Source organism: Cryptotermes secundus, unplaced genomic scaffold (assembly GCF_002891405.2).
Source record: "Cryptotermes secundus unplaced genomic scaffold, Csec_1.0 scaffold401, whole genome shotgun sequence".
Classification (NCBI taxonomy): Eukaryota; Metazoa; Arthropoda; class Insecta; order Blattodea; family Kalotermitidae; genus Cryptotermes; species Cryptotermes secundus.
The window spans coordinates 1625560-1697648 of NW_019731223.1; the positions used below are offsets into that span (position 1 = coordinate 1625560).

General features: G+C 37.9%; 3 protein-coding genes across 6 annotated transcripts in view; 1 reads left to right on the forward strand and 2 right to left on the reverse strand.

Annotated features, from left to right (window-relative positions):
* Positions 1 to 7103, forward strand: part of LOC111866532 (AP-1 complex subunit mu-1) — a 23774-nt gene extending 16671 nt beyond the window's left edge. For both annotated transcript variants that reach the window (XM_023855565.2, XM_023855566.2), the window contains exons 6-10: positions 801 to 991; positions 1356 to 1434; positions 2949 to 3179; positions 6258 to 6383; positions 6569 to 7103. In XM_023855565.2, coding sequence (XP_023711333.1) covers positions 801 to 991; positions 1356 to 1434; positions 2949 to 3179; positions 6258 to 6383; positions 6569 to 6667 — 726 coding nt within the window. In that variant the 3' untranslated portion in view covers positions 6668 to 7103. The remainder of the gene's footprint in view (positions 1 to 800; positions 992 to 1355; positions 1435 to 2948; positions 3180 to 6257; positions 6384 to 6568) is intronic.
* A 10714-nt stretch (positions 7104 to 17817) lies between these two features.
* Positions 17818 to 57609, reverse strand: LOC111866537 (growth/differentiation factor 8). Of its 2 annotated transcripts, none has more exons than XM_023855576.2 (5): positions 57027 to 57606; positions 26896 to 27129; positions 24384 to 24562; positions 23522 to 23725; positions 17818 to 20393 (listed from the first exon to the last, which is right to left on the reverse strand). In XM_023855576.2, the coding sequence occupies exons 1-5, from the start codon at positions 57439 to 57441 to the stop codon at positions 20229 to 20231; spliced, it is 1197 nt and encodes a 398-aa protein (XP_023711344.1). In that variant the 5' UTR covers positions 57442 to 57606; the 3' UTR covers positions 17818 to 20228. The 2 variants fall into 2 exon arrangements, with proteins under 2 accessions (XP_023711344.1, XP_033608192.1); XM_033752301.1 differs by having other exon boundaries at positions 20305 to 20393; positions 23522 to 23688; positions 57027 to 57609.
* Positions 57610 to 65753: 8144 nt separating this feature from the next.
* LOC111866535 (histone acetyltransferase KAT8) overlaps positions 65754 to 72089 on the reverse strand; it is a 19602-nt gene continuing 13266 nt past the window's right edge. For both annotated transcript variants that reach the window (XM_023855574.2, XM_023855575.2), the window contains exons 3-4: positions 71779 to 71920; positions 65754 to 66966 (exon numbers count right to left, since the gene is read on the reverse strand). In XM_023855574.2, the coding sequence (XP_023711342.1) occupies positions 66043 to 66966; positions 71779 to 71920 (1066 nt within the window). In that variant the 3' untranslated portion in view covers positions 65754 to 66042. The remainder of the gene's footprint in view (positions 66967 to 71778; positions 71921 to 72089) is intronic.

Consider the following 72089-nt stretch of genomic DNA (forward strand, 5'->3'; position numbering starts at 1 on the left):
CAGCGAATTTTAACCGAAGGTTTGCACATGAGACGGGTGTCTGCAAAATTTGTTCCTCGCTTGCTCGGAGATGACCAAAGAGAAAACCGCGTGAATGTTTGCCGCGACTTGAAGAGTGAAGTGCAGTTTTCCCTAACAGAAAGCAAAATTTCATGCACACTCTTTGTTCCTTCTGGTCGGCCATCTCACTAATCGCCAAAGGGTTGAAACAGGAACGCACACAACAGAGCACCACAGACAAACCACTTAACTCAGACTGACGCCAGCTCACTAACGGTCGCGGGAGACCCCCAGCTAACACCACCTAGCAGCACAACTTGTAACTACAAAGCATGCACGCGCAACAGGTCGTTTCCGGTTATTTTTGGGTCCCCCTTCGTATGTAACTCAGAGCAAAAGAAAAATGCTTTTGCATGCTTTCTATAATAGTTTTAAATAAAGTTGTGGACTTCGGTCAACATGTGACATAGTGATAAGACTAGGATAGTGAATTATGTACTTTCTTTGGCCATCTTGGACAGCCCTGATTTAAATGGATTTTCCCCCTGTAAAAAATACTGAATAATTCAACATTTTTGCAACTTCTGATGCCTGTTCCCTATCTGAGTTAAGATTAGTTACATTTTATCACAAATTTTCATACTTTGCACTTAAATTATTTATAACAGATTTATTCAAAAATAATTCAGCACAGAGGGTACTGAGAGTTACTTAACATACTAGCAGTGAAATGGTTAAATTTAACTTTTTTATTGTATATAATTTTATAATACCAGAAAGATTATTTTATTCTTTGGTAGGCAAATGCAAATGGCAATGTATTAAGAAGTGAGATTGTTGGAGCCATCAAGATGCGTGTGTATTTGAGTGGTATGCCTGAGCTTAGACTGGGACTCAATGACAAAGTGTTATTTGAAAGTACGGGAAGAGGAAAGTCAAAGTCTGTGGAGTTGGAGGATGTGAAGTTCCACCAATGTGTCCGTTTATCCAGGTTAGTCGTTACATCTTAAGGAACTATTCTGAAACTTGATCTGTGTTGAGTTACTTGGGGAAGTTAAAATATGTCTCTCATATAATATGTTGTTGAGCATTTGAAATAAAAATGCTTATTTTTTTGGTGAATTATGGTTGAGCTTTGTCTAATATCGAGTTCATTTATTTATTGAACTTTATATTTTCAGTGGAAGTTCAATTTTCAGTCTTACCACACTTGAAATATTAATTTACATATGACTAGGTTATTATGTCAAGTGGCATCTCACAAATACAGGGGGATCTGTTACACTTCATAATTGTTCTACAGTGTACAAAAGCATTAATCTCCTGTTCATAACGCTTTTTATATCATTTTGCAGATTTGAAAATGACCGAACAATTTCTTTCATTCCTCCTGATGGCGAGTTTGAGTTGATGTCATATCGTCTGAACACTCATGTAGGTTTATGTATATGTATATACTCATGCTAGTCTTATCTCATCCTTTATTCTTGTCTCCCATTTTTAATATTTTTCTTTTCCTCCCTCTCCTCTTTCTTTCTTTCTTTCTTTCTTTCTTTCTTTCTTTCTTTCTTTCTTTCTTTCTTTCTTCCTGTTCCTACATTCCATGCAGTATACTTGAATGCATTTCATTTCACCTTTCAGTTAGTTGTAGCTGAATGGGAGGCTAATGATCATTGAACATATTTAGCTCACAGTTTTGGTGCTGGTATGACATTTGAAGCCCTGTGAGATGTGAACCTTTCATAGACGCCTATTAGGTGCTACATGTGGACTGGTTTGAACCAGTTAAATGCCACTGTAAATTTTGTGGCTCTAGTTAACAGCAAAAGAAAATGATTACATTTCATTGCACTCAGAAGCTGAAATGTGAACATGAATAAATATGGTAATTAATTTAATATTTTGTAAAGATAAAACACATAATTGTAGTATAGGTTGTATACAAGTATTCATTGCTTGCACTTTTCTCAGTTAAGGTACCTTGAACTTTGCTTACATAGTAATCCCTTGTTTAATGTGGTGGTTGTATTCGAGTTATCCTGTGGATATCAAAACCATGCTGCTTCGGGGCTTGATGTCATGGGAAATAAAGGTAAGGGGACTTGACCCATGAAACGTACATATACAAGAGCTCATGGGTCAGAGTAAGCAATTACAGTGTGTACATGTAAGATGCAACTTTTATTTATACCAATTGTATGTAATATGGAAACAGAAATTAGTGTAATATGGTAATAATAAAGAGAATATGTGCTGTGCCACAAAATAATTGAGAAGATTTTTCTGCATGTAGATCATACCTTCTGTAAATAACTTTTGCACTTTTCAGAGTTCATGCTTTAACACTAGCCCTAATAGCTGCTTCACATCATGTATCTGACAGAAAACTCATTGATATGAAGATGTCTTCCACAGATGCTACAGATGAAGGAATGGTTAGAGGCTGCACTCTGGAAGACCAGAGAGCATAAGCAGGAGAGAAATTGAGCCAAGGGTGTCTCAAATGGGTGTCTAAATATAGATCTTGTATAATCAGAACCGTGGTAAAGAAGGAATTCCTGTAAGGTAAAGGTAAAGTTGTCCCTGAGCTTAACTAATTAAGCACTATGCCATGAAGGCATATATTGGAGTGGATGTACAGATCTACATTTTCTTTACCTTGGCACTAGTTGGAGATAAGTGGTCAGCTCCATACCCCAGCTGCTTTACCTCTGGGAAGAAGATCCTGGTACCCATTGGATAGGAGGCTGGGTGGGCCCCAGAGCCAGTCTGAATGATGTGGAGAGGAGAAAATTCTTTACCCTACTGGGACTCACACTCTGAACCCTCAGTTGTCCAGCCTGTAGCCAGTCACCATACTGACTGAGCTATCCCAGCTCCCAAAGGAATTACTGTACCAGTCTAAAGTTAGAGTTTGATTGTTCAGCATTTTACTGTTTTGTTTCCAGGTGAAGCCATTGATATGGATTGAGTCTGTGATTGAACGTCATGCTCATAGTCGTGTGGAATACATGATCAAAGCAAAATCTCAGTTCAAACGTAGATCCACTGCAAACAACGTTGAAATTGTAATTCCTGTTCCTGCTGATGCTGATTCACCTAAATTCAAGACTACCATTGGAAGTGTGAAGTATGCACCAGAGCAGAATGCAATAACCTGGACAGTGAAATCTTTTCCTGTGAGTTATCATTATTATGATTATAATTATTATTCTTTCTTTATTTATTTATTAATTTTTATTATGCTAGTCCTAAAAAGTTTTGTTGGAGAGGGTGGTTACCGAGTCTTGAAGGTGGGTGTTTTAGTATGAAATTCGATCTGCAGTATGTGAAGGATATCTGGAAAGTAAAGATACAATGTCCAGAAAATATTTGTAAAGCATTGTTTTATTCATTTGTAGTACTTTTACAACACACCTTTATTTACTTTTAAACATAGTCACCATGGATCACAATGCACTTAATGAGCCTGGTAATGAGTTTTTTTATTCCAGCATCATAGAAATCTCCCGCTTGCTCTCTTAGCCATGGAGAACAATTCTTGACACTTCTGGACATTATTGATGAAGTTCAGTAATGATTTAAACGTCTGTCAGCATGAATGTTTTCATCAATTTTTTGGAGGATTTCATCAGTGACAGCAGATGGCTTTCCACTCCTTATTTCATCATGAACATCACTTCTTCCTTCTTCAAATTCACGACACCATTATGCCATTTTTTGAATGTTCATAACATCTTCACCGTAAACAAAAACAAGTTGGCGATGAATTTCAGCAGCAGTTCCTCCTTTTGCGTGAAGAAATCGAATTACTGTATGAACCTCACATTTGGCCAGATTTTAATCGACACGACCATTTTAAACACACACTGCAAACACAACGTTGCTGTGACTGTGGCCGGTGAATTTAACCCGTCATAGGGTTCCTATCCAACACGGCAGTGCTGCTATTTCTGGAAAAAAAAAAAATCCCTTGCATTTTTACTGGACTTATTTTCCGGATATGCCTCATACATTTGATTGAGGACTACTCTTCAGTCAGGAGAGAAGCATTGTTCAACATTTGCATTGAATTTGATATAGGTCTAGGCATGAAATGAGTTTCATTTATTGACTGAATAATTGTATTACAGAGACCCTCACATATTTTGGTTGTACAAGACCACCATCAAGGAGTATACCTTACTAGAAGAAAATTTTGCAATTCATGTGTGTAAAACTTTAGAAACTTAAAATATCTGGAGTAGATGAGTATAAGTCCCCATAATGTTAGACTTATATTTTCGAGCAGTATGGTGATGTAAAAATGTACCAGACTACAAAGTATTGTAACCCATAAGATCACAATAAAGACTATATACTTGAACTTGTAATGGCATTTCCTTTGGGGTAGCCCATCCATACTTAAAAATATTAGGAGCGTGAATTTGCAGTCTGATTGGGCTTTGTTGAGGCGTATATGCCTCACATTGATGTTATTGACACATCTATTGTGAGGGAAGATTACACTATGCATGGCCTGCAGATAAATTCTCAAGGCAAGAAGAAGCTCATGCAACTTATTGCTGAGAGAGTTGTTGGTGGTCATGTGTCAGGTATAAGCAGTACTCCTCTTATAACCCCATTCTAGGGCGTCTCCTTTTTAACTTAAATTCAAAAACACAGTGGTGATTAACATATGTTAAATACAGTTCTGCAGTCTTGGAAGTTCACAAAAAAACTGCAAAATTATCCAATTCAAATATTTTTCACCAGAATATCAGAGGATTGAGAAGTAAGTAAACATGATGAATTAGTGCAGTCCTTTGAAATAGACAATATAAACTCTCGCGTATTATGTTTAAGTGAGTTTCACATCATTGAACAGGAGCTGCTGCACCTCACAATGAATGGTTACTTATTAGGCTCCAGCTATTGCCAAAAAGACCTACAGAAGGTAGGCGTGTGTATTTTTGTTATGACAGATCAACATTTCAGTAAAATTGATATCATCACTGCGATGAGCAGGACTTTGAAATATGTGCAGTTCAAGTAGTAACTGAAACATCTAACTGAATTATGTTAAGCTTGTACAGAGTTCCTTCAGGAGATGTTGAATTTCTAAGGAGATTAGATGCAACTTTAAAATATCTGTACAATCCAAAATGTGAGTTTGTAATCTGCAGAGATATAAACATAAACTACTTAAATGAAAATAACCGTAAAAAACAAGTAAATTCTTTACTAAAGACATACAGTTTGGCACACACTGTGAATTTTGCAAGAAAAATTCAAAATTCCTCAAGTACAGTCATTGATAATATTTTTAGATAGTACAAAGTTAAGGACTTTTTGTACATCTTATATAGTCAACAGGCTCTCCGACCATGGTTCTCAATACCTTACAGTAAATAATCTTACTATAAAAGTAAATTTAATACCCTTGAAACAAAGAACCAGAAAAGTAAATGGTGAAACTATTTCTCAGTTTCAGCATCTATTAGAAAATGAAAAATGGGAACCTGTTTTCAAAAATGAGGTTACAAACTATAAAGTTAACTCTTTTTTGTAATATATTTGTTATAAATATCTCTGAAGCTAGTTTTCCTACTCAGAATAAAAGTGTAAATATAATAAAACATGAAACAGGAAATCTACATTTGACTGAACAGATACCACCTCTTCCTATAAATGATAAAAAGTAAAGGACCCAGAAGTAATTGCTGATGCCTTCAGTACTTTTTTCTGACAAGAACTGAAAATCTAAACTTGCATCAGGAAGTGAGAGGTAATACCATTTCATTTTTAAAAGAGGCATTTCATACAAAATTCCTTGGTATTAAGACAAGCCGAACCACTGAAACTGAGATGAAGAGTATAATACATTCCCTCAGTCAAAAGCTCATCAGGTTATGATTGAATTTTCAGCATTTCTCCCATGTTAAATCTAAGTGTTTGTGATAATAATGCATTACAGTAAACATGGCTCTTATTTTGGGTGTTGTCCATCATCGTTTGTGTTTCAGACACCATATTTTGGTCCTGGGGCAAAGACTTATTTTAATGTGCCCATTTGAGTATGCTTTCTTCTGTTACCCATGATGATGGGATAGGTCCATTTTCCAAAACATTGTGTTTAAACAGAGCTCAAGGTGGAGCACAATATCAAAAACAGTAGTTGCATATATTTCTCTCATGTGTCTGTTGCAGCACACTTTCTGTATTCTTTTTTTTTTTTTTTTTTCCTGTGATTTATCTGGGGCCTAATTTTTCTTTAGGGAGGAAAAGAATACTTGATGCGAGCTCACTTTGGTTTACCGAGTGTAGAAGGTGAAGATACTGAAGGTAAACCCCCAATTCAAGTGAAATTTGAAATCCCATATTTCACAACATCTGGGATACAGGTATGAAAATAATTGCTTGCTTAGAAATATCCACTTAAACTATGGAATTTCTTTAAATCAAGAATCCTACTTTGTAACAGAAGGAAATATTTAATTGCTAAATTGAGTATAAGGTGGCTGAGATCTTAATATTTTCATGTGTTTTTGTGTGTTATTTTGTCAGTAAGAAATATTGTTTGTTGAAGGTGCGGTATTTGAAAATCATTGAAAAGAGTGGATATCAGGCCTTACCTTGGGTACGATACATCACTCAGAATGGTGACTATCAGCTGCGCACAAACTAGATGAAACATTCCGTTATTGTGTGAGTTCAGCATCTTATGGACACTCTTGGAGTAATGGCAAGATTCAACAGCATGTCAACTTTGCAGTGGGCTATCTGACTGTACATAGTGTAAGAAATAGGTGTCACCATATGGAACTTCTAATTTTTAAAATAAAATACAGTGGAATGATAGAGTCTAATTAATTTTAGTAAGATCATGGTTCATTTATGAATGATGAAGCCATTGTTTCATTTCATGGTGTATTCAATATGTATTTATTTTTAATTATAGCTTGAAAATATGTGACAGTGTTTAATATGTAGACGAGGTCATTTTTGCCAGTGATATTTGAATCTTGCTTGCTGAAATATGAAATGTTTTTGTCTTAATTCAGGAATTATAGTAATGTCCAATTCATTATAAATACAGCTTCACCCCTTCTGCATCTCAAAAAGAGTCACCATACATCTGTTCCCTTTAACTCCTTGACTTGGTATATTCCCTCATTAGTCATTGTGTTCTCACGCAGCTTTTAATTTCCTCCTAAACACTGAATACCACAAGATATGTAATTTCACTGCTGGGGACAGAATATTTAAATACTGGAAGTGGAAGATGCAACATTTCACTTAAATCGAAATAACCTAAGGGAAATATTGTATTTTTCTTTTATCACAGTACATTCAGAAGAGTATACAGAATTGGAATATTAATCCACACTGTTTTAAAATTACTTTTGGCATACTAAACTTATAAAAATTATAATAAATGGTGTTGTTATTACCTTAGAAATAGAGCTTCATGTGATAGTTTTGAAAACATTCCATGCAGAGTCACATATCATATGCATCACACCAGGGCACAGTGTCCTTATTTTTCCAGTGCTTCTGACAGCACACAATCTCTGAACTTGCTTTCTTTACAGGTGGTGGAAGCTTACTTTTAAAATGTCTTTCTGTTAGTCGAGGCACTGTGTTGTCTGAAGAATATCAACCCAGTACTCTGAATTCCATAACATAGCATACTTTTCAAACAGTCCCTCACTGAATTGAATTCTGAGTGACAACTGATCATTCCTTTTCCCTCTATTATTCCTGTATACTGTGGTGTACAGACCCATTGGTAAGCAGTGACTCTGTAAACTGTGGCTGTTGCTAGGTAACACCCACAACATACATGCATGCAACAACAGAAGAATGGTGTTTTCTATGTGATCCGTGCAAAGGAGCTATCTTGAAGACAGTTTGCACTGTAGTTCAGTCCCTGCCTGGGAATTAGCAGCAGACACCTACCTCTTAAAATTGCAGCACCAACAAAACAAGGTTCTTCCCACCACTGGAAATTTTCCAAGGTGCACACCAGTCCACGATTTGTACACGGCTTTCAACCTTCCATATGCATATGATTATATAACAAAATTGTGCAGGTGACAGGCAGAAGTCATATGAAATCATGAGAATGAACATGTTTGTAGTATAGGACAAGGCAAAGACATACATAGAAAACAGAAGAGGCTTAAACTTGGCTATGGTCATGTTTATGGCCATTCAAGTGACTAAGCTGCTGTTGTAGCATTAGATACATAAGATAGGCATGATCTGTTGGCAAAGCCTTATAGTGCATAAGCAAAAATTTTTGATAACATGCTATATGTGCAATATGTACACTTGATGAAAGGCCAGGCATATTCATAAGAGACAAACCCATCTTGTCAAAAGAGGATGTTACATGAGGACTATTACCACAAGGATTCAGTTGGAAAGAGGTCTCTTGTCATAGGTCTCAAGGGGCTTTGGCTTTGACTTTGTATCAGCTGGTAAACCCGCAGGCAGTGGCATGACCATGGAGGCTGAAGAATCTCCACCATTAAAGCTGATGGCAGGAAATGGTTCGTGGAGACTGTAATAGACTGAAGACGTGTGTGTGTGCGCGCGCGCGTGCACGTGCGCATGTGAACTGTAAAGTGTAGTTCCGAGCGGCGTATGCCAGTGGTCAGTAAATCCAGTATTCAGTCCATACCAAGTCTATAGTCACACACTCCTAAAACGTGACAGTATTATCATAGCAGTCAGAACTGAGGCCTGCAAGAGCCTGCAAAATAGCTTCATATACCATTTATTCATTTTCTTCCTCTCAGTCAAATAAGAAGAGTTCAGCAGTTTTTCCTTCAAATTAACTCATATCATTGACTGGTTCTAATTCAGCACTGAAATTGGTTTGACTCTTCTTTGCCTCCAGATGTAGCAGTCCAGGTATCATGACTGATATATGGAAATCATAGTGACCATAATTTTTGTCACTACATATTGCGACAGAAACAGGGTCAGAATGTTTTGCTATGATTTCACCTTTCATTGTTTTTGTGTTTTTTACTTTCATGAGAAGGTTCTTTCAGTTCAGTTTCAGTGTACCACTGTCATCTCTTTTGTATATGTCTGGCCTTGTTTCAGTAGAGTACCAGTTTTAGAACAATGGCTGTTGTCTTGTTGGTATCAGCTGTGGCCAAGGATGGAGTAAAGTTTTGTATCCTTGCTTGTATATATAAGAAAGGAGCACAAGTACCCAATGGTAGCAGTACACATCTTGTAAATTTTAATTCCATATATGGAGTGTCTTGAGTGGGATGTACTGTTCCGAAGTACAGGCAGTCCTCCCAAAGCCTCTGAAGGCTTGGGAGATACAGTTCCTGAAATGTGTTATTTAAATGTGAAATTATCAGCAAAATTTTGAAAAGTTTTTTGCTTCTTCATAATTGTTGATGGTTCCTTGTCATTAAAATGTAAGAATGTGCGTATTAGTTCAATCTCTCTCCTGTTATGTCTCCAAATCCTAATGTGGAAATTACCCTTTTTGTGGTAAAATATGAATTGAGAACAGTTTCTGAATAATGATCATAAGCATTAACAGAACCAATGCAACATTAGTTTCTCCCACTGTTACAGGTTTCATACTCTAGCAGGTGACCAACACGGTAGCATAGTGGTTGAGGAGCTATGCTACAAGCCGGAAGGTCACGGGTTCAAGTCCTGATGAGGTCATTGGATTTTTTTTCAGTTGACCTAATCCTTCCAGCCACACTAGGCCCTGGGGTTTACTCAGCCTCTAACAGAAATGAGTACCAGGAATTAAATAATTTTCCTGGGGAGTAAAGCGCGGCCGGCACATAAGGCTGACAACCTTACCGCCATCTTTGAGCTGATTGTCTAGATAGTGTGGGGCCCTCAACGTCTCACAACCCTATGGGCCTTCATGGCCTGGTACAGGGATAGCTTTACTTTTTACTACACTAAACAGTGTAGTTGAAATGTGTCTTAGTCACTAACACATGACATTGTGTTTGCAGACATTTGCCACATAAACACATCTGGCAGAGTGGCAAAACAGTGGCAGCCACTGAAAGTTGAAAAGGCTCTGATAGATCTAGTAGGTGCCCGTTATCTAGTAGTATCAACAATGAACAACTCTGTTTAGTTTTGAAGACACTAATGAGAACTAAAGCATCAAGGAATTGATGCCGGGACTGGAGAGTTGAATGATTCAGTCTAACTAATGTGTCATCATATCTCTTATAACAAAAAAATCTGCTATAGCACAAGGCTACAAATTTTACTTGAACTGTAAGATTTGAGATTTTCACAGCGGTGACTATGAAGAATGCCATCTTGTGGGATGTGGTGCAGTGTAGATCTAGTGTAAGCCGATGTTTCGGAGGAATGTATTGCCTCCATCTCCAGGGTAGAAAAATCCACAAGCGAGGACTATCAGGGGTCAAAAAGGAAAAAGTGATGTAACAGATCAAATCTAACATTATTAAGCATTCTGAAGACCACACCATAGCTCAAGTGGTTAGTCTCTGGCTTCCCAGTGCGGCGGCCTGGGTTCGGTCCCGGGTCTGGTCAAGTGGGATTTGTGGTGGACAAAGCAGTGCTGGGGCGGGTTTTCTCTGAGTACTTCGGTTTCCCCTGCCAATCTTCATTCCACCAAATTCTCCATCATCATAATCACCTGGGGCAGGCTACAATAGGTCAATCAGTGGCCGCTGTGCCGAGTGGACCCAGTTGGACTCCAATCCCCCCCACTAAGTGAATTAAAGAAAAAGCCTTTTGAAAATATGTACTCAACATTTCTGTGAAAGTGAAGCATACAGTCCAGCAATTTCAAGATCAAGACAGTGGGTGCATGCTAGTATTTTGTTACGTAATTGTAATTAATGTTCATGTTTACAAAATATAAAATCGTTTAGGTAGTATATAGGTCTATAATTCCATGCACAGTGCTGTTACCTGTCTTAAAAACAGGAATAGCATAATAACAACAGTAGTAAGTCATTTATGTAAGAAGCACACTAATATGATAAAGAGAAACAGTTTTGGTTCAAAATATGTCAGTATCCCTACAAACAACATTAGCAGCTGAAGTGCATCTAGCAGAAGAACAAACATTGAACATAGAAAATTCTCTGATATACAAAGCAGGAACTCGAAATGCCTGCAGTTTCCAGAAGAGAAAGAATTCATGACCAAAATAAACTTGAATGAGGAACAGTGCAGCCAGGTGATACCTTCTCTTACATGGTAAACTATGCTGTAAACCATAGGCACAACTGTAATAGACGTGGAGAAATAAGTGATTAAAACAGAATGAAACTTCTGCTGGATGCATTACAATTTTTTTAACATCAGTAGACATAGTGGAATTCCAAACAGGTGAATTTAAGCTTAGATGTAAAAAAAGGTAAAGTTATCCCTGTAACAGGCCATGGAGGCCCATAGAGTTGTGAGAGGTCAAGGCTCCCACATCTTACAGACAGTCGGCTCACAGATGGTGGTAAGGTTGTCAGTCTTAAGCGCTGGCCGCTCTTTACCCCCCAGAAAGATTCCTGGTACTGATTTCTGTTAGAGGCTGCGTCCACCCCAGGGCCATAATGTGGCTGGAAGGATTAGGTCAATTGAAAACATCCACCTCATAGGGACTCAAATTTGCGACCTTCCGGCTTGTAGCATAGTGCCTCAACCAAGTACACTACCATGTACCCCAAGCTTAGATGCATTTAAGGTAAAATATAAGGTGGCTCAGGTCTAGAACACCGAAATTAACAGCTGTGGGGATTCTTTGCACTGACCACGTGACACCCTCTATCCACTAAAGTTGGCACTAACTTCGCTGACAAGCGGCGGCCACTTGATCAGTATAGTTTGCTTGTGGACTAAAACCACGGAGTTTGTTTTATATATATAGACATTCGAGGGATATGAAGGAGAAGGTTACATTGCAAACTACACCCAACAATTTAATACACCGAGAAAATGTATAATTGACATGATTATTGGAAACATTTACAATCTATAAATACTGCCAAGCCCTTAATAGAGTCAATGAGGGTTATAGATGATTGCCAAAGTTTATGCTCGCAGATGAGTGTTTTCTTTGAGAAGAATATAACTTTTATTAATTCTGAGTTTGATATAGTTGGTAGTGCACCAATCTTGTGTAGAATCCATATCAGACTAGGAGATTCAATAGCATGTTAGATTATGATATCATCAGCAAATACTAGATACACAGAATAGTTAATGGCACTGCATAAGTCATTAATAAACATATTGAGAATCAGGGGTCATAGAACAGATTCTTGAGGGACAATGGGAGAGTACTTCAAACAGTGATGAAAAAGTTCCAGAAACATGGAGTAAGTCTTTGGTTAGGTGTGAAACAGTTTACGTAACGAAAAAGTCCCAAGCACTGAGTTCATGAAGAAGCAGGGCGTGAGGCACAGGGTCAGATACACTGCTAAGGTAAAAATAAATGGCATCAGTTTGACACTGAGGGCTGAATGAAGGGATAATAAAATCAAGATAAATTACCAAAATGGTGATGGTAGGCTAAGGTTTGGTGAAACCATAATGGCAAGATTAAATTTAATTTAAGCTTCAGATAATGTGAAAAAATGGTCAGGAATAACAAATTCAAATGATATGGAAAAATTATTAAAGAGATATGGGTCTATAATTGCTAACAGAGGTGTTGTTGACTTTTTTAAAATAATTTCCCCTTTCTTCTGTAAGGTAGGAAAATACTTTTGAGATAAGTGTTGATTAAAAATATGTTTAAGATAAGGTACAAAGATATCAGACCAACTCTTTATAACAAAGGCAGTGATGTCATTAACTGCAACAGATATAGATGGTTTCAGGCACTTAAGAGTTTTAAAAGCATCCAAATCAGAAATTTGTGCTAAAGATGAAAATTCAGAAGATGACAGAAGGGTGAGGAAAACATTTGGTTAAGGATTGTTATATACTGACTGAAAACGTTTATCGATTTCATCAGCAAGTTTGCAAGGTTTGACCAAGTGAGTACCTTTGCCTTAGGCTGAATAGAAGAACTTCTTTTCTGAACAGACTTTGAATCTGTTATCAGTAGACTTCAGCCATTTACACTGTGTATATGAAAAGTAATGAGACCTTTGTTACATTCATAAGAATACAGCTAGAGATGCTTACACAGGAATTTTTTCCCGAAGGAAGAACTGTAAATGCCAGATTTTATTTAGAACTGATGTAGTTACTATTGCAAAGCATTTTACTGGTGAGACCAGACTTCATGGGAACAAGAATTTGTTTTTGTTGCACAGCAATGCACCTGTTCATGCCATATTAATTGTTTGAAGATTTCTTTCACAAAAAGTTGTTACTGAAATCAGACCTGCTGCATTCGTAAGATCTGGCTGTGGGTGACTTTGATCTCTTCCCAAAGTTAAAAATAAAGGTGGAAGGAGACGATTTCATGCCATCCAAAACTTCCAAAGTAATGTGACTGATCATCTTAAGAATATAACTTCAGAGGACTTTCAAGGATGCTTTCAGAGGTGAAATAAGCGTATAGGGTTCCATGGGGACCATTTTGAATGATTTTCATATTAAATTGTTTTTCTGAGCTTTTGCTTTTCTTTTTAAAATTTCTGTCTCATTACTTTTCAGATGCACTGTGTAAGCCTGTTAGACTAAATAGTAGCTTTAAGTAGCATAAGATAAATAGAAAGTTTACTATAAAGACATTTTTTTTTAACATTTATGAAAGTAAGACCAGTAAGAATAAAAATAAGATCAAAAGTACGTTTTCATCTAATTTCCCTGAGTGTAATTTTTCTAATGAAGTACATACTGCAACCATTTCAGGGATTAAATTGTTAATGTTGCATCCTGTGCAGCCTTTGGTGTTGGGGATTCTTTGAACAATAGTTGATATAATGTAAAGTCCATTTGATTACTGCTGCTCTTCATATAATTGATGGGGTGCTTTTACAAATTACTTTCAGTGTTGTGTTGTAAAATGAGAGTAACATAGAATGGGGAAGAATAAGCACCAGTGGTCAATCTAAATGGTGAAATTAATAATACTTACAGTGCTAAACCCGAACATACGAGGGTAAGTCAATAAGTTAGTTACAAATGGATATAGAACTTAAACAAATAAGAGTACTGATTTGAAAAATTATTTTATTTCACAACATAATCTCCCTGTACATTGAGGCACTTGTCCCATTGTTTCACAAGCCCCTGAAAACCAGCAGCATAAAATTCTTTGGGCTGCTGTCAGAACCAGGCGTGTTCACATGGCATGGCCTACCTCATAATTCATGACAGGTTAGATTTCACAAAGTCTGTGCATGATGGGTGGAGTGCATGCTGACCCCACAACACAAAATGCAAAGAATGGGTCTGGCATTACAGCAACTCAGTCTCTACCATGATGAAGGACACAATATGCTAGCCTTAATGGTCACAGGTGATGAGTCTTGGGTTCACCATTACCAGCCTGAGACAAAGCGTGCGTCAATGCAGTGGAAACATTCTGCATTGCCTGTCAACAGAAAGTTTAAGGTGACACCATCCTCCAGGAAAGTGATGCTCACAGTCTTCTGGGATCACAAAGGCATACTGCTCACCGCATTCCAGCCTCAAGGACAAACCGTAAATGCCGCCTCCTACTGTAACATCCTCAGGAAACTTTGTAAGGCCATTCAATGGAAGCATGCGACCTGTCATGCATTATGAGGTAGGCCATGCCGTGTGAACATGCCTGGTTCCAACAGCAGCCTAAAGAATTTTATGCTGCTGTGAAGGAGAATGATGTTATAGAATACTTAGGCTAGTTTTAAAAAGGGACAGATGTTTGTCTTGTCATGTATTCTTGCAACTACCAAACAAGATGAGGGAGAATAGTATGACACTGCAGATAGGCATGTGAGATTCATGAGTCTGCCAAGGATGTTTATTTTGATAGTTTTATTTTTGTATAGTGCAAAACAAATTTCTAAGTTAACATACATGACTCTATGGAAGAAATGAAGCATGAGAAGGGCTGACTGAAGGACATAAAGCTGTGAACCTGAGTGCATTGGGAATGGCTTTCATTCTCTCCTGTTGAATATTTTAACAAGGTGTGAGGCTTGTTTACAGGACAAGAGTAGTAGTTCTGAAAACTACAAGGTTTCTCTTCTAGTTCAGCTTTCATACCTTTCTTTTTAATGCACAGCCACACTGACAACATATGAGACCACATACATTGTAGTGTATATCAGTAAATATTAACACAACCAAACACAGAATAAAATTATTTATTATGTAAACAGTAATCACTGAATGAAATTTGTGAGTGTGCATGCACTTGCATATGCTCCATGGAGCAAGGTCTTGAGATATCTTTCAGCTTTCAAGAAATTCCTTGCCTTTTATGCAACAAGAATTTTAATTGCCTGTTCACAAGAGCCAGCCATTGAATTCTGTCTGAAGTTAGATGAATCCAGAACATGTCCTCAAATTCCAATTTCCTTGTAAAGAATTTATCTTCCCATCTGTGTCTACTCTCCTGAATTGGTCTCTTGACTTCAGGTATTCCAAATGAAATTTTAATTTGTTTCTCACCTCCCTCATGCATGTTACATGTTTGAGTATGCAAGCATCAGTTGTGTGACTGGTTAGATGCTTCCTGGAGCAACACAGAAGAATGCATGAATTTTCAAATCACTTGTGTTATTGCATCTGAGGCAGGCCTACTGTCTAAGGTAGAAATTTGTTTAAACATGTTATTATTAAAACAATCACAGATCACAACAGAATACCTATAATCTGTTTAGAAAACATGTGTGGCTGCTGTTCATAAATTCATGAATAGATGTGATTGTACTTCAGCTTGAGTGTTTGGAATATATTATGACAATAAATAATCAGATTCCTTGCAGTTCTAAATGTTTTGTATACTGGAGTTCAAATTTGATTGAATAACCTGTATGTTACAATATCTCACTTTATTCAACCGTCAACTGTCAGGTTTGAACCGTTTTGATATGCTGTTAAATTTTTAGTTCTGTAAACCTTATGGAAGTACAATTAAACATACATACAAGAATTTTATAAAGAACATATGTGCATAATTATGTTTACTAAGTGGTCAGAATGTATAACACAAAGTAATTCCATAATTGTATTGCTTTAATGAAAATAAAACCAAAAGACAATGTTTAACAACAAGAAAGTACATGATTATTCTGTTCATAATCTGTATGATCATACTCTTGTATATGAAAAATACAGAACACATTCTTTCCTAATACCAACCCCAATTATACAATTATTTTTCATTTATCTTACTGTAAGTGTCCCTTACAATTTGTGTGCATGTGTTCCAACATAAATAAATAAATACACAAATAAATACATACTGTAAATAAATTACTGCTAAAGCTATATGAGATTGAAAAAACTTTGGGCCATTTCAGCATGCAGATGAAATGGTTTCATTTGTTGGTCAGACTGAACTATAATAGTAGTCAATGATGAAAGAAGTCTGTTTTTCATCAATACTGTCTTATGATCTTAAAACAGGCAAGTAAAAAAAGTAAAAAGTAAAGGTGTTCCTATAACAGGCCGTGGAGGCCCATAGGGTTGTGAGATGTTGAGGTTCCTACATTTTCTAGACAATCGGCTCATAGATGGCAGCAAGATTGTCAGCCCTACGTGCCGGCCACCCTATACACCCAAAAATATTCCAAGAATATTCCTGGTACTCATTTCAAAACATAGGCAAGTTGCCATGTAATTCTAATATCAACTTTTCCTCTTAAATTCTGTACAGTTATACAATATATTTCTGGTCCTTTTAGCCAGTAAAGTTTTCATATCTTAAGTATTCAGGCTCTGAAGCTTATGCAAATTAAAGTAAATGTAGTAAACCAAAGGAGAAGTAAACGAAATATATTTTATTCACGAGAAATGTGGGGGCAGGGCACAGGAACAATTCATGCATAAATTTCACCATCTCTATTTACTGGTATGTTCCAAAAACCTTACATTATGACTTACTTTCATCACTAGCAGTATGTACATAAGAATTTACATGCTTTAATGAAGATGATAATTATTAACATGACTTCCAAAATAATCAAAGTACAAATCCCACAAAGTGACTTGACTTCTAAGTCATGGTAATGGTGCATGGAAGAACTCAGATTAGCAAGGCATATATATGCACTTAAAACCATATTCTTTGAAATTTATACACTTAATGTTACTTAATTAGATACTATTTGTTGTTATCATATATAATTTTATCATCTTAAACTCAGTAAAATAATGAACCCAAATAATATGATGTTAAAAAGTAAAAACTATGAATTGTAGACAAATATAGCTTATTTAGCTGTTTGTGTATGAAAGGAAATATTCCATATGTTGGAATAATCTTTTTGAATAAAATAAAATTACAGAAGCATTGTAATATTAATAAATAACACAATCTCTGGCCTTCAATTAACAAGTAACACCATCTCTGGCCTTCAACTAGGAAAAGTGGATGAAGTGCCTCAAAAGTATGAAATAAATTAGTAAAAACACAAATTCATAAATAAGCACATGAAATTAGTTCTTAATGTAATTTCACTTACTACTACTACTACTACTACTACTACAACAACAACAACAACAACAACTACTACTACTACTACTACTACTACTGTTGCTGCTGCTACTACTACCACTACCACTACTGCTAGTTTTGGTGGTGGTAATGGTGATAATAGTGGTAGTGGTATAGATAAGTGAAACATTTCCAAATTTAACAACAGTAAAGTACATTTTACAAAGACAAAACAACTCCATCCAGTGTGACTAATGGAGTTTTTACTACTTGAAAACTCAACGCCCTTACATGTTTCGGTCCTCATAGACCATCATCAGAGGGAACATATGGTTTAAATCTTACTTATCCCACCGAGTACAATTTGTTGAAACAAATTACCTGAATAAAAATACCCAAAATAAATATATATCACCTTTAAGGGAAACAATACATGGGGTACCACAGGGGTCAATTCTGGGACCACTACTGTTTCTTCTGTATATAAATGATCTCCCGCTAAATGTACAAAGTGGAGAAACGGTATTGTTTGCAGACGATATTAATGTACTTGTTATTGATAAAGAGGAAGGCATAGCGCAACAGAAAATAAATAAGATCATGAAACAGCTTGAAACATGGTTTCAGGTAAATAACCTCTTAATAAATATTAAAAAAACAGTTGCTGTGTCATTCCATCTTAGTAAAAGTAGGTTTGTAGTTAGACCACGGGTATTTTATAACAACTTGGAAATTGCTTATTCATCAGAACTGAGATTTTTAGGTATAGATATTACAGAAAACCTTAAATGGAGTACCCACATCCAGTCATTATGTTCAAAACTTAGTAAAACATCCTACATAATTAAATCACTAAGAGGAGTTTTGAGTCCAAATATGTTAAGAAGCATTTATTTTGCAAAGTTTCAATCATTATTGAGATATGGCATAATATTTTGGGGGTGTGAAGGTGATAGTATAAAGGTATTTAGAATGCAGAAGAGGGTGCTGCGAATAATTAGTGGACTTGGTAAACGAGACTCATGCAGGCAAATTTTTAAAGATTATGGCATCCTTACGGTTACTTCGTTGTATATCTTAGAGGTGTTGTGTTACATAAAAAAGCACAAAGCAGATTTGATCCAGAATATAAATATTCATAGTTATAATACAAGAATAAACAAGGATTTTCATGTTCAGTTCTGTAGAACTACATTATTTAAAAAGAGTGTGGTAAATATGGGGATAGAATTGCATAGTAAGTTGCCTGACAAAATAAAAAACTCCGTGGGATTTTCAGTTTTTAAAAGAGACTTAAAACCCTTTTTATTGAAACATTCCTTTTACACGATAAATGAATTCGTTAGTTTTAAATAAAAAGATGGATGGTGAAAGTACTCATATTTGGATGTCATAGCAAATCATAAGTTGTATACAATGATTTGTGTATTTGTTTTTTCTTTTTTCTTTTTCAAATGTAGTATCTACATATTGCTTAGGATTGTAAAATGTTGTCAGTATCCTTGTAACTTTGTAGGTTGGTTTGTTAAGTTGTACTCCTGGATAAATCAATCAATTAATCAATCAATATAGTTCGTAGTATGCTTGTAACTATGTAGATTTATTTTGTTAACTTATATTACTGAATGACGTGTCCAAATGTTACTATGTGGCAAAACGGATGAAAATAAAATACAATACAATACATGTGAGGGCGTTGAGTTTTCAGGGAGTAAAAACTCCATTAGTCACACTGGACGGAGTTGTTTCGTCTTTGTAATTTGTTAGTGTGACGGACCAGAATGAAACAGATTAAAGTACACTTGTTTTTGTACTTTTATGTCACAAATTGTATGCAGAACAAATTTATCTCAGCAATAATAATACCAATGTCTTCTATATAAATAAAAATATTTGAAAATTTCTAAAGTTCATATTAATTAAAAGTATTTGTACTGTCTTAATTAAAATGGTTCATTGCATGCTGGTACTATGTATTTCATTATCTAAGGCAAATAAGACTAAATATGGTTTCCAATTTTTTAATAATAGCAAATACTTGTAAGTTAACAAATTCAAAGCCTTAAGACAGTAAAATTAAAAAAAATATATAGTGGGTATATAAATATTTATCTATTACAGAATAAAATATGCTTCATGAAGGCCTTGCTTGCATTGCAGATGACCTACTTTTGTAACATTTCTTGCACTGTTGAGTACTATTTACTTTTTCCAATATTTTATTAATTTAATAAGTATTTAAAAAATAACAAACAATAACAAATTTATTTTTGGTTATGGGCAGCAACTAAGACACTTTCCAGTGACAGGTTTATTTAGTCCATTTGGTAATATGATGACCTTTTAACAAATGAGTCAATTATTAAATCAGTCATACTGACACAAACAAATTTGTTTGAGGGAATTTATGTAATTAACAAAATGTACTTATTGGTATATACTATATGTACTATATAGCCTATTCAGCTGATACAGTGTCATTAATAAAACAAGAAACAACCAACATCTGTTGGTAGAACAACAGACTGGAATTATTTTTACCAGAAGTAGAATGCTTTAATTTGAAGCATAGGAAATTAAAGCATACACATTGCTATTTTAGCAGGTACAAGCAAAATACTGTTCTGGAAATGGCCAGTTTAATGAAAGCATTAATTGCCACCTACATGCAACCACATGCTTCCACCACCATGTTTGGTAATGTCACATGGGTAATGGTTTGATTGTTGTCCACATACAACATTTGAAGTGATGAGAGCTTTGTAGGTGCACAGCATGGTACCAGGTCTAAGTGTCTGGCACTTGAACTATGCAGATATAGCAGCCTCTACAAAAAGAAATTTGTAGGTTAAAACTATGAATTATACTGACAAACATATTCTGGGTGTGAATGCTCTGTATTAGATTGTTAGATGTTAGAGGCAACACTTTTTAGGAATTCTTTAGTAGGAAAAGAATTTTGTGTATATATAGTTTGTAACATTTCTTTGCCAGTTTTGTTTACAGTGTCTTATTCAAGTAACACAGTCCTATATGTGGCAAATAAAGTATACGATTATGTTCAAATCTCTAGAAAATACTTAAAGCTAGAAGATGATAATATAGTATTATTGTTAATATCCATGTATAAATTTACCCTCATCATTCTTTCATTACCTTAATCTAAAATTTCAACATTCTTACAGATCTGATCTGACATCATTGCACTTATGCATAAAATACTACTGCCTTTTTTATGGAAATAACAAGGGAGAATATAAGTAACAGTTTAAGTAAATGGGAAGCGAGAGGGAATATAAAAGATAATATGTTTACAATCTTACACCATAATGTTCAGAGTCTATGGAATAAGTGCATGGAATTGACAGTACTTTTAAATTCTAGCTTGCAGGATGTAAATATACTGTGCTTTACAGAACATTTGTTGGATGAATTCTCACTAACCTTGGTAGAAACAGATAAGTTTATACTGGTTAATAAATTCTGTAGAAAGCAAAGTAAGAGTGGTGGATCATGTATATTTATAAACAAAGAATTGAAAGCAAGGGAAGTCACGTTTTTAAATGAACTGAGTAGTGAAAAAACTTTGAGATATCAGGTGTGGAAATTGAAAAATTTAAATGGGTATTGATATGTATTTACAGATTACCTCAAAGTGATGTGAAAATATTTTTGAAGAAACTCAAATCTCTCATTGAGAGAATACACAAAAAAAAAATAATAATAATAATAATAATCTGTGGAGACTGGAATATAAACCTGCTCCAGGAAAATGAGCAGGTCCAGTCATTGAAAAATTTGTTAATATCTTATGATTTAATAAATATAGTCTCCAGTCCAACAAGAGTTACTAGTAGCTTGGAATCACTGTTAGATATATTGGTGTTAGATAGACAGTTTAACAAGAATTACATTGAGATTATAAATATGGGATATTCAGATCATTTGGCCCAGATTTTATGGGTATTAATAGACAAAGGTAATAATGAGAGAAAAAAGAAACTTTAAAAAGAAAGTATACTAAGGACAATATTGCTAAATTTATAACTTTGTTGACTAGTGAATCATGGGGGGAAATATATGTGGAAAGGTGTGTAAATGAGACATAGAAGCAATTTATAAAAAAATTCTTAGACTATTTTAATCAAGTATTTCCCGTGAANATTGGTGTTAGATAGACAGTTTAACAAGAATTACATTGAGATTATAAATATGGGATATTCAGATCATTTGGCCCAGATTTTATGGGTATTAATAGACAAAGGTAATAATGAGAGAAAAAAGAAACTTTAAAAAGAAAGTATACTAAGGACAATATTGCTAAATTTATAACTTTGTTGACTAGTGAATCATGGGGGGAAATATATGTGGAAAGGTGTGTAAATGAGACATAGAAGCAATTTATAAAAAAATTCTTAGACTATTTTAATCAAGTATTTCCCGTGAAACCAGTAATAAAGAGAAATACTAAGAATAAGAAATGGATATCAAAAGGAATAAAAATATCTTGCTGGAAAATGAGGTTTTTAAATTATTTAAAATGGAGGATAGCTTTGCCATTTGAAATAGTAAGCTATATCAGTAGTTATCAAAGGATATATAAAAGGGTTATTTTAGAAGCAAAAAAGAGACAAAATGGTAAATGAATAGAAAGGGCATCTAACCCAATAAAATAATATGACAGATAATAAATAAAAGAATTGGCAAAGTAGGAAAGGATGACCAGGAGATTCAGTTACAAGGATAAAATAGGAAAATATCCCACCCCCAGGAGGTGGCTGACACACTGAACTCATATTTTATAGACAAAGTTGAAGAACTCGTGGATAAAAACAAGAGTAAGACCAAAGAAATATCATTAAAAAAAGTTGTAACAGGAAACCCAAATTCAGTGTATTTTTGGCCAATCTTGGAAGAAGAAATTGTCATAGAAGCATATAAATTAAAGGGCAAAGCCCCAGCGGGAGCTGATGGAATCTCAGTTTTTCTTAGAAAAATATGCATCACAAGTATAATAAAACCACTCAGTTTTAAATTTAATGAATCAATAAATCAAGGGGTTTTCCCTGATTTATTGAAAATTGCAAAGATCAAGCCAGTTTACAAAAGAGGAAAGAAACATGAAGCGAGTAACTATAGACCTATATCAGTGCTATCAGTATTCTCAAAGTTCTTGGAAAAAAATAGTATACAATAGGCTGGTGTTCTTTACAGCTAAATTTAAAATATTAACTGAAAAACAATTTGGATTCCAAAAAGATAAATCAACAATATCAGCATGTCAGTCATTTTTCAGGAAGATACAAGAAGCTTTGGATAATAAATTACTACCAGCTGGTATTTTCTTTGATTTAACAAAGGCTTATGATGTTATTAACCATGATATTTTGCTAGAAAAATTAGAGCATTATGGGATAAGAGGGCAAATTAATGCCTGGTTTTGATTCAAAACGAAAACAGCACACACACACACATACCCAGCAGGCCCAGCAGTATAACACATGCAGTCACAGGAGCAAGACACAACACAAAGCACAATACACACACGAAAGTAGGAAGAATACTCCGATAGAAGAAGATAGGTGTGACTCGCGTATTGAGATACGACATAAGGATGACAAATCCTGAACAGTTTTAATATTTTTAATATTTAAAATTTATCAATATATATGACGAATATATATTTTAGTATAAAGACAACAGGGCATGCAATGAAGTAGTTTGACATACATCGAAAAGCACCTGAAGATGGCACTTTTGTGCTGAAACATGTAGTGCAAGAGAGAAGAGTAAGGTGAATAAGTGTATGCACTGTAAGATGGTTGGAATAAATCATGGACATGAATCAGTGCAACAGGACGCTAAAATATAACAGTATACTATCTTATTATCTAATTTTTAAACAAATAATATGGATTATTTATATACATAGATATTATGCACAATTCTACTGACTTGAATTAATGAGCTGTGGTGGGCTCCACTTTGTGTGATTGAAGCAGCAGTATTACATGAACCATGGCAGAAGTAGGCATGATAACCAGATGGCTGCAAAATCCATTCATCCCATCCAATATCAGCAAAAGATATATACAGGTTCTCCCTACAGCATTCAGACAGACCTGGGTGACAGTTTATATTGCGCTTTCGTCGATGATTCTGTATAAGAAAGAGTATGCAGTATTTGCCATTTATTTGATCCTCTAATATTATTGTTAGCTATATATTGTGCTTGTTTGTATTCGTTATTGACACTATAACCAGTAGATGAATACAGATTCCCTCCCACATATCTGCCTAGTAGCTTCCTTCCCTCTACATGTCTTCCCCCACTCTCATCAATTGCCATTTGTATTCTAACCTGGTTTGTTAAAAGCTTCCAATGACAAATCATGTCATTTGGTTTCACCTGTATTATTTATTGTATTTTATTAAAATCAGTGACAGTGATGATCAAAACAATGAATAATAATGAAGTAAGCACTTTACTTCTCTAAAGGCAGAGAGGTGAATTTGGTCTGTTGTCAGAGAGGACGTGTGTAGTGTAGGAAGCTTGGAAGGGGGGGAGCTGGTTAACTGTGTTAATTCTTTCCCCAACCTAAGCATAGTGGTACATCTATGTAGCTTATCACTGTTTAGATTTCAAAATTACATACATTCAGATATTCTGATAAAACAGTTGAATAATTGTGTGTGTAATATCACTGTATAATTTCTTATCATTGTAGGTGCCTAATCTAAAGTTGAGGATACTGCATTAAGCAGCACCTGGATGAAAAATGTACACAGATCACAAAACTTTTAAATTCTGTTTTACCTGTTCCATAGTTTTTGTGCTGATGATGATGAAAGGTTTATGTTCAGACTCTAAAGATACAGGCGACTTTGTAATCTCCATTGCACATGTTTTACATGCTATATGGATTGCATGTGTCAGTTCTTGGTATTCCAACCAGTTTTTTACTGTCCAATATAAATCAATTTTCACCCAGCCGGCTGTTAAACAGAAAATAAAATTAATATAGTCTGTTTAGCTTTTAACTGACTGAAAAATTAAAATAAAATGTAAACAGTGTAAATAGATGTGCATGAAGTGTGCCCTTAGCTCAGTGAGGTATTCTAAAACCCACCATAATAACTTTTACAACTGAGCAGTAATTGATATGCCTTCTCAGACCTAAATTGTGTAAAATTGGAGGCAAGCAGCAGAAGAGATAATCCAAAGAAACCTGGTGGTTTTGGGCTAAGACACTGATCTCTTATTCAGACAGTTCCAAGTCTGATCCCTGGTCAGTTCTTTGTGTGGATTTTTCTATTTACAGGTTTGACCTTCACCTTTGTCAATACTGTACAATTAAGATCTCTAGTTTGGAACCAAATGACTGATTATTGTGCCACATGTCCCTCATGTGGGTGAGATGTCAAGAATATGTCTGTTAAATTTTGCTTGAATACACAGTTAGTACTCGTACATTACAGTTTAATGGTTACGAAAATTAAATTGTTATGAAACTCTATAAGGGCACTGTGCTACAAGCCGGAAGGTTGCGGGTTCAATTCCTGATGAGGTCAGTGGATTTCTCAATTGACTTAATCCTTCCAGCCGCACTATAGCCCTGGGGTCGACTCAACCTCTAACAGAAATGAGTACCAGGAATATTCCTGGAGGTAAAGGGCGGCCAGCGCATAAGGCTGACAACATCATCACCATCTGTGAGCCATTTGTCTTAGAAAACGTGGGAGCCTTGACGTCTCTCAACCTTATAGGCCTGCTTGGTCTGATACAGGGGTAGCTTTATCTTTTTTTTGTATGAAACTCTGTAGAATTTATATAACCATATTATGGCAGAAAATAGCTGACAGCTGTGCTTCCAATACTACATAAGCATAAACACTTAGCACAGTCTGTAGAAATATCTGAATAAGTGCATAAATTCAGATGAGTAGGAAGCAACATTAACTGTATCCAATATGTAGAGCTGACAGGTCTATTTCAAATTGATATTTCTCTTGTGTTTCTTCTACAAAGAGAATGCATATGACAATGGCACTATTATCATTTAATTTTTGAGAATGAAAATAGAATCAGTGAGAACATAGGAATTATGCAAATAAATAAGTTCCCGTTCAAAGCATAAAATTCATTAAATCTCCATTTTCAGCACACCTGGAGTTCTCTTCTGTGCACAAATTTTCCATTTGTAGTGCTTCATATCATTTCATAACACACATGACAGTTTCATATCAGCTGTTTATGAGAGACAGTAGTTCCTGCCTTTGTAAACCTCCCATAGGGCACACTGAACTTCTAAAGACATTAATATTAAAACGATTATAATAATAAAATGTTATACAATAAATGTGATTTTTATTCATTGCCCTAAAATAAGCAATAAGCAAAATGCACTATAGCACAAAATATTTTAAATTGATACAGTAAGAAATGTTCTATAGCTGTTGAAATACATTAGTCAAAAAGCTCATAGAGTTGAAATTGAGTTTTTTAAAGGTGGTGAAGATTTAGCTTTTGGTCTTCTGGCGTGTGATGCTGTACGGTCTGGAGGGTGGTTCCACAAAACTAAGTGGTATCACAACCCAGAAGACCAAATCCGTACCAAGTAATTACTGACTTTATACTGTGACATGTCAAACCGATATTTGGCAATGGGATGTGGAACTAGTTACCACAAAGACAGACTCTTAATAAACGGTTGGTTGCCAAGTAATGCAATAATGGAATGAGGTTTTGCAACAATGAGGAAAGCGGTGTTTCTCTGTACTGTGCTGTGCTGAGCCAAGCCGAGCCGAACTGTGCTGGTTGCTACGCAGCAGTAAACACTCTTGGCAGCGTTCCCAAGCAATGCCTCTGTAAACATGATGTCATGCAATACTGAAGCAAGCTCCGTTTTCTGCCTGTCTGATTCAGGGTTTATAAGAGAAACTCAAATAACTAAGGAGCGAGTGTGACTATTTGCCAGTATTCGGCAGAACAGAAGTCAGTCAGTCAGTTGAGCAGCCACGGGAGGAAGAACTGAACATGTGATTAGAAGATTTTATGCATGATAATCAGTGACAGTTTGTGATAACTGAAAAGGTATTGGGAATGTGTAATTCAGTGACACTTGTATAGCTCCCGTGTTATACTGTAAGTAAGTGAAGACTACTGAAGATAGAGTGAAGAGATTAGTGTGTAGGGTTTGTAAATTGTGTAAACCCGCAAGAGGGTTGTAATTAATTGTAGTTACAACTTGTAGGTTGTTAATAAAACCAATTAACAATAGTACGACATCTCCAGTCAGTAGCTACACACGTTACAATACCATATATACCTTTAACATTTGTTTCATGGATGACCAAGTATTTGCTTTTCTGAATGCTCTGGTTCAAATCCCAATGAGCAACTTCAGATACAACAAAAGTCTGGTTATGGCTGTCTCTCTGATCTCTTTCTTTATACAACCAAAATTCCACTGTTGTAACGTCATCTGCTTGCAGTTCTGCTGGCAGCTTAAAGGTGAAACAGGCAGCTGGATTGAATGATGCTGGAATACATCTCACTCCATCTGAAATGTTATTGTCATCATCAAAATTTCATTGCTGTGTGGATCATCATTTTCCCATACATGCACATAAGATGTAAATGCCATGTGCATGTGCACACAGCAGATATTGAGCATAGCATGAGCACTTTGGCATATCTGATATTTTTCTTTGTAAAATCATAGATACATATGCTTTCAAATGGGTAACAGAACTAATGAAAGTTACTTTCATGGATTCCAATAGAACCAGCTGGGAGTCATATAAAGATGACATAAAGATAAATCATAAGACTATACTGCAAAACAGTCTGCAGGGAGGTGTTCTGTCACCTCTGATGTGGAGCCTGGTGGTGGAAGAACTTATCTGGAGCCTCAAGGAGGTACATTACTACTACTACTACTACTACTACTAATACTACTGCTGCTGCTACTGCTGCTGCTACCCGCTGCTACCCACCACTATTACTACTACTACTGCAATCATATAAATATGAAATTTCCTCAGAATATGTCAGTTGTGTGTGAGACATCTGTGGGTATAGTCCTTTATGACTGTCATGTTTCAGCCGAAACAAGATCTTATCACAAGGGACTTCATCAAATGAAGTCAGTTGACTATCAGAATGCCCCAGTAAACAAAGTGCTTCATTCAAAGCCTGGAAAGAGTAGTTAGTTAGTTAGTTATTGGAGAGGGTGGGTTTCTCCATGCACTGACACCTGTATTGGTCCATTGTGCTTCCCTCTATGATTTCTACCAGTCTCTATATCCTACTTGTATTGGTGCTTATCATCAGTCCCGCCCAGCCAGCGAGACCGGCTCTACTAGCTGAGAGGTATCTATGATGCTTCCCCCATCTACCAGAGGTATTAGAGACTGCTGTTGGGTGGGAAACATCTGTTAATTTGGCTCAGTGACCTCCTTTGGAGATATGAGGTTGTTTTACGTGCCATAAAGCTACGACACGGGACCCACGGCTTAAAGTCCCTCCTGGAGGACTTGTTCCCTGAATTTTTCCGCCCTTAAAAATTCGATGACCTCCACCAGGTATTTCAACCCACGTACTACGAGTCATGAGGCGGGAACATTACCTCTAGACTACGGAGGCTGCTGGAAAGAGTAGATGGTGATTTTAAACGTTATGGGGTGCAAAATAGATTGTGCATAATCACCCTGCAATGGCCATTTAATGCCCACCCCTTCAATCTAAACTAATCTAATCTAATCTAATAGTAGGAGAACTGGGGTAAGGAAAGACTTTCATTTCAAATTATACAAAAGTTCAAACTTATATTGATCATAACTTATTGTCTGGCTTAACATGTGTCTTGATGATGATATCACAGTGAAGCCACTTTATAATCAAAATTACATGACAACATCTTTTAACTTTGTTATAAAGAAGGGATTTTTATACACAGGGTCCTTACTGTATTGTAAAAATGTTTTTAATTTCATTTCAAACAAATTATTCTATATGAAATGTATTCTATGATTTCCTTCAGTTGTTGCAAGAAGTAAATTTAGATTTTCTTCATTTCCCTAAATACCGCAACTCATAATCACTTTGATAATTACTGCCTCAGTTCATAAGACATGGCACAAATATTTAGGGTGTTATACGAGTACATATTACTGTTGAGCTAGTGCTACTTGATACAGGATGGGTGAAGAAAAAGTTGTTTTATAGGAATGGCCATTCAGGAATGCTTCCTGATTTAGGTTGTCTTTCTCATTTTTCATCAGTACTTCCAAGGAAAATACTTGGGGAGTAATTTTATATTGTATAGGGTACTGTTATAATCCATGGTATGGTTAATACTGTATCACAAGACAATCATATTAATAGCTTGTATTCTGTTTTGGCTGTCTGCGCCCAGTAAGTTTTGACATAAAACGTGGAGAGTACCTTAAGGTAGGCTGCATATTCTACTTTCCTAAGTTTGTATTAGTTCATATTCCATTATTATTAAACATATTCCTAAAACCTGTTAGAATCTGGATATAAAACAACAGCAACAAAATTACCTGAACTGGTCAAGAATCATCATAAAAATTCATGAGAGTTTCATAATACTAATAATAATAATAATGTGAAATAGTTATAATTAGTTGCATTGAACTCTTATAAGAAAAATACAGGATCTGAGTCAAATGAATGAAGGCAATTACAACAATTTATCCTCAGAAATTAATTACATGCATGCCATTATACATGTAAATGTCAACTTTGTAACAAGATTGAATTCAAAAGCGACATCTGCAGTGTGGTCTTCAGGGTTATGACACCATGCAGTCAGGCAAGTCATTACCAGTGCTCTGTAGATGGCAACAGCAGGTTTCTCTGATACCAGACTACCCAGAGTTATAGTCCAGAAGATCAAATCTTCACTGCCATGAAAATCTCTGAGCTTGAAAGAGAGATGCCTCCAAGAGCAGAAGTTAAAGTTAACTCCCTGGGAGCATGGTGTGATTTATGGAAGAAATATTTTGCAGTCTTTCTGTCACACTAAAATATCTTGACAATGTCAATAAGTGTGGAAATATTAGCAAAAATATAATGAAAATGAGCTTCATAATAGTATTCAGAACTGTGGGTTAGAGCAGCCCATGACATGTCAGTGTACTTGCACATTAAAGTCTGCCTGGAGAGGAGAGCCTGCAAGAATAGAGCAAAGAGCTAAAAAGAAGGAAGGGGAAAAAGAAACTTGGGTTCATCTGTATTGTCTGAAGAGTAAGCAACAGGGGCCAACTGGGCTAAACAAAGTCCATGTAGACCAGACAAAGGACCCTCATTTCATCAACTCCTAAACATTGTTTTCTGATTGTCATGTGATGCTCCACATGCTACCCATGACACGAAACACTACCACTATGGCGTGTTATTGGTCTTCAGTGCTGATCACTCTTACACAGCACATGGAAAAGAAATAACCTAAATGGATGATTCATGATTACAACACATCAGATTTTATGAACAGTTGCCCAATTCCTGGCTTCATACAACTGCACCTGCCATATGCACTTAGCAACTGTCATACGTTTCTTGCAGCACTGAAAAAAGTTTTCTTCTTTGTTCCATGGGCAGCTTTTAAATGCCTCATTGTTTATTTTAGAAAAATATTTATATTTTTTTATCACATTTCAATTTTTTATTCAGAAAAATCACTATCCTTGGACATGTCCCCACCGATTAGACTGTTATAGTGATTACTCTCTAAATTTGTATGCAGGAGGTGTTCGGTTCAAATCTCAGCTGAGATCTTTCATAGTCTCTTTCAGTCCCTTGAGGCAAGTGTCGGGGCAATACCTTGATTAGGCAAAAACTACTTCCTTCCAAATCTTTTCCATTCTTTACTCATCAATCATCATGCCAGTCAATGCTGACATAGTCTGAGGTACTGACAGTGTCATCAAATAAAGCACATAAACGCCATGTGCCATTTTACCTGCAATATTTCCTTATGGTAATTTGCTGGAGAATACCTGATGAGCTGTAAAAGTAAATACCAACATGTTGGATATTTTAATACGTTCAGATCCTGTTTTTATGTTCCTTTAGAGCACTAAGCGTTGTTAAAGAGTAATTTGCTCATAAATATTTGATTAACGGTAAAAAAAAACTATAAAATATATATTCCATTAAATTGCATGAGGCTTGTAATACAGATTTTCTAAATTGGCAACAGTGTTGTGAATACGATCGGGGGTCGGCTATCCCGGCATGCAAGAATCACATGTTATTGGCGTATAACCACGTGCAACTCGCACAAGACCACGTGCCTCTGCATACTGACAGTGACGGATGGAGGGCGCGGCAGGCTGGAAGTGAGAGTTGTTCATAGATAGGTCAAAGTGGGAGCTTCACACAACATTCGGAAATTAAACGTAGAGAGAAATCGTAACTCTCCTGCCGAGAAAAGAACCGCTCTCTCCAGTCACCTTCTACACTTCTGCAAGACCACGCACACATAACGAACTAGCACAGTGTATACTTAGTCTGAGGATCTTTTCCAATGTGCTTTGTGAATTCATGAGTTGGTGACTCATGGTTTTATCGTGCTTTGCCTGGAAGCGATTAAGTCTCTGGCTGTGGACTCAACGAGCGCAGTTCGATTTTCGGCTGGGGTATCATGCCCAACTTGCTATCCTGCGGATCCAGGGTATAAAGCAACTGGAACGTGGATCTCAATTTTCACATCATTTGGTGGCAATGAGAGATATGCATCGATGCCCGGGATACAAAGATCGTATAATCTAAATAGGATTGTCGACAAATTTAAAGTCAATACCACTACTGGAATCACCGAGGACGAAGGTGTAACGGTAACTCTTAGTTTTTGGAACATAACCGAAACGACTCGATTCTCACTGAAGGTTTTCGTGGTTTTCGTCACTCTCTCCAGGCGAATGCAAAATAATAATTTGAAATATGTTATAACAGCTTCCTTTCAAATTGTCTGAACATACGAGAGTACTGCCCTCTTGGATGTAACGTTGTGTAGTCTGCTGGAATTTTTCCGACGTTTCGGAGAAATGTTGATGCTCTCTCGGCTTACTCTTCTACCCTGTCAAGCGAGGCGTCCGGTCCTTCGAAACGGCAGCAAAACCCATCAGATTACACATGACTACTCTTCATAGTCACCGTCGTGACAACTTCAAATTTCAAGTATGACCATCTTTCAGTTTCATCGCATTACGTTTGAAAAGTACCGAGGATCAATTAACCAGTGAAATCACCCAATTCTAGATTGAGGGTGCTAAATGTTTAGAGAAGACTGACTAATTACTAAAGACATTTCCTCAATTCCTTGCCACTTGTTCTTCTGTTTAAACTTGGGATTCTTGTTTTGTACATCCAAAGTTGTTCTTAGAGGAACAGTGCCAATTCTTATTCTAATTCCTCATTAATTAAGTAAATTAAGAAAATTAATTTATAATTTGATGTGTTTCATTCTGGTCTGTCACACTAACAATATCATGAGAAGTTAAACAGTTCCGTCTAGTGTGACTGATGAAGATTTTTTATTTCAATTATTTATGCCCTTACATGTTTCGGTCTTCAGAGGCCATCATCAGAGGGACACCTTTACATCAATACAGTTGGAAGTTACTATTACAATACATGTTCTGAACGTTAAAATATTAATATTATATGTATACATTTTAACGTTCAGAATATAGGTATAATGTAATAGTAACTTCCAACCGTATTGATGTAAAGGTGTCCCTCTGATGTTGGTCTTTGAAGAACGAAACATGTAAGGGTATAAATAATTGAAATAAAAAAAAAGTCTTCACCAGTCATACTAGACGGAACTATTTAACTTTTTATGATATATGTATAAGTATGGAACTGCATAAATGCATCAATTATCCCACGTGACATGCGGCAAAATCTTTCTGCTGTAAACAGTATAGTAACCCCATTTCCGCATCACTGGCCACGGATGCTTTGCTAAAGAAAATCAGACATTACATAGGCCTAATGATGCTCAGCTTTATCCCACGTTCCACATGTAGGCCTAATTACATAGTGTGGCATTCAGGCACATGGATGACTTCACTTTAAGCCTTATAGAAATTAATGTAACAAAATATTCACATAACTTTCCACAATTTTTGTGAGGGACGATTTTTTGTGTGTGTTTGATGACTAAAGGTGCCGGTACGGCGTACCATTGCGTTCCGCTAGAAAAGAAACAGGCATATGTGTGTTGGATTATTGCACTTGGGTGTAGTCACCTGCATGCTTCTGTCGCTCTATCCACTTTACCCATTACAGAGAATGCTAGGTCAGTCAATTTGAACGTGGTGACGAAGAAACTCCTGTCCCTGCCGCGAATCGAATTCTTGTATTGCAGTTCACAGCCTGTTTGCAATGCCACTGAGCTATTCCGGTTTTCCCATCGGATTTAAATTAAAGTCATTTATGAATTTTGAGGAACACACGGCAATGAATATTTAGACTACTGTCTTCTGAGTTGTAACGTCGTGTAGTTCGGTACATAGGTACCGACGTTTCAGAGGAACCTGCTGCTCCATTTTCAGGATAGAAAAACCCTCTTTACTTTAGTCCATAGTCTTATAATACATAGGGTTTATGCATAAGGACAGGGCGAGGTGAAGTCGGAATGGTTTGTTAACTAGCGTAAACAGCTGGAATAAAGTTTCGGCATCACCACAAATGAAATTGCTTCTTGGTCTATTCGTTGCGTAAAAGTGTAATATACATCAGAATTTTGTGTTTATTTATGTTTTAATCTGGGAATGAGCTGCACTTTCCTCCTAATATTGACAACTCACGTTTCGTGTGTCCGATTTTAGACATATTTTATTTGAAACCCTTGGTTTTCATTCTTTTATACTCAGTCATATTTTGGCTGAGGGTGGCAAATCTCAAGCGAGACACGCATTCCTTGATTTCAATAACATGAAAAATGAATAAACTACTGTAAGTTGCTTGTCCTGTACTGTCAGTTTATACTTGCTGCCATACAGTTTCAGCTTCAGTCAAAATTTTCAGGGGTTCGTTTCATGTTAATTTACAGAAATCCCTTTCATAATCATTTGTATCAACAAGTACGAATTTGGATGCGCTGCCTTTTGGCCGTAAAGAATAAACAGTAAAAGAAAGTCCGAGTTCAGCAGACTAAATGTTGTCTGCCTTTGCGCCAGAATGATGATTAACTGTTGTTTTGAAAGCGCTGGAAGAGAAGACAGGTTCTCGTGACCTGCTAAAATTGGCATCTTTTCGAAAATGTTTTGAGTTACTGGGGAAAAATGTCACGACCTCAGGGAGCTATGAATTTTACTCTATTGGCACTTCAATTGCAAATATAGGTTTGCCTTAGACTGACTTCTATGACTCAGGAGATAATTTCGAAAATGAGGGTAATTAAAAGTGATGGAGAGGCTTCGGGATGGGTTCTCCATGATTCACAAGTTTCAGTGTTTTCATCCATGATATGTATGTAATGGCCATCTTGTAGTGCACTCAATTTCACATGTCACTTCACTACATGTTTCGGCAACACTGTGCCATCCTCAGCTGCTTTATTTATGCTAAGCTATTGCATTGCTTGCCATCATGTGTCTTTCATAAAATTATTAAAATGTACATTCTTCATCAACTATAATAAAATTTGTATACACTAAAACTTGTTAAGATTATTCATCTTAAGCGTCTTAATTGAAACTCGCGTATTGTATGGTTCTTCCACTATGGGAGTCGTTTTTCCTATATTTTTTGTGTACTGTGTCTTGTGATGTGTCAAACGCGAGTTCGAATTAAGACGCATAAGATGAATAATCTTAACAAGTTTTAGTGTATACAAATTTTATTATAGTTGATGAAGAATGTACATTTTAATAATTTTATGAAAGACACGTGATGGCAAGCAATGCAATAGCTTAGCGTAAATAAAGCACCTGAGGATGACACAATGTTGCCGAAACATGAAGTAAAGTAAAATGTGAAATTGAGTGCACTACAAGACGGCCATTACATACATATCATGGATGAGAATCAGTGCAACAGGACGCTAAAATACATTATTCAGTGTTTTCATTAATTTCATTCGTTCATTTATTCTGTCTTTCGTTTTTCATTTGATCAGTCATTTGTTCATTGCTATGTTAATCAACATCAAATATTAGGTTCATTCATTTATTCATCAATGACCCTACAGACCTTTGTTGACCCTCGGCCTCTTCTTCAGTTTCTCGATCTTTTATACAGTCGGTAGGACTCCTTGGACGAGTGATGAGCCCGTCGCAAGGCCGCTACCTTCACACAGGACAACACAAACGCAGAATAAACATACACAGACATCTATGCATTGATTGGGGTTCGAGCCCATGATCCAAACGCCCGAGCGAGCGAAGACACTTCATGCCTTAGACCGCGCGGCCACCGTGAGAGTCGCAAAAATTATGTACCCTCAGTAAATCAAAGCACGTAACAATACCTCGTAACCATACAAATTGTCAATATCAAGTAGCTAGTTCGAATTCAATATTTCTCTGACGTTTTGAAATATTAATCCTAATTTGTTATGTACGAGACCAATATATGCATTATTATTAAATTATTAAAACAACGAGGAAGACGGTTCACAAATGAATACTTGAAGTTCTGAAAAGAGACGGTTGCGGTCTGTTTCATGGTACAACCCCAGCTTTCGTCTGGAGGGACTAAAAGATATCACAAAAGGGTATCAGTAAACTGATGTCAGATGCTTTGAACTGGCCATAACAACTTCCTTCATAATCCTTACCACATTGCATTTGAAAGTAGTAGTATCATTAATTGACTCTAGAAGTTTAAGAGAGCCTGTGAACCAAATAAATAATGGGATGGTTCGATATTTCACATTGATCGGTTCAATACCTATTGATTTCTCAAGTGAAGTATTATATTTGACATTAACAAGGATGTGATATAGGAATGCGTTGCAGAATTTCCTGAGATTTTGCATTTCGTTAATTCTCCGTATTTAAAAGAAGCTTGCTGCAGTCATTACACGAGTCTATAGACCTAAATTAGCATGTTTTCCATTTTCAGTTTTGTTTCTTTTCGACAATTAACAAATATTCTATTGAATTACTTAAATGCTTGTAATTATCTTGGCTCGATTCAAAATTTCGTAACATGATCCTCTAAAGCTCGTGAATTGATATCAAGAAATAGGCATGAAAAATTATATTTAATTTGACTGCAATGCTATCAAAATAGCTTGCAAAACATGTATTATATATATATATATTCATTGTAAATTAAAACTGATTCACAATTTCAGAAGGAAATGCAAGGTATTGCTTCTGCATCAAAATCTCGAATAGACGCTACGTCGACATTGCGGTATCGTACGGTATTTGAAATAAGGCACAAGTGTCAGTGTTTTATGAAGAAAAGTTGAGTGGTTCAAGGTTTAAAGTTATTGGTAGTTTGCAGGTATATAATATTTCACGAAGAACGGACTATGTAGGCATTCGGAATACTTTCTCGTGGTATTAAAATGAACATTCAATCAACCACACCCACCTCTGGAATAGAAAAGAAAAAGTCAATACTGGTAGCTGACATCTTAACACTGTTTCATTGATCTGTGGAGTAGTTATATAAAACTCTAGGCAATTATCCTTGAAAGGCTTGCCATCAAGAATATTATAGATATATGCCATAAAATTATATATACATACCCTATGTACATGTATGTATTGGAGTGTGATGTACGAATATGGACTAAGATGTTATTACACACACACACACACACATTATAAACACTTTTCGCTTAAATGAGAAATGTACTAAGTTCAATAAACAAGACTTTGTACTCTGTATTTTTTATTGTATCATCTGATTTAGAATCAAATAAAATAAACTACATCTGATGTTAACTACATTGCATGGCCTAAACGTAATTTCAAATCCAGATTCTTCGAAGAAGGTCTCTAAGATGATGGAAATTGTCAAGTAGTCTCTACACCATGCTTATTGAATAAAAAACATGGTACTTAATTATACTTTAATATATGGCTCCTCCATGCTTTATATTAACATATTAATCCCACAAGAGGATTTCCCTCTTAAACGTCTCTTAGCTACTGAAGAAATTTATCGCCTTCTAAGGAATTTAATTTTTATTACTGTTATCACAAGAGACCGCCACTGGTCCCTGTCCTGGACCAAATTAATCTAGTACCCTCTATTTTAATATTTGCTTGTGAACAATGCTTAAGTCGCTTGTCGCGTTCCTTCATATTTTTCTTAGAAATTTTTATATAATTTTATTTTATGTCCCATGCGTTCTTCATATTCCACCCATCACATACATCTCAAGTAAGGCCGTAACAGGCTGTGAAGGTCCATAGGATTGTGAACCGTCGAGGCTCCCACATTTTCCAGACATTCGGCTCACAGTTGGAGGTAAGGTTGTCAGCCTTAAGCGCCGGTCGCACTTCACCTACCAGGAAGATTCCTGGTACTCATTTCTGTTAGAGGCTGAGTCGACTCCAGGCCCATAGTGCAGCTGGATTACGTAAATTGAAAAAAAAATCCAATGACCTCATCGTGAATCGCACTCGCGACCTTCCGACTTGTAGCAGAGTGCCTCATTGATCGTCTTAATAATAAGTGACGAGGAGTACATGATATGTGGGGCACGCGGTAGCGTAGTTTGTTGAGGCAGTATGCTACAAGCCGGAAGGTCGCGGGTTCAATTTCCGATGAGGTAATTGGGTTTTTCAATTACCCTAATCCTTCCAGCCGCACTATGGCCCTGGGGTCGACTCAGCGTCTAACAGAAATGAGTACCAGGAATGTTCCTGAGGGTAAAGGGCAGCCGGCGCGTAAGGCTGACAATATCACAGCCATCTGTGAACCGATTGTCTAGAAAATGTGGGAGCCTCGACGTCTCATAACCATATGGGTCTCCACGGCCTGTTTCAGGGATGGCTCTACCTTTACCTATTTCCATAGGTGTATCAAATTTAGTGAGATTATTAAAGGAGTCTGGAATTGACAAAATTAGGAACTGACGTACAAATTAAATCTGAGGCCTGATTTAGGGCTTCAGAATGAGCTGAGGAGGTAACGATTAAGTGCACCGAAAATACTTGATGCACTTACTGATAGTCTTGAGTCCAGACACAGGATCGGCAACTGACAGTCGCTGCGCACTAATGAAATCGATTATTTGGCACCTATAGCGTCTCTGCTGACGGATGTTAAAGCTGGAATAAAAGGTGGATTCCAATATAGTAAATGTTGGCTTCCGTTTGCTTTTACGTAACCGCTGTGTTGGTATATTTTTAGCATGGCCTATACAACCTATATATACCGGTGGTTATTTAAACCATAGTTATTCCCCTAAATTTATATAATTTTATGTTTATACGTGTATTATTTTATTTTATGAAAATTTGACTTTACAACCAACTGGTTCTACAATAACAAGAAAGATACCCATATTTCGAAAACAGAATTGATTTATTTTCATGATTATCCTATTTTTCACGAGTAATTAACATACTGTGCCTTCCGCGAGGAAGGCGCAGCAGTTCCCCGAATTTCAAAGCACATGACTATGGACGAGTAGACCGAAGCATGTAATGCAGTGACGAATCTTAAAAGGACAGAATTTTAAATTTCGATATTGTTGCATAGCGGACGGTAATCAAATGAAAAAATCTATTAACTGCCTCAGGATGCTAAGATACAACATTATTTAAACATATTTTAATTAGCCTGACATCAACCTAATGACGACAGGTTATTGATTTTTAAATGAAATTTTTTAATATTGTATTCTCTTAATTTCTCTTAATTTGGTATTTCAGTGTGTCATTGGATAACTTGCTAATCAGAATTCCAATTTGGCTGCAAGGACTATTCTGGCTTGTATGCCTGCTGTTCCAGGAAGCTTAAAGTCACACTAAAAGGTAAAAAGGTAAAGTTGTCCCTGTGCTTAGCTAATTAAGGACTACACCATGAAGGTGTATGGGGGGAGTGGATGTATAGATCCATATTTTCTTGACCTCGGCACTAGCTGGAGGTGAGTGGTCAGCTTCACAACCCGACCGCTTTACCCCCGGTACCCATTGGATATGAGGTTGGGTGAACCCCAGAGCCGGTCTGGATGATGTGGAAAAGAGAAAATTTTTGATCCTACAAGGACTCGAACTGCAACCCCTCGGGCGTGTCCAACCCGTAGCTAGTCGCTGTACCGACTACGCTTTCCTGGCTCCTTTAAAGTCATCTTAGTCATAAACAAATCTAAGAACTACTGCATGATATATAATTAGTTTGTAGGTTATGGGACTCAAATAATAAGCCATTTTTATCCGCAAAGAACCAAAATATATTGAAATTTAAATTAATAATAATTGTTATAAAATTCAGTAAAACGCTCTTGCGTGAAGTATCTTGATTGTGGTTCGAGATAACACGATCAACTAAATGCGAACTGATGGCATACAACATCGCATTCGCTGTACCCTGTATAGTCGCGTCATGTTGGAAAAACATTTCCTCGAACTGGAGAAATGGAAGGAAATGTTCAAAGACTTCTCGATCTCATCCCCTACGATAAATTTATATTGAAGTATCTGAAAGACACTGCGTACAGAAACAACCCCAAACAGATGATGAATTTGAAGAAGAAATTGCGTCTGTTGTCAGAATTACTGCGGACAATCGAAGCAGATAAGGCCCTAGCTGTCAATTCTCATTGTCAGCTACAAATGATATCCGATACTTCTGATTTACATACCAAATTGCGGCCTCCGTAGTCTAGGGGTAACGTTCCCACCTCATGATTCAAGGTGGTGGAATTTTTAAGGGCGGAAAAATTCAGGGAACAAGTCCTCCGGGAGGGACTTTAAGCCGTGGGTCCCGTGTCGTAGATTTACGGCACGTAAAAGATCCTCATGTCTCTCGGAGACCTCTGAGCAAAATTAGGCAAAATGTTTTCCCCCAAGTAGTTTCAAATGTCTCCGGTAGATGGGGAAGTTATCGGGTACCAATGCCAGTAGAGGGCCGACCTCGCTGGCAGAATGGGGAGAGTTATCGGGTACCACTGCCAGTAGAGGGCCGACCTCGCTGGCAGAAAGGGGAGATAGCGGGCACCAGTATCGGTAGGGTATGGCGACAGTAGAAATTAAAGGGGGACGTACAATAGACTATTAGTCGCGGTGCATGGGGAAACCCACCCCCTCTATACTGAATAACGGAATATATACCAAATTTGTGTTCCACTAACAGATTACTCTCGCAAGCCTACTGCTCTAATTAACACCAAAACTCCTGTACATTAAAAGCATATAAAGAAATATGTCGATATAAAATTTAGACTGATGCGTCTTTCCTGGCCGAATCTGTATGAGCTGAGAATTGAAAATATTTGACGTTTTGTCTCGAAATAGAGGCAGGTTGCCTTCTGCCGGAGGAAACGGCGTAACATTCCAAGAGACAGTATTCTTCATAGTCAGCGCCATGAGAATCATAAATCCCACATGGGATTATTATATTTTACGATGAATAATTCAAATAACACTTGCTGTAATTAGGTCAGATTAATAGTAACTCTACTGATAAAGTGAATTTAATTGTTCATGCTTCAGTCAGAACATAATTGCGCTCCTTCTTATAGAATTAGTCGAGACGTTTCATAAGGAACCTAAGAACTGTCAAGGGTTGTATTATGAGAGATTAATTAGAAAATAATATACCAAATGAGTTGAAAATCTTTCGTTTATAAGAAAAAATTACAGAGACAGACGGAAAATTAATTTTAAAGGGATGAAACAGACTCGCATTCCACTCCAAGTCTAAATATCGTCCGTCTGGTAGACGAGACACGATAAGACCAAGAATAAGGTGGAAGAAGACGTAACACTATAGAGGACGGAACAGTGATGATGGTTATGATTTATGAATGAATTTTTACCAATATTTTCGTGTTAGCTAAATTTAAATTAATCTTTCTAGAATTTAAAATTGTTCAGCATTTTTTCTTTCAAATAGCCACTTTTATCCTTGGACTATATTAGTGTAGTTGAGTATCTTCATAGCTGATTATTTATTTTGTGATCTTACTGGTATATTCAGAACACGTTGTCACATTATTGTGTACAGTTAGCAATGTAATAATACCTTATTTGTGAATAGGTAGAATTCCCTTCCTGGTTTTGCAAGTACTAATGTTACTATTCCCTAAAGCAAAAAAGATTCGTCATTGTGTGAATAACTGTGTTTTGACAGAGAAACTAAAACCAAAGTCGCATTACGATCAGTCCCAGTTAGAAATATCTGCACTGTCATGCAGCACTCATATCGCCAACTTCAAAGATATGTTGAGGTTTTACGAGCTTCGCGAAATATCAGCGCTCGTTTATCTACTGCGACTTGACCTCTTAATTTTGCTCTGATTTAGTCATCGTCATAAAATGTAAACTGAACTACTCACCTAAACATTATATAATTTATTCTATACAGTATTTTAAATATATTTACACGAGGTGGTCAGAAATATTACAGTATGTATAAAACTGGGTTAAATATTTGAGAAAAATTGGGCTGACAGGGAGGAATCTTTGAACCTCTCCATACACTTTCCAGATAAGATTGTTGGCACTGGGATATAATAAATAGCAAAGGTGACTTAAGTTACCGAGAAATATTTATATACATATATTAAAATGGACACTAATATTCTTGAAGCATGATGAACACGTGCATTGGACGGTGCAAATACATTTAAAATATTTGAAGGATCTGTTGACAGAGAAGAACATAAAGAAACGGTTTACTTCAGAAGAAAGTTGTATAATTTCAGTAAAATTGTTCTTATTTCGTATTGTCAAAATGGGTTTAAATTTGCTGTATATCCCTAACTAATTAACTCCATGGAGCCGAGCCCTGCTTCTGAAGCCCCCAACTGCGCAGCTACTCAAAAATTCCCCAACATTTTATGGAACCCGATGGTTCATCACTGTGTTCACAAGAGCCCTCCACTTGTCTCTATCCCGAGCCAGATCAATCCAGTCCATACCACCCCATCCTGTCTCTTTAAGATCCATTATAATATTATACTTTCACCTGCGTCTAGGTCTTCTAAGTGGTCTCTTTCCTTTCAGCTTTTACACCAAAATACTATATACTATACTATATACAGAAGAAGTCAGCTTCCTCATCCATAATTTTTAACACCCGATGATGACCACATTGGTCGAAGTATGTAGTATAAAACTTTAAAACGAATAGATTTTAATAAGTATTATAGAGCATTAGTTTTGACTGTGGAGCTAACTGATTCTAAGTGAAGAGTGCAACAGGATGCCACAATATAATATCACAAATTAATGGTTTCCGGACACATGTCAATATGGATCATTTTTGTTGTTTTTGGTATATAGAACTCGTGCCCAAAACTTGTTCGCATCTTTCAGATACACTCTGCATAAATTTTCTTCCGATGAAAGGGATATTGATGAAATTGCACTTTGCGATGACGATGAAGTTGATGTGGTGGAATGCGATGAGAAATCTGTTATCAGCCATGACATCAGAAACAAAATGAACTTTGGTTCCGGTGCACAGGGGTGAATTGTCGGATCATCTCGCGTACCCAAGTCAGGACGATGCCACTAACTAGTACATGTGTGGTTATTGTTTGATGTGATACATAATCTCATTAACTAAAATTTTCAATAGAATTGTGCAATATTTGTAAAGAAGCTATCGACCTGCGGGACTGCATTTGTTTTTAATAGGCAACACGTGATTCTCCCTCCGTCGTACGCCGAGGAATACTGCCCACGCTAACCTTTGCTTTCATAAATAAAAACAGTGCAGATATAAGCCATTAGCAGAAACATTGAGCTGTTAAGTACTGAATCAAACAGACTTACTAAAAGAAGACGTAAATTTTATTTCATTTCAATTTTTCCTCCGGTAGTTCCATTTTATCCGGCCTCCCCAAGGACTTAAAATAAAATACGACAGCACCAACCTCATATTTTGCAGTTTGCCTTTCATAATCATTCTTCCATTTGACGCTATGTAACACTTGGAACTAAGAGAGTGCCCTTGAGTAAAACTAAGAAGCTGCAGCTGCAATATTACCGTTGGGTTCCTATTGTATCTATTTCTGATTCAAACATATGAAGCTGGGAGATTTGATATTGCAAGTAAAACATGTCAATGACTTAATATGTGTTTTCTTTCTTCTGCCTCATTCCCTCCCCTCAAAGTGCTTTTTCATCTCACTACCCAATTAGCAAGCTGATAGCTATAAAAGCAACTTACTCAGATGCCCTTCCATTTGAATGTATATGATGAGGGATCGGTGCGCGGTGCGGAACGGTTATCAAATAATTGACTGCTTTACATTGCATCAGTCTTTTCTCAGGAAAAGATAAAAATAGGTTCAAAGTATATAGTACATGGTCTAAATGACCACTTAGACACTGTTTGAACTCAATTTTCGATACAGATTCAATGGATTCAGAGGAAGTACAAGACGTAAAATTATGTCTTCTTTTGAGATGGTTTTAGACTTTTTTTTTAATTCGCTTAGTGGGGAGTGGATCCAACTGGGTCCATTCGGCACGGCGGCCACTGATTGGCCTATTGTAGCCTGCCCCGGGTGATTATGATGATGGAGAATTTGATGGAATGAAGATTGGCAGGGGAAACCGAAGTACTCGGAGAAAACCCGCCCCAGCGCCACTTTGTCCACCACAAATCCCACTTGACCAGACCCGGAATCGAACCCGGGCCGCCGCAGTGGGGAGCAAGCGACTAACCGCTTGAGCTATGACGCGGCCCTGGTTTCAGAAATACTTCACCAATACAGATTATAATACAGTAATTGGAACCATATGAACACTTGTTTTTCATGTCACTACTTCTCTGTAAATTAAAACGGGCTATTTTGTTTGTGTTTAAACGTCCCAGTATATTGCATTAATTATATAACACGTGTCCTTGAGCAAATGAGTTTAACCAACTTCCATTACTCAGCATTGATTGAATATTAAGATTGACTTATCTTCTACTAACTTAAAGATTACGTTAAATTGCTTGAACGTTTTAAAATTGGCCTTACTGAAATCTAGCGGATTAAGCAACTTAGTCCACTTAATATGGCATTTAAACTGTAACTTGTCTAATTTGCACTCAATTGTAAGAATATTAGCTTCTTGGATGTGATGATACGTAGTTTAGTATAAGTTTACGATGTTCTTCCGAAACGTCGTTAAATATATATCAGATTACCTGTATCCCAAAGGGTCATTTTCTTCATAGTCACCGCCATGAGAACATCAAATCTCGTTTTATTAGCATCAATGCCAAGCTACCATGAAGTAATTCACTCTCTTCTTTCTCATCTTCTTTCAGTACTTTGTGCCGGGACTTCCACGTGGTCCTCAGTATAACTGTGGGTTTATTCCGAATGGACACTTGCCGTAATTTTGATCTGACAAATCACAGCACGATTGGACAATGGAAATATGTTGTTTCTTGGAAATGACAACAAAATATGGCTGAAATCTGGACCACAATCGAAGCAATTTGAAACGATTCGGCTGGTTATATACTTAATATAAAAACTGAATGCAGATTTCAGAATAAAATGCTCACGTTGCAGCAAGAATAGCATTTCCAGCGTACATTGCAACATCTGCCAATTTCCTGTAAGTCAGTCTTTGTTCAGAAAAAGACAGCAAGAAAAAACTCAGGTCGCTGAACACGATTATGTAGAATCGGAAATTGAAGAAGAGAGTTAATGTTTCTTTGCTTCAAGCTACTTTCCGTCCGATGATGTTCTTGTAATGGATCTAAGGATCTGAAATCAGATGCTGACGACATTTCCTGACTTCGTTCTCCCCTGTAATATATCAGAGATTTGATTTTTCCCACCAGTACTGTGGTCTCGGGAGGAGTCGGAATAGCTCAGTCGGTATAGCGACGGAATACGGGTTGGACGGCCCGGGTTCGTTTCCCAACAGTGAAGTTATTCGCTCACCTTCATCTAGTGCCTAGGTCAAGAAAGACGGAACTATTCCGCCACTCTCCCTATGTCTTCATGGCATAGTGCTTAATTAATTAAGCACAGGGAAACTTTGTCGTTACATTACTATGATCTGCAGGGCTATTATCAATTGAACCCACAGCCATAACTGGACTAAAGAGAGAGTTTCCATCGATACTATAATATTCTGCTATTGTCACCCAAATATTCATCTATTTTGTGACATCATCACAGATATTCCCCGCAAAACAATATTGAAAATGTGTTCCATAAGAGGAAAAAAGAAAGTAATAGGGACAATAAAATGGCACAGGAAATCTGACATGTTACAATATTTGAAAATTATGGGAGACAGATTTAAACGAAAAAAAAATATTGAAATAATATACCTATAAAATTAAAAACGGTATATATGAGAAAACTTGGCGAAATTCGCGTAACAAATTTTTTGATGTCATCTGGCTAATGGTGCTATACGAGTATTGTAATGATTTCGAGGGTCCAATCGTGCTGTCTCGTATTTGTAAGCACTTGTACGCCCCTATTTCTAAGGTTACGAAGTATTCCCTCGTGCTGTCACATAGTGACCTATCATACTTTACTAACTAACGTTTATCTGAATGAAACAACACATTTCAGAACCTATAAGTCTGAGCAGAGATACAGTCCGTAGCGGTGAGTCTTTAGCACTTCAAGAGAACCTAAATTTGATTCTCAGTTGCGAGACCTGCAGAGGTTTCCCATAGTTTTATTCCGTCCTTCCAGTCAGTGGTAGAATAGTCAGTTACGTATCAAAGACTGCTCTGATGATGGAGACAAAACACTTTTCCGAAACATTGGTTGTAAACTCGACTTTGACATGGTTGAATATGCTCATGCATTCATTATCAGCAGAAACTTAAAATCTTACATAGTACGTGTATATTACCCTTGTCCATTCAATGCTTCACATATCTCACCGGATTGAACAACTTATTTTTTTATGTACATAAAATTAGCAATCAGAATTACATTTGATTCTATAAGCTAATTTGCTGTAGTATTCTTCGTGACTTGGAGCGGGCTTATCCAGAGATAAGTCCTCGTTAACCCTCTCTCAGGTCGGCTGGCCAATTCCTTTTTAGTCTTCGTCCATTGTGAGGTTCCAGTAACGGTTGCATTAGTACGTTCTCATGTCCTTCTGTTTTGTTGAGGTATCTTGTGCTTTTCCCTTTTATGACTTCCTTTACTAGCGGCACTTTCAGGTCTTCATGGAGTGTTATATTGGAAACATACCATGGGGCGTTAGTAATCATACGTAGTATCTTTGACTGACATCTTTGGATTATGGAAATATTGGTTTTGCCACATCAACTTATACAATATGGAAAGAAGTACCATTGATTGTGAAGTGAAAGGGCTGGAAGTTGGAAAAAGGAAAGGGTGGCTGAATTCTGGTATAATGTAGCATCTGTGTCTTCTTCTGTGTGTTGGGGGGGGGGAATAAAAAAGAACATATCAGGTAAAGGAGCCTGAGCCGTGTATTTTCACAGAAAGCGTTATTAATAATTAGTGCACCACAACACCTGTTCTCTCGTCTGGTTCATCAGTCGTAATCATCTTACAATACGTTATTTGATGATTTGCAGCTGTAGTGTTTGAACAGCTACAATAAATCGACAAACGCTAGTTAGACTACTAAATAGTGTAGTTCCAATGTAAGCATTTATATTGACTCCAAAGCCGCGCAAAAAATAAAATGCTTAGTCTATGGAATTAGGTAGGCTTCCTAGTTTATGTGTTTGTAATGGATTTAATTGCTGTCGGTAACTACAGATATTTCCACTGAAAGAAACTGAACTGTGACCTTCGCATAGTGGCCTAGGCGTGGGTCCAAACTACCAGTTTATAAAGTATCATTTATGCAGTAACTTCGCGATCATTAAAGCATTCTCGCTGGGCTTTTCTACTTTGATATTTTATCGAATCTCATCTTCGCTTTATGCAACTGCACAGTAGCATGCAAGGATAACCCTGTCAACACGTGTCAATGTTCTTTTGTTTAACCACGCACTCGCGTGTTCATTAGTAACATGTTATCAGTCCATCAGCTTACAGAGGCGAAATACACTTTATTTGATAATCAGCTGTATCCGGTATTGCATGTGAACCGATACTGTGTGATGTGGAGCAATGTCGCGGCCAAGCGTTTTACTCGAAAATTAAGCTGTCAAGATTTTGCCCCCTTGTGATAAAAGTAAACAAATATAATTACTCGTATATGCACAGGCTTTTTTGTACATGACTGTTATTATTATTATTTTGCCGTGATTATACCAATTGAATTATTATTATTATTATTATAATCATCATCATCTAAATTATACAATTTGTCTTGTTTTGTCTTCTGTTTGTCCTGTACCTTTCGTTTGCTGTGCTTGTTGTATAATTGGCATTTGGGCTGTTGAGTAAGCACGCAAATAAATACAGAGTTGGGTAGATTTATAAAAACAATGCCAGCCCTAGATTATTTTCTGGTAAATTGAAAATGGTTAGATATACGAGTACAAGCAAAAATAGCATATAATAATCTGACATAACACCACGAGAAAAGTTACTCTTAAGACGAAATGTCTGCATATCTTCATATAAGATGTGTAACCGTACTTCCCTCGTCAAAACTATATATAATTAAGGGTAGAACTATTTATGCATTGTTTAATACCGTGAGAGACGCTCCATCTGCGAGGTACCATCCCCGGACCGTCTAGTTGTAATTCCGCTATTGTCCTCCTTAGGCTAAGGGTGCCGCTATTGTCCCTAACGTCGCCTGTTTACTCCCAGTATATCATAAACCCATGAACTGACCGTGCGCGAGACCCGCCAGGAGGGGTCTTGGATTACTTGAAGACCTACAGAGGTTTATGGGCATCTCGAAAAATACGAATGTAGGGCAGATGTTGGGCTCGACCCTTGGTTTTCCCTTTTTATTTTCTTGTTTTTCTGATGCCAACTGGGTGACTTGTAAAGAGGGGGAGTCGGTGACAGGGAGCGGAGGAGGACAGTAGTTGGAAGGTAGAGAGAGAAGAGAGAAGTGCTCAAGAGTAGTGGTAGCTAGTCGGCGGACGGAGCGGCTAGCTAGGAGAATAATGTACATATTCATCATTAATGAAATTTTAAATTAAAGCTGCCATCCACGGTGTGTTCTGGAGATCCCGGATTTATTTACCCCGAAGTGTGTTCCACTCCCTTCTCCAAAGCACCCGTATCCCTGAGAGAAAGAACTCAAGCTCGAGCGACAGTCGTGGCAACTGTACGTCGGCGGACGGCTGCAGATGATATTAGTGGTCCATTCGGAAAAGCACATGACTTAATTTCTTTGCAACACAATAGAAGCAATGTACGTCAAGGTAATGTCCATAAACAAAATACCGACATCAGATAGAAGTTAATGGTTAACTTCACGCTCCGCCCACTTGATCCCTGGGGGAAGAGCGCCTGGTAACAATCGGATAGTGGACCGGGTCGGAGGAGATACCAGTATCCTCACCATAATGAATGGGCAACAAAGACAAAGATCATAAGCCAAGGAAAGGGTTTTGACAGTATAACTTACTGGCTTCCTGTCAGACGTAAAATTACTGATTCCGAAATGTCGGAGCAGGTATCCTTTATGTTTAGGATGTGGAAATAAATTATAGGCCTATACGAGGAACAGAAGAAGAATGTCTTATATGCTCTTACGAGTATATTCAGGGCGTGAAGCTGACCATTCACCTCCATCTAGTATAGAGGTCAAGAATGGTGGAGCTATACCTCTATTCCCCCCGTATGTCTCTATGGTATCATGCTTAATGAGTTAAGCACAGGAACAACTTTACATTACTATTAATCTAATGTTCTAAATCATTACTTCCTCTGTGTCTGAATCAAAAGGAGACTTCACACTTATGTGATATAATGCAATTACGTGTATTTCACGTGAGGTACTTAACATTAGAGTAACAATTACGAAAGGAAATAAGCATGATCGTTCCCAATATTCTTGTGGACCTACATCAGTTATGCTTGCTCCTCTTCTTCGAAGAGAATTAAATGGCAGCGGCGTAATGTATTACATAATGTCACATCTTTGTTGCGGGAAGTGTTTACTCATCAAGTCGTAGGGTTCCAAGAATCGCCGCAAAGTTTGTACCATCCTCACTTATCGCGTATTCATAATTTATAAACATGTTTATATCTTTGATGTGACTTGTTCATTTCAGGAAAGACAGCTTGGCACAATTTTGTATATATTTCTTGTACTTCGAAGACACCCTTCCGTCAGCAGTATCTATTTAATAAAAGGGAGATTGCATTTAATCTTACGCTATTACGAGTCCCTTGGACAATGTACACGAAAAGAATGCATGCAGGTAGTCATATGTCTCCTAGCATCTTTCAAGTATCGGACAGATTTCGATGAAATTTGATATGAATGTTATGCCATTGGAGTCAAACAAAAAGAAAACAGCATGGCCGAAGAAATTAAAATAAGATAGCTAATGAGCAAACCAAAAATATTAATGTGCTGCAGTCGGTGATAACAACGCGGTGGGGGCTCAAATTTGTGAGCTTGGAGAGAAATTATCGAAAGGCTGTAGCGAACAATAATAATTGTGGTAACCACGCGGAGCAAAGGAACTACAGTAGAAATGACAACGAGCGTAACCAAAGTAACCATATGCGATTTTCGAGCTTTAAGACGTGTACCTAAGCCTACATTCCAACATTACATGTTTGCAGGGGAACGTATACAAGTATTCTGCATGTTGTTCAACCTGCAGCAATATTAAAAAGTGGTGTGGTAATGTACTGTTACATGACGGACGAAAATTAAATAGAGGCACAAGAGCCGGCCGTTGCTGTACAACGGCGCGGTAAACACATTTCCACGGCAACAAATAAACATGAAACAATAGGGTAAGCGGTGTTTTCTAAGTGGTCCTTTCCAAGGCTATACAGCGAGGGCCAACCGTAGTATCTTCTATAATCCAAGGTACACATCGGTCCGGGTTTTGCACACGGCTTTCTACTTTCCGTATGTATAGAATTATATAACAAAATTGTGCAGGCAACAAGCAGAAGTCATACAAAATGATGAGAATGAACATGTTCGCGGTGTAGGACAAGGCGAAGCCAGACGTAGAAAATATAAGAGGCTTAAACTTGGCGGTGGTCAAGCTTACGACCGTTCAAGTGACTAAGCTGCTGTTGTAGCATAGAATATGTAAGAAAGGCATGATCTGTTTTGCAAAGCCTGGACTGACAGAGGACTTGTATAGAGGATGTCCCAGAAGGAAATGTCAATATTCTGGGAGGTCATAGCATCGGTTATTCTAAGCAGAAGAATATATATGTATAAGTGTGTTATTCCGAACTGTTTCCGAGATAGAGCTATTTAATGTTATCGCCAGCATAAAGGGACGTCAAGATGAGCCCAGACGGGCAAACATCCATGTTCTCACACGAGTTGCAAAGTTCATTGATGTTGACGATATAATTTTAGAAAATGTATTATGCTATGTAAACTGTACCAACTTTGTCACTTGAACAATAAGTACCAATATTTCAAACAGCAATACCCCTCTCTTATCAACAATTTTGTACATGTACAGTGAAACAACTCTATCTCGGAATCGGTCCGGAATAGGATACTTGTATATATACACGTTTTTGCTTAGAATGAGCGATACTATATCCTTCAAGAATATTGAACTTTCCTCCTGGGACATTCTGTATAGTGCAAAAGAAAGAATTTTCAATAACATGCTATATGTGCGAAATGTATAGTATATTAGACAAAGGACCAAGCATATTCATAAGAGACAAACCCAGTCTCTCGTCAGAGAGGATGTTACATAAGGTCTATGACAGCAAGGGTTCAGTTATAAAAATATCTGGTCGTGGTCCTTAAGGGGCTTGGCGCCAAGACGAAATGACTGGCGGTAAACCGCCTGTCTTAAAGTAATTCTGACTGTGACTGTGACTCGGAGGACGAAGAGAACAAGCGGTGGAGGAGACGCGAAGCAACAACAGAGGAACTGATGCAAGCAGTGTTCGATCCCGGGTCTGGTCAAGTGGGATTTGTGGTGGACAAAGTGGTGCTGGGGTAGGTTTTCTCCGAGTACTTCGGTTTCCCCTGCCAATCTTTATTCCACCAACTGCTCCACAATCACCCTCACCTATCATCTGGGGCTGGTACAATAGGACAGAAGTGGCCGCAGTACAAGGGACTTAGTCCCACCCCACTAGCAATAAAAAAAAACATAGACTACATGTGGAGGCTAAAGTCGAAGCCCTGCTGGCTACCGTCGATGAAGACATTCACATTAATTTCCGAACCTGTGACGTCTCAAATAATATAAACAAAGAAACTCCGTGGACTGTATTCCGCAAGCGAACTATACCGACCGAGCGACCGCCGCTTGTCGGCGAAGTTAGTGCCAACTTTTGCAGATAGAGGGTGTCACGTGGTCAGGGCAACAGATCCCCACGGCCGTTAATCTCTGCTTTCTAGACCGGAGCCACTATTTCCTTGAAATAGCTCCTCAATTATCCCCACGAGGCTGAGTAGACCTCGTTCAAGACCCACTACTTCTCAGAAAATTTGGTAGCCCCGGGAATCAAAACCTCTGGATCTGTAAGCAGGAACTCTGACCACTAGACCACAGAGGCGGTCTACTAAATATTACAATTCTTGAAACTAAGAAAAGTCTGTAACATTGATGGCATTCCAGATTAATGTCTCCGGCATCTTCCAAGGAAACCTCTTCTGCATTTAACACATTTACCACGTATTTAGTCACTGTCTTCGGCGTGGTCACTTTCCGGCACCTTGGAAGGAAGTAAAAATCATAAATCTGCTGAAATCGGCAAAGACCCAAAATTTCCCCAGAACTTAGGTGCGATCAGCTTCTTGTCTACTACAGGCAAACTATTTGCGAACCTCATTTTAAGAGCAATACACAAACACACCGAGGAAATAAACTTACTAAATGCAAGCCAGTTTGGCATTCGAGTAGATCACAGTACGATACTTCAATATATGAGGCTGGCGGAACACTTCACCCTAAATGCACACAATAATATGTCGACGGCTGCTGCATTCTTGGATATCGAGACAGCCTTCGATACAATATGGCACTCTGGCCTACTAAATAAATTGTCAGAATTTTCTACAAGTATCAGTAAACTAATTGCTTCTTTTCGCACTGACAGAAAAAATATTAAGTCTTGGTATTAGCGAATTTATACGCTAAGTAAAATAACGGCAGCGATTCCTCAACGTTCCGTCCTTGTCCCAATATTGTACAATCTACTTGTATACGAATATCGTATATGACTGATGCCTCAGCGGCACCTGAAACTCATCTGGCTCTGTTCGCGGACGATACAGATATTTACGCGACAAAGAAACACGGACGTCTTGTTCTCTGCAAACTTCAACGTGGCCTCACTGCAGTGAATTCGTGGTGTATGCGCAGAAACATGAAGATCAATGAACGGATAACTTAGGCGGTCTATTCCTCCAGAAGACTTAAGATTCCTTGACGACGTACAAAAACTAAACGGACGAGACATTCCCTTTATAAATAATGTAACACATCTCGGTGTCACTTCGAGATGAGGGTGACATGGAGACACCATATTGAAAGGACTGTAGCCAAGTGCTTGCGCACGTACATAACGGCCTATTCTCTATCCAAAAGTGGGAGTTTAAGTAAGATAACGGTAAAGTTGTCCCTGTGCTTAACTAATTAAGCACTACGCCATGAAGGCGTATGGAGGAGTGGATGTATAGATCCACATTTTCTTGACCTAGGCATTAGCTGGAGGTGAGTGGTCAGTTTCATGCCCCTGGTGCCCAATGGATAGGTTGGATGGACCCCAGAACCGTTCTGGACAACGTGGAGAAGAGAAAATTCTTGACCCTTCTGGGACTCGAACTCCGACACCTCGATCGTCCAGCCCGTAGCCAGTCGCTTTACCTACAATGCTATCCTGGTGTTTAAGTAAAAATCTTAAGCTTACGCTTTACACAGCTCCGATTAGGTCAGTTATGACTTATGCCTGTCCCACCTTCGATTATGCGGCGGACGTTCACCTCTTGAAACTGCAGCCCCTGCAGAACAAGAGCACTCCGCGCTACCGGAAATGTTGACAGGCACATACCGGTCCACGAATTGCACATGGTTTTCAAAATTCCTTACGTGTATGACTACATAACTAAATTATGCAGGACAGTGGTAGAAGTAAAACTAAACAATGTAAATCCAAATGATCCAAACGAATGGACAATGAGAAGCCATATATGCGAAGTATGAGAGGCTTAAACTTGTCGGCAGTTAGGCCTACGATCGTTGACTAAATGCAGTTTCAGAGTAGTTACGTAAGTTAAGACATACCATGCTGCACAAGCATGCAGTGACAGAAAACCTCTGTATATCTCGTATAAAGGTTACTTAGTATATGCAGTGACAAAGGATGCACAGAGTCCTTAGAGACCCGGCAGCCATGACAGTGAGTCTATACTCGCGCTGAAACTACGATGCAACAAATGTAGCGCCTACACAGAAACACCGAACCCTTCCTCGTCGAAGAGGAGGCCCCATTTCGAAACATGTACATGTCTAGAAGAGAACAAAACTCTTGGTCATGGATATCAAGGAGACTGAAGACATGAACGACTGTGCTGGCCATAACTAGGAGCAATTTAACAGACCGACCGATCGTTCTTACTGAGTGAGCCGAGCCCCATGCTGATGCTGGATCCAATACTTCCACCGTAGCCCTGTCAGTCGTAGAAGACGATGAAAATGGAACCCGGTACTGGGAGGTAAAATTTGGCCATCCTGTCACTGTGGAACATAAATACAGGAACCTGGTCCTCAAGGTTGGGGGGAGAGTCTGAAGGCTCACAGAGCCGTCAGAAAGTGAGGTTTGGTCATAAGTCCCACGGGACTTGGAACCAAAAATCGCTGTGCTGGTGAGGGCTAGCAGTAATTTAGCAACCAGTTAAGGACCGAGTTACCTACGGTGCAAGAAGCGTAGAACTTACACGGGAAAACCGACCCCTCCCCTGGTCGAAGAGAAAGCCCCACTTCCAAAACACGTACATATCTAGGAGATAACAAAATGTTGGTCATGGATCTAGGCGAGACTCGAGGCCAACATTGTGCTGGCGAGGGCTAGCAGCAATTTAGAGGACCGACTGTCCGATCGTTCTTAGTGAGTAAGTTAACCGGCTGACAGACCTTTCTTAGCGTGTTAATGAGGAATAGGAGTGAGTTAGAGAACGAGAGAGAGAGAGAGAGAGAGTGTGTGTGTGTGTGTGTGTAGGAGAGGGCCAGTTACTTAGTGAGTGCCCACTCGAGTCACCCCAGTATGAGGGGAGTGACCAGTAGTAGTCAGACACCTTCTCTCGCTGAAAAAGAGGACCCATTTCAAAACACATTTAAGTTTTAAAAAGATTAACATGATCATGGGTCTCGTCGGGACTCGAAACCAAGGATGGAATGATGGAGCCAGAATAAAATCGTCCGCTGTTAGGTGACGGCTAGATAAACAAATAGATACGCGCGCAACAATAGAAGAGAGTCTTGGAAGAGGTGTTTTCTATGTGGCCCGTGCTGACGTTTTATGATGAGGCCATCGACAGCCAGCCATAGTTAGGAGTAGTGGCCATGAGTTATTTGTGAGATGGTAGCCAGCCGATAACGACGTTAGTACCAGGGCACAAGAATCTCCATTGATGGAACCGTTACCTAGTAACGACTAGTGAAGATATAGAATACCTTATAATGTGCTGCTGTACAGTGATTTGTAGAGTGGGTAGATCCGTGAAAGTGTTACAGTACCTGTAGTTACGAGTTATAAGCGTTCAGCAAATCAAATTATCAATCCCAACTCCGTGTCTAGTCACTAACACGTGATAATATTTTATGAAACACCGGCAGGTCGTATTCTACTTTATGAATATGAAACTTGGACTTAAAGAGAGATAAACACGAGATATTTTTTTTAAAAATGTCATTTTTAAGAGGTACCAAAAGATGTACTCAATTGGACAGAACAAAGGACAAAAATACTATTATAGAAGAACTCAATATATTCTCATAAACATGTAAGCTGTACTTTTATCTATTTATGTGGCCAGAACGTGTCAGAGGAAATACACCAAAATCCACTTCGAGCTACCTTGCAGGAGGAAGAAGAGATATTGGCAAACCAAACAAATGTTGGACTGAAGCCGAGACAGGGTACTATAAATGCCCGTAACCGGATGCTCTATGAGTGCTGGGAAAATGATTTTGTATTGTGTTACGTTGGAGCACAAGTATTCTGAAACACCAAATGTTCCTCTAGTCTAACAGGAGCCTCCACTCTCAAAACACCGAAATAATCCACGAAATTGAATAAAACTACGGTGAACTGTCCTAATGGGGCTCGAAAACAAGAACGACTCTGCTGATGAAGAGCATCAGCGAGTAACTGCCTGGAACGTAAATCTATCCTTGGAAAGCGAAAGAAGAACAAGAGACACAATGGTATGACTTCTTTTATTCTTTGACATAAATTGTAAAATCTGCGTTCAGCCTTCCAAAAATGTATTTTGGGTTGCAGGCGATGGCATATGATACGACTCTCTATGTATGCAATATTTGAAATACGTATATGGGCAATAAAGAAAACAGCGGTTCCTACGATATGGTTGCTAAGGACATTCATACACACACAGGAGCCTGAATTTGGCAAACCTGAAAATTCACATTATGACATTCTACGTCATGGCACAATATAGTCTGACAAGTGGATACTCCAGCACCATAGATAGCAGTGACGTTCCCTATCTTCGTCTATGTGAATGATAGGGTAATATCCGAAGTATAGGCCTATTGACTTCCTTCCCCTCTAAAGGCAAAGTTGTCTCCATGATTAAGCAGTAAGCCATGAAGACATACTGCGGAGTGGAGGTAGGCTATAGCTCCACCATACTTGACCCCGGCACTAGATGGACGTGAATAGTCAGCTTAAAGCCCTGGGGAAATATTCCACGGTACCCACTGTATAGGAGAGCGGTTGGGCCCCAGAACGGGTCTGGAGGCTGTGGAGTAGAGAAAAATCTCTTGCCCCTGCCGGGAATCGAACCCTAGGCTTCCAGCCCGTAGCCCACCGCAATAACGACCAATGCAAAATTCGCATTGCACAATAACCATACATTATTTTTTAACGAAAAATTTGCCATATGCAGAAATGGAACGGGTGGGCATACACTATATACTATTCTACAAAATGAACCAATAAACTTTCTCAGTTCACGACTCCCTCGCTTTCAGTAAGAGCCTGTTTTTGTTCCAGATTGCTTTAGGACGTACCGCTGGTTATAGTCAAGGGCCCTGAAGTAAATACGCCTGACATAATTAGCTGCTTTTGTAAACCGAGAGATAAAAAAGTGAGGAAAACTCACACTTACTGAAAAAGTCGAATATTAGTAAACTACCTTCAAGTGGCCATAAAAGACTTGCTGTTCACGAAAATATCTTCCATCACTTTTAGCAGCAAATAATTGAGCAAATCTCTGAACTTGTATTCTGGAAATCCAGGAAGATTGCGAAGTCAGCTGGCATGCAATGATATTCTTGTTGCCTCTTAGGCTTCCTGGACATGACAATAGCTCTAGAAAGTAATAAGGAACAAGACTATTCTCCTAGTTTTCCTTAGTATCTTCTGGAGAACCTAGTGGCAGGTACTGAACATGCAATTTCTTTTGTTATATTCGTTTTCTCTCTACGAGTACCGGCTGTAATTTAAAATATAACTGGAAGATTATCTATATAAGTTTTGTAATTCACGCACATCCTAATATCTGCAGAAAATTGGTTAAAACTACATAGAAACGATTATACTATTGTATGTCATTAAAAATACGAAAAGCTGGATGAACAGCTCATAAAATATGCCTCATTCTCATCTGGTAGAAGAGGACTTGGGGCTTTAACCGTTAATTCCAAAAGAATCTCACTAAGATGATGGTCATTGTATTATCATCATCAATCTCAATTTTAAAAAGTGGCGACTGCCAGTCCGTATCAGAGAATAAATTCTACTCTTGGAGTTACGCATAGAGAATGTTCATGTATACTGATAAATTTTCACACAAGGTATACAGTATCCAATACACCAAAACGCTGCAAGATATCACCGCCTACAAATTCTGATTTCGTGAATAACCCTTTACCTTTAAACGTTTCTCAGTGCATCACTAGATATTACTACAATGGTCCGTTTCACATTCTAAGTGTGCTTTTTATTACTATTACTTTCATTCTTATTACTAATATTACTATTATCTCACATACCTTCCTGAGGGAAAAGGATGACTTGATCCGTTGTACCATAGAAATCATCCACATCTCTACTAGATTCCAGTTTATTAGATTTATGTAAGATTGTCCCATTGGACAACGGTTTTGGTAATGTAGATAACGGCATAGATACTGAAGGCGGTTCTTTGAGTCTTAGTTTCTTCAAAATCTGTTGCTTAATTAATTCTATTCTTAGAACCGTAATTTCAGATTTTGCGAGATTTGATTCCTGAAAACCCCGTCCAGCACCACATCCTGGACAACTACTCCTACGGGATTCTGGAGACAGATCAGATAACGTCCTCCACGCTCGTAAAAGATGCTGGTGACGGTAGCGCGTTTGCACAGTATTTGCAATGCTAGAACCAGAGATCACGATCAGAAGGAAGATAAAACGTGCTAAAGCCATGACTGGGAGCGCGTGTCGGCAAGTGCTGAGTGAAGAGACTGGAACTACGTACTTTTCTGACCGCCGTGACTTTCTACTCCCGCTCAGTCTCCAGTGCGTACAAATTTCATTGTCCAAGTGCTCCTCCTCAAATACGGACAGAACATTACTATTGGTCGATCTTGGAGGGAACTCTCGTAGAGCAGTTGAGTGGGTACAAAATTCACACGGATGACACACGACAGAAACTACATTCTCATATTTACATAGCAGCAACTGTAGATTATTATTATTATTATTAGTAGTAGTAGTAGTAGTAGTAGCAGCAGTAACGGTAGTGTTCAGTCATTTCTGCAGTTAGGGGAATTAATTTGGAAACAGATGACATTTACATAGAGGCTTCACCTCTGCAAATTGAATATTATTGTTACTGTCACCATCATCATTAGTTTGTGTTTTGGCGTTATTTCTAGGAAGTACTCATAACTACACGTGACGCTGGGGGCGGGAGAGATATTTCAAGTTTAAAAATTTATATTACATAAGTTAATGCTTATTTCCCCTTCCATTATTCCCTGATTTAAGTGAAATTATACTTTTGTCCCAAAGACCGAATAGGGCACTTACCAATAATAATAATAATAATAATAATAATGACAGCCTCTGTGGTCAGAGTTCCTGCCTACAGATCTAGAGGTCCCGGGTTCGATTTCCGGCGCTACCAGATTTTCTGAGAAGTAGTGGGAACGCGATCCACCAGGATTGTGAGGATAATTGAGACTGAGCAGCTATTTCAAGGAAACAGCGGCTCAGATCTAGAAAACCGAGATTAACGGGCCGTGGGGATCCGTTGCGCTGACCACGTGACACCCAAAAATTGGCACTAACTTTGGCGACAAGCGACGGTCGCTCGGTCGTTACAGTTTCCTTGCGGACTACAGGCCACGGAGAAATAATAATTCTTCATTCCACATAACAACATGATTATGCCCCATAGCTCATCAAGTGAGTGTAGTACAGTTGTCCCTGTATTTAATTACGCTACACTCCATGAAGACGTATGGGAAAGTGGAGGTATTGCTCCACATATTTTAACAATGTTTTACAAAATTAGTAGCTCATCCATGCTGGATCCTGTTATTCCATGGGCACAGACAAGGATAATCAGAGACTACTCTACTTTTAATGTACATCATCATTTCATGTTCACGCCTTCAGTTTGATGTGTTTCTGTTGGTATTCTAATTTGCAGGAACTCTCTTAATTATTCATCCCATAATGTATCTTGGAAAGGGGGCTATATTCCAGATGTTCCACTTTTTTTATTTTGCCCTGCTGTCATGATTCAGATCCCGTGTTTCATGTTACATAAGAAGCTAATTTAAGCCTTTAGTTCAGACTTGCAGATAAAAATGTGCCTTCCGCTGGGGGGGTAAAGAAGTTGGAGCATAAATCTTACCACTCAGCTCCATCTAATGTGGGTATCAAGAATGGAGCTCATCTCAACACATACCTAATATGGCTCTACAGTGTGATGCATAGGCATAGTAATGAAAACTGGATGTGACCAGAATGCCACTGATGAAATGATGAGGTTTACACAGCAGTGAAAGATTCATATTATGGTCCTCTTGGTTATGACACTGTGCAGTCTTGTAGGCAGAGCCAGCACTACAGAACAGGCAAATCTGGCAGCTTCATAGGGAGGCGCAATTTTGTGGGTGGTGCATTTTAAAAAACACATTTTTTTTTTACAAAAATTTAATTTATGCTGATCCTTGGTACATATCGTGGTCATTAACTGGAAGTAAGCTAAACATGTTATGGAACAAGATAAAGATAATTCTGGAGACCAACTCACGAAATATACGCACAATAAAGGATGCTGATCAGTCCGTTGACCAGTTGCAACGAGCTATTATCTCGTCCTTTAATAGGAATTGTCCGGCTAGGACAACTCGCGAACCAAGGAGAGTGCCTTGGTGGAATAAACAGCTGAGTGAGCTTAGAACCAAAACGAGAAGGCTGTTTAATATAGCTAAGAGAACAGGGCAGTGGGACACCTACAAGGAAGCCCTTACCTGTTACAACAAAGACATAAGGAAAGCCAAGCGATCCCCAGGAAGGAGGCACTGCCAGGAGATCAGTGATGTACCAGGTGGTGCCAGACTCATGAGAATCATGGCAAAACAGGCGACCAACAAGATCAGCACGATTAATTTGCCTAAAACAGGCGACCAACAAGATCAGCACGATTAATTTGCCTAACGGGCAGTATACTGAAACAGGAAGGGGGACACTGAATGAATTATTCAGGGTTCACATTCCTGATTCAAAATTGATTGATAATTTGAACGATGGACAGGGTCAGCAAAACCTGGGCACTTGCCAAAGCAAGATGAACAGGGTAGACTGGAACCTGGCCAAAGTCATAATTAACCAATCAAAAATAAGTTGGGCACTGAATATGTTGAGACCATTTAAGTCAGCGAGAACAGATGGAATTGTACCAGAACTTTTGCAGCAAGGGGCAGAACTCTTAGTTCCACACCTATGCCGCATATATAGAGCCTGCATGGCATATAGTTTCATCCCCATGGCATGGAGGCAAGTTAAGATGACATTTAATTCAAAGCCCGGGAAACTAGATTACACCGAGGCTAAGGCTTATTGTCCTATCAGCCTGTCATCTTTCCTTTTGAAAATGATGGAGAAAATAGTGGATAGCCATATTAGGGATGGGGCATTGAGGACATATCCTCTACACCGAAACCAGCATGCCTATCACACAGGTAAATCTACCAAAAGCGCACTACATAATGTGTTAACACGCCTAGAGAGTGTGATTGAACACAAGGATATTGCCTTAGGAGCATTCCTTGATATAGAGGGAGCTCTCAATAGAACCTCATTTGATATATCAAACAGGCCGCTGGAAAGCATGGCATAGAGCCTGCAATATGCAGGTGGATCAGTGCTATGCTGGAAAGCAGCAATGCCAAGTACCTTGGTCTAGTATTAGTCAAGGGACTGACATGGAAAAAGCAGCTGGATAAGGTCATCAATAATGCCTATAAGGCTTTTTTGACATACAGAAGCATGTCTGGTAAAACTTGGGGACTGCAGCCGCACGTTGTGCATTGGATATACACTGCGGTTGTAGGAACCATAATTACATATGGCGCCACAGTATGGTGGCCAAGTTAAACTCAAGACAAGCAAGGCAGAACTTAGCAAATTGCAAAGGTTGGCTTGCTTGGGTATCACAGGAACAATTCAAACATCTCCAACAGCTGCACTAGAAACACTCCTTGGACTCCCCCCACTGCACATACAGTTGGAGGCAGAGGCCAGGGCACGAATCTACCATCTCCAGTGAAGTGATCAATTGAAACCTAGATCCGATAGTTTCGGACATGCATACATCACTCGCGACATGAAAGAAGAACCCATATTACAAATGGGGTCTGACAAAATGATACTGAGACACATATATGAAAAACCCTTCACAGACAGATTTCCAGACAGGAGTGAATGGGAGATGGGTTTCAGCCCGATAGAAAAGGGAGACTGATGTGGTATACAGATCGTTCCAAGATAAATAAGGGCAGTGGAGCTGGTGTGTTCTGCTATGGCACAAGGTGGAAACTTAGTTTCAGCCTTTGGCAGTACACAACAGTATTCCAGGCAGAAGTATATGCCATTAAGGCATGTATTATGGAGAATCTAGATAGGAACTACAGAAATAGGAACATCTATACATTCTATCTGACAGCCAGGCTGCTATTAAAGCGCTTGACAAATCCCAGATCAACTCAAAATTGGTCTGGGATTGCCACCAAACTCTCATGGAACTGGCCAAATATAACGGTACAACTGATATGGGTGCCGGGGCATGAGGATATTGCTGGAAACGAAATAGCAGATCAATTGGCCAACACTGGAGCTGAACATCCATTCATTGGACCTGAACCAGCCTGTGGCATCTCTATAGGAGCTGCCAGAAAGGCAATCAGGGACTGGACAAATATGAATCACAAGAAATACTGGGGATCCTTAACTGGACTCAGACAAGCTAAGGGACTCATATGAGGACCCTCTACTAGAAGAGTGAAGGAACTGTTGAAGTTAAACAGGATCCAGCTACAATGGGACTAAGTAAGAGTCCACCTTGTGAGAGGTGTCAAGAAGAAAATGAAACAGCCACACATATCCTGTGCAAATGTGAGGTCTTAGCTTATTTAAGACTGCGTCACTTGCGTCAATATTTTATGGAACCAAGGGACTATTTTGACATCCCCACGTAGAAAACCCTATGCTTCATTCGAAGTGCAGGATTGTTGAGGGGATAAACAGAAGAGGAGGCATAACACATAACTGTGGTCACGATGCAAGGGCCAAGAAGGCCCACCCCTTATGCATTCATTCATTCATACATACAGAGTGAAATGGAGCAAAAGCACCACCCTTGCTCATAATGTAGGACACTGTTTAATTGTGATATAGTAGCAGAACCATTCTTCACTTGTGCAATACAAAATGCTTCAGTATAATTTTGGAAATTCCATGCATGCTGCAAAACTATTATTTATAATCTATTCCAGACCTTTTATTACAATTCTGTTGTTCATATTATACTTGTTAGTTGTATTTATGTTAATTATATGTGCTGTGTTCATTACCATGAAAGGAGGAAGTTCATACTTATTTTTCATACCTTATAGGGGTGTAATAACTGCTTTCACTTCAGAAGGAATCAGCAGGATGGTGATCACAAGGAAATGGATGGCTCAGACAGGAGAATTGGCTTCTAATCTTGGAAACATCATGGCAACCAGTACGTCCCCTAGTGGCAGATTTATGTACAAGTTAAATAAGAGACTATTCTGGGCTTTACATCGTGATGGGCTTCAAAAAATAAATAAAATTGTATATTTTTATTTTAATTACATTTAAATATGAAAACAATACATGAGAAATTCACAGCATTGTTCTTCAACTATTCTGTAGTCAGTGACATTCTCCAATGTCAAATTATATGATGCACTTGCATGTTTATCATGTACTACATATTCAGGAAACTAATTTTCTGGTTTAAGTCTGATAACATCCCCCTTCCACCATTCTTTGTTCCAAACATGGAAATAAAGAGAAACATTTTGAAGTCCCTGCAGCAAACTCAACCTGGTGTGCCCAGCCCTTAGTCTGTCAGTACTCTATCAAAATTTTGTGTCCATAACAGACTTTGTGAGTTATATTACTTCAGTATTATAAAATTATAATAAAAATCACAACTTTACACTGAACAAAATTATAGCCTACAAAGAAAAGCTCACTCTGCTTGTACAGGTGTATGGATCACTACACAATGTTTGCCATCCAACCTGTTCAGGTCAAATTATCATCACAATAAGCATTATATATATATATATATATATATATAATGTTGAATTAATACTTTATCCAAGTCAGTTGGGGTTCAAATCTTAGTATTCCAGTCTGCCACTACTCTTGCCTTTGGTTTTAGCCTTGAGGTCAAAACATATTACAATGTACTGGCAGAAGTGCAACTTTTAATTACTCACAAATTTGCCTGCAGGCAACACCTATTAGAAAGTATGCATACCAACTGAAAAGAAGCCCTGACTAAAAGTAAATCTTGACCAATCAACACTTTTGACAGCTTGATTTGAAATACTGTCTTCTTGGAAAGCACAGTTTGTGGGAACAATTCAACAGGAAGAGACACTTTCATTTAAAGCCATAAAATCAGGGCCACTGACAGAACCCCAAGTGTGATGCTACAAAATATTAGCTCAATAGCTGATGCTACAGAATGTCTACAAGACCCAAGACACCCAAGTCAGTTCGAGTGGCACTCAGCATGACAAGTTGCCTCCTATTGGCACACTCCCATCAAGATGGTCCAATCTGTCACAATTTCCTACATTCCAGTAACAAGAGGGTTGAACATAGACATGACAGATGAAATGTTGGAGTCCATCAAGAATAACTAGTATGTACAAGAATTTTAATTGAATTAATGCTCTTGTGAATAAAGGAAACTGATGAACTCTGAGTTTTTTCACTAGTAAGATGGTACGATGGCAACAGGTTATGCCTTAAATAACATCAAAGGTAGTTTTTTGGAGGAAAATGATGGGAGTGTGCTGTTTCATAAATTAAATACCTGAAACCAAGTACAGATTGTGTTAAGTTCTCTACACTGCATCCAGACAAATGACATGGCATAAGTGAAATAAAATCCTGAAGTGAGAAGATTATGGTCTTCTGGGGTGTGACACTGTGTAGTTTGGTAGATAAGTACCAAGATTTTGTGAGAATATGTTTCCTCCATCTTCAGGATAGAAGAGTATGCCATGCGCCATCACTAGCACTGGCCACATTAAGTCTGCTCTCTCAGCATAAATGTCTTGTTATCAAGCTCTGTTTGTTATAAGATGATATAAAAATAAAAATGTCCTTGCTCAGAATATATAAACACATACTTTTATTTTGCACAATGAAAGTAATTTTTACCAGCACTGTAATTGCTGTACATAAAACAAGAGCATAATATGAGTAAAAATGCATGTGATGAAATGATGTGTCAGAACAATAATAATAATTACTACTACTAAAATTATACTTATTGTTTAGTGGGACATGAAGAAAGCAGGGTAGTTTGGGAAACTTTTAAATTAAATCAGAATGATGAAACAATCTGTAAAATTCTTGAAGATAAGAGAATCTTATCTCTTTATACATCCGTATCTATTGTATTATATTTATCATTTTCATATGTACATGAAACTATCAAATACAGCTTTCAGTGAAATCTTTAATTTCACCTGACATGTAAATTCCATGGTCCAAAAACCCAGAAATTCCAAGTGCATCACCTGACATGTTAATCAATTGTGATAGCAGAGGTTTCTTTGTCATATTGTTTATTACAGCTGACTTGTATGCTCTTCTACATACATGGCATTATACCCCAAAACACAGAACCTTTCCAAAATACTTGTTTGGAATGCATTCTATTTAGGGAAGTGGTTTCAGTAAATTATTGAAATTTAATCAAAATCATTACAGCAGTTTTAGAGAAAATTGCCATTTTGTGTATTGGCGCTCATTTGAAGAGCTGGAATGTTCAGATTCACTAGACACCAATCCAGAATGGATGAAGTCTTGAATACTGAATATATATATACAATTCAACAAACCATTCAGGTGCTACTGAGGCACACATACATAGAGGCAGATGGCATAAAAAAAAACTTTTTTGTACTTGGAGGGGGGTGTAATTCCATTGAAATCTCGAGACCAATCTTTGCATAATCACAATATTTTCTCATTAACACTACATACAAGCAAATGAGGAAGAAAAATGTGTGATTTTATAGAATAAATAACAGTCACACATGGATAAAAAGAAAATTGTATAATCCATGGCCAAATAATCGGAAGCTGACTGCAGATGCATTTCATATACAGTATACGATGGGGTACCCAAAAGAAACCGAACTAATTTTTTTGTGGGCAGAGCTTTTGTAGTACCGTGTTTTGCCGCTATGAGTGCATAGAGCTAACATTCCTGAGTCGATAATCCGACTACCGTTGCTTCAGAAGGTAAGGACTAGTTTCGGCAGAGTTTATAGTGACAACTGTTTTGTGTGATTGTCGTTTTTGCAATGGCTTATTTTCGTGAACAGCGTGCGGCGGTGAAATTCTGCTTTTTGCTTGGGAAAAGTGGAACAGAAACTCTTGAAATGTTAAAAACGGCGTACAAGGACGATTATATGGGGAAAACTCAAGTGTTTGAGTGGTTTTCCCATTTAAAAAATGGTGAAATGTCAATTGATGACAAACCTCGTTCTGGTCGTCCTTCCACGGCCCGAACACATGAAAATGTTGAAAAAATTCTTGAAATCATCAAGGAAGATCGACGACGGACCATTGAAGAAATTGTGGAGCTGTCGGGAGTGACTTGGAGCTCAGTTCAGCGAATTTTGACAGAAGATTTGGGAATTAAAGGGTGGCTGCAAAATTCATGCCATGACTGCTGACTGCTGAACAAAAACAAGGTCGCATGGAAGCATGCTGTGCTTTGAAAAAAGAGTCCTGAAATGATCAAAACTTTTTTTTGTTTCCTCGAATGAAAAGAGACATGAAAGGAAAGCATTTTGCTGATGTTGCTGAGGTGAAGGAAAAAACGACAGAGGCGCTGTCAAGCATCTCAAAAGATGAATTTAGACAATGTTTTGAAAAATGGAATAAAAGACTAGACAAGTGTATTAGTGTAAGTGGAGAGTACTTTGAAAGGGATTGAAGGTTTGTGCTTAAAATTTGAATAAATAAGTTTAAAAAAAAATAAGTTCTGTTTCTTTTGGGTACCCCCTCGTACATGTTACACCAATGGACACATCCATATAATTTAGTTAAGATAGTAAAGGTGGCATTTATATCAATTATTCAGATGGAAAATATACTACATCTAAGTAACATGAGCAAGTGCAGTTAGTTTTACAACAAAGCAAAACATCACTGTTACAAGCTGATATCACTAGACACAATCATGCCTTTGAAGAAGTATCCTGTAATACTGTAAGAATGATGCAATCATTTCTTTATTACATTCACCTGAGCTTTCTTTGGTGGAAACCACTGCAATGAGCTTGTGTCTACAACGAGCCTTGGTTTTTTGAAATGACTTGAATTAATAAGGAGACTAATCAACTGTGGGGTGGTGCAAATCACATGCTCTCCTTTCCAGTACTTTACCATTCCCATGGAGTTCAATGTAGCTGTGATATCACCTTCTGTGATACTTGTCATCTGACTTATTTTCTTGATTGAGATTATTCCTCTCAAGTCCCGTAATATCTCAAGAATAACCCATGACCAGTATGAGTGATAACTCAAGCGTCCAAGATCTGACAGTGGCTTTTCAGGACTGCCAACAACCTCCTCTAGTTTCGAAAGTTCATAGCTGAACGCAATGAGCAATTTTCCATAACCCTGTCTTTGATATGGAGGAAGTGTTAGAATGCATGCTACATTATAACCATCTGGGGATTCCTTCTCTTTTGAGAAATAACCAACAAGATGAGAACCATGTTTATCCACTTCACACAGTATATAGAAAAGAAATGGTTCAACATCAAAGAAGAGAGTCTTATGATCAAGGAACAATTTTGCCAGAAGACACAAATTCTGACAGTATATCTTATGATCCTTTCCGTCAACTTCCCATATTGCAATTGAATTTTTTCGATAGATTTCCTTGCCTGGAGGTTGCCTAAAAATGCACTCACTCATGTGATACCTAAAGGTCTTCTCTAGTCGCATGTACTTGAGACAATATTCACAAATCCACAGTTTTGATTGCTTTCCATACTCCTCAGGGTATGGACTAAAATACCATGTATCAATCTCATATCGTCCAATTTGTATGCGATCAATGTACTTTACTTTTGTTAATGCTTCATGCTCCTCTTCAAGAGCAGCAGATGTTGGGTCTGTATCGTCTTCACTGATATTCCTCTGGAATAGATGAATTTAAAATGTTCTCATAAAATTAAAATCTCACTTCATATTGTTTCAGCCATAATGAAGAACACAAATTATATTTTCAAATTCTGGGACATTGTCCTGCAGTGACAACTTCTAAACCAGAGGTGTATTTTATTAAATTTCATTCAAACATTTCATATTAGAATACACAGATGACAGCTGTGAAAAATTTAAGGTGGGAGGAAGAACCATCATTATCTTCACAGAATTTAATTTTGAATAACAGAAACTGTTCAAAATTACAAATATTCTACTGTTGTCATTTCGACCACAAATAAAAAATAAAATACTTTATAAAATATTGGTCTACCTCTTGGATTAATAATAATGCATGCAACCAATTTTATATTACAAAAAATTATGGATATTTTCACACTTTCGTGTGACATATGTTTTAAAACACAACCAAGAAAACCACATGAACTTCACATTTTAACAGCCCCAATTTTGTTATTGCAATTCATGAACCACTGCAGCTAAAAACTGGAAAGCTTACTTGAAGGAAGTTCATAAGACAGCAGTTGCTCTTTGTTTATTCCTACATAACCAATATTAAGGAGGTCCCCGCCACACACCGCAGTAGTAAATAAGCACTTTGTAGGTACCTTTTCTCATAACTAGTGTAGATGGAAATATGAAAATGTGAACATATTCCAAACCATTTATTTTAATTAACCTTGAATTATTCAATTAAAATTATACTTTTCTAATATATACCAAGCTATTTCTTCTAACGCAATTTCATATGTATGTATGTATATATATTGGTGCAAATTTCACAAAAGGTTTTTGGAATATTCTTGATTTATGGCACAACAAAATGCAGAATTTTTTATTTTATATAAGTAATAACCAAAATAAATGTATGTAAACATTAAAGTACACAAGTTACAAGAAACTGTGCATAATGTTAACATATCCCTGCATCATATTCACGGTGACAGTCCCCTTCTGGTTGTTCTTCAGCCTGCAGTCTGCTAGTCTTCAGGCCAGTTAAGCTGTCTTTTCCACACTGCAACCTAGACTCAGTGTCCATCAGTACACATATCTCTTTTGCATTCTTTTCCACAGACACTCCAAGTTCTTCTACAGCTCTTATTTTGCCAAATTGTAGCACAACGAAGGAAATTATGGTCTCCATAATTCTTATCTTAAAATGTCCATGCTCTCAAAAATGGACCTTGAAAATCACGATCATAACATGTTGCTGAAATTCTCAATGAGATTATGGGTCTGCCACACAGGTACCTCTTCAACAGATCAGTGTGCTGGAGCTCATATAAAACGGCTTTACCATCATCAACACAATTTTTGCCAAAAATTTTACATTCATATGAACTGATAGTTAACTTCCCACAGTTTAACTTACGCCCAATACACATGCACTCACTATATTTGGGCAGTTTATGTCAAAAGTTTGCTGAATCAATCAGCTAAAAGACAGCTCGGATATGGTCACTTCAGTGTCTAGGTTACCTCTTAATGGCTTCACCATGATACTGCTACACATCATTCATTATTTCTTGATCAACATACGTAGGTCGTACCGAAAGTCATGAGCAACTTTTTTTGCATGCAACCTGGGAACAGCAGACGAAAGAGAGTATGGTGGTAGGTGGAACCAGCTGTTGTGTTAACCTTGAGCGTCTTGTGATGTCAATAGGTGCATCACGTGACGAGTATCAATCCTAACAAAATGGCCGACAATAAGTCATTTTGCCAGCGTGCTGTCATCGAATTTCTTGTGAAAGAGGAAATCCCTGCTGCAGAAATTCACCAGAGACTTCAGCGTGCTTATGGAACTATGTGCATGGGTGCAAGCAGTGTTCGAAGATGGGTGAAACATTTTAAAGATGGGAACACCAGCGTCGAAGATGAGCCTCGGAGCGGTCGTCCTCAAACAGCCTAAACTGAACGCAACAAGGAAAGAGTGGTTGAGATCATTCAAGATGACAGGCATGTGACTGTGGACACAATAGCCCGAAAACTTGAAATAGGGCAAAGTGCAGTAAAGGAGATGATTGAAAGCTTGGGCTATCGGAAAGTTTGTGCTCGTTGGGTCCCTCAGTTATTGACCGAAGGCCACAAAGGTCAGCGAAAAGCCATCACATCAGAACTGCTGCAGAGATACCGACATGAAGGCGATGATTTTTTGCTCTGTATTGTGACAGGTGATGAAAGCTGGTTTCAACATTTCAAGCCTGAAACGAAACAGCAGAGTATGACACCATTTGCATTCTCCATCAAAAAAGAAAGAAAGACAGTGCCATCAGCTGCAAAGGTGATGGGCACAGTCTTCTGGGATGCAGAGGGGTTTATTCTGGCCGAATTCCTGGAACCTGGGCAAACCATCAATGCTGCTCGTTATGTCCAGACACTGCACAAGCTCCATCGTTCATTGTGCGATAAACATCCGTGACAAGACATCATCATCCTGCATGACAACACACGCCCCCACGATGCTCGCCTCACATTGGAAGCAATTGCAAAGATGGGGTGGGAAGTTCTTCCACACTCCTCCCATAGCCCTGATCTGGCACCCTCCGACTACCATCTTTTCGGATTTGTGAAGGATCAGCTGCGTGGACGTTTTGAGACAAGGGAGGCAATTCAGAAAGCAGTGCGTCAGTGTCATTGGATGGCTGGAACAGAATTTTACAGAAGGGGAATTTTCAAACTCCCAGAACGCTGGGAGAAAGGTGTACAAAGAAGTGGCGATTGTGTAAAAAAATAAAGAAAGGTCTGTAGATTGAGGTGGCGTATTTGGTTTGTCAATAATAAAGCATGTTACTTTACAAAAAAAAATTGTTGCTCATGACTTTCAGTACGAGCCTCGTACATCTACCATTCAGAAATTTACTACCTGACAAATGGCTTTTAATCCTTCCATGTTCTCCTCAGTTGAACCCCCATCCACTTTTAACATGTCTAATGTACAAGTATTCGAAACTGACGATTTCTATGTCTTCTTCTGACTTCATTTCTACATCCTCGAGAAACTTGGAATTTCCATCACCTAATAACTCAGTCATTACACACAGCATGCATTTCTGGGGATTAAAAAATTCATAAAGCTCCAATATTATATTTAATATCATATTTAAGCATCCTGTTGCACTCTACACGACAAATGATACAAACTCCGTCCCAAGTGCAAACAATATATATTACATGTCTTTGATCTTGCTCTCTTCTACACTACATGTTTCGGCCTCTAGCGGCCATCATCAGGTGTATACTCTGACTGGGTTTTTAGACTGGGTTCAATGTGGCAGCAACGTAAGAGTATACACCTGATGATGGCCGTTAGAGGCCGAAACATGTAGTGTAGAAGAGAGCATGGGGCTAACAACTCCTCACTGTTAAAAATACACCTGTTGCAAAAATTAACACAAAGCCTTCGACCTGGACAGATCCTCTGGATAAACAACCTCAGATAAAGAAAAGTGTAGCACAAATGGGGGAGATGAGGAATGCATATAGGATATTGGTGGGAAAGCCAGAAGGAAAGGGACCACTACGAAGATCAAGGCATAGGTAGGTGGACAACATTAAAATGGATCTTAGAGAGATACAATGGGATGGACTGGATTGATCTGGCTTAGGATAGGGACCAGTGGAGGGCTCTTGTGAACACGGTAATGAACCTTCAGGTTCTATAAAATGTTTGGAAATTCTTGAGTAGCTGCAGAATTGGCGGCTCTTCAAGAAGGGCTCAGCTCCATGAGTGAGTAAGTAGTTAGTTAGTTATTGGAGAGGGTGGGTTTCCCCATGCACTGAGACCTGTATTGGTCCATTGTGCTTCCCTCTATGATTTCTACCAGTCTCTATATCCTACCGGTACTGGTGCTTACCATCAGTCCCGCCCAGCCAGTGAGACCAGCTCTACTAGCTGAGAGGTATCTATAATGCTTCCCCCATCTACCATAGGTATTAGAGACTGCTGTTGGGGGGGAAACGTCCGTTAATTTGGCTCAGTGACCTCCTTTGGAGATATGAGGTTCTTTTACGTGCCGTAAAGCTACGACACGGGACCCATGGCTTAAAGTCCCTCCCGGAGGACTTGTTCCCTGAATTTTTCCGCCCTTAAAAATTCGACGACCTCCGCTGGGTATTTGAACCCGCGTACTACGAGTCATGAGGTGGGAACGTTACCTCTAGACTACCGAGGCCGCTTAGTGAGTAAGTAAGTAACCAAGCCTATTAAAACTGTGCAGTCCCTAAATATTTATTTTTTTATGCAGTATTTTCTAACACCATCTTTCTTTGTACACTGGTTACTACGGAACTTATGACTGAAAATAAGTTCCTTTCATCTACGAATATCTCTTTAAGTAAATTAGAGAGAACATACTCAAAAAAGCCTTAGATTCTTCTCTGGAAACCTAAAACCACATGGTAACAAACAGGATAAGGGACATTCACGTGTTCAGGAAGGTGGCAAGAAAACTGTATTTTGAAGCAAATTATAACAAACTGCTGTGATAAGTTGTGTCCTACATTTAATTACCCTGGGAATTTGAGTAATCTCTTTAAACGCCAAACTTAATACTAGAAAAATATATTTCCATATAAATACACACATCTAACTAGTCAAGAAGAAACACAAAGTTAAACATATTCTGAAAATGGTTTTTTTCTGTTTATCCCCGTAATAACGTTTATTGTACATAAACTTACATATTAATAATAAATTACTAATGCATTATTAAATACACATAAATACAGAAAAAACTTCACATTCAAGGCAGATGCCATGTCTAAATTAGGTGATATACTTGCCTTCTGATGATGATAAACTTCACAATGTTTCCGTTTCTGATTGCGTGTTATTTTTCTGTCTGTCTGATTCAACAGTAAATTCATTGTTCTACTTTGCTGATCATCTTTCCAGTCCTGATCAAACTGTTGTGTTGTCATCACCCTGCATATATAAAATACAGTAACACTGCTGAACACGTAATGTTTCTCTTTATACTTCTCTTCTTTTATTTAGAATGAATAGAATTTATAAGTAATATATCCATACGAGAACTGCATTTCACTGGCCACATTTCATCACAACAGACCCTTTTAATTTAACAGTGTATGTA

Coding starts and splice junctions, on each gene's coding strand:
- LOC111866537 (XM_023855576.2), bottom strand. CDS start 57,441: ATGGCTTTAGCACGTTTTATCTTCCTTCTGATCGTGATCTCTGGTTCT. Junction 27,130..57,026: donor CATCCTTTTCCCTCAGGAAG/GTATGTGAGATA, acceptor ATAACATTTCAG/ATGGAGTGAGATGTATTCCA. Junction 24,563..26,895: donor CCATGAAACAAATGTTAAAG/GTATATATGGTA, acceptor TCTGTTTAACAG/CCGGCTGGGTGAAAATTGAT.